This window comes from Callospermophilus lateralis, chromosome 9 (genome assembly GCF_048772815.1).
Source record: "Callospermophilus lateralis isolate mCalLat2 chromosome 9, mCalLat2.hap1, whole genome shotgun sequence".
Lineage (NCBI taxonomy): Eukaryota > Metazoa > Chordata > Mammalia > Rodentia > Sciuridae > Callospermophilus > Callospermophilus lateralis.
In genome coordinates this window covers 89,006,256-89,078,344 of record NC_135313.1, presented here as the reverse complement: position 1 = coordinate 89,078,344, position 72,089 = coordinate 89,006,256, and the positions used below count along the sequence as shown (strand labels likewise).

Here is a 72,089-nt window from a genome sequence, read left to right as displayed (position 1 = left end):
TTTAAACCATAACAAACACATTGCCACGTCATGGTTTAGAGAGGTTTTATCTGTCCAGCAAGGAGGTTCAGGGCACCCCGATATCACTGGTCATGGGAACTCTCTCGGGGACCACTGTCAGATAAGGTATTGGTTGGCTCGGGTATGTGGGGAACCCCTCAGTACCGGTGAGATCATGTGATCACCTTGTCCTCCCAGCCAGGAAAGCAAATTGATCCAGGTCAGTGCAGGGCACAGTATATGCCCTTGATTACTTTGCTAGAAATTCCTAATACACTTTCCACCTCCAGATAATTCCCCTTGAAGAATTAAGCTCATTATTTTTTGCTCTTCTCCAAAGAGTACAAATGAAGGGCCAATCATTTTCCCAACAATCTGGGTTTAATAGTCTAAAACTCTAATTTTTCTTTTCCTAAAAGCAGTAAAATTCCATCACCATTTGTTTTGTTCCCACATCATCCCCATTATTGTACTTTCAAAGTGAGCCTTTTTAATAACACTGATGTGTCTTTGTCTTTAGGTTGTCAGTAAGAACAAGCTGGCCTCTTTGACTCAGTTGGTTGAGATATGAGTGCCCTGAGATTGTCCAACAGGCCATTGCCCAAGTTGCTGTTTTTCAATTTATGTTCAAGCTAGAAGAGTCTAAGGAGAATTCCACTCGTGTGGATTGCATAAGGGCTGACAAACAAAACTGAACTGAATAAGGATATAAAGAAAATAAGAGAAGCATAACATGTGATAGAGGCCACAGATACTGCAGTACAGAGAGGGAGACTGTGACAAGGTGAAAGGGGCTGTGGATTTATTAACTGGCTCAGTCCTTCCTGAGAGATCCACACCGTATCTCCTTCACACAGGTACAGATTTTGCCTTTAGTTTTACAGAGATTAGAGGGGGGGAATAAAAGAAGCTGCTTTAAAAACAAGGGAAAAATCAATTTCAGTGCATTGTCTTGTATTGTGCCCCATTGTACCCTGTTATGGTCTATGTATCAGCTTACCCTCACATTGTGCTGTGTATGTGGTAGCAGTTTAATTAATGTCTGTTGCATCAAATTGTTCCGCCCTGCTCTCTCTTCTCCTGATTAAACCAGCACCACAAGCTACTTGCTACGTGTTGCAAAAATTATTATTCTTGTGTTTCTTCATTTCTCCAGTAAAAGCTCCAAAGGTAGCCCTCAGCCTCTAATTCTACCACTTCTGAATCACTGCCTGCACCCATCCCCTGGTTATGTCACATTGACCTTTAGACCTCTTGGAAGGCGACTCTTTGTCCTTTATACTTCTCCATGTGTCCTAATAAGAATCCCTGAAGACAAAAGGCACATTGCATAACTACTATCTATTATATTTAATCTTCCTTCCAACACAAGCATCATGTTTCTACATTCAGAAAGAAATAAATCATGAGTCATCATGGCAAGGCCACGGATTTTGGATTAAGACTGATTTATACTCTAATTCACTTGCACCTCTAGTTATGAAACTATGAGTCAATTGCATATTGTTCACAGGCTGCTCTAGGGGCCTGCATCTTGCCAGCCATCTGGCCTGGAAAGGAAGCTGCTCCCCAATATCTGTATGATGCCCCATAACTACTTCCATGTTCACAAAAGACTTCTGTGTGTGATGCATGGTGGGGCAGTAGGAAGAACAAACTTTTGCTCTTTTTTCTTTCTCCTTCCATCATTCATCAGAAAAGGAATGGGTGAGCTATACCTCTTTTGTTCTTTCCTATCTGAATGGAACTTTTCCTACGCCATTTTTTCCCCTTGATCTTTAACACACTGTAAGACTACAGTCTCATGGTTCAGTTTAGATGGGCAGCAAGAAAAGAAATCAGTCACTCATAAGACAACTTAAGTGAGAAAATATCTCCTAAACCTTATCCCTGTTACAAATATACAACCTGAAATTTTCAATGAACTCAGTTCAGGTAAATAAAATACCATTCTATGTGGTAACTTGTGTGAAAATTCTAAGTGTCATACTTCAAATTGAAAAATTCACAACATTTTATAAGACAATAAGCAGGTTCTTCTTGTCCATTGTACCAGCCAAAAGTGAAATCTCACTAAATCTTTCTTGATTAAAGATGTTGGTAAAGATCTTTATGATGGTTGCTCCACAGAGCTCTGTACCTTCAGATTTTGGTAAAAACTCCCAGTGCTAATCAACAGCAACTTTTAGGATAGTTCTTCATATTAACCTGGATTCCAAATATCTAATGCAAAAGAAAATATGTCAACCCCAGGGTGTGAGCTACTCTCTTCCTGCTTATTTGTGGATGGTTTTGAGTGACCAGGAAAAGAACTCAAACAGTTAAATACAGCTTGTCAACCACAACAACGTACCTTTTTGACTTCTGCCTGATCAAGACGGGGAAGGGTAATAATTTAAGCACTTCTTATATAAACATAACTGCATATTTTCACAGCTCTGCCTCAAGACTTAAGCTTCTCCAGCTGATCATAAATCGCCAGGAAATGTCTGCCCAGTCTAACATAGTGTCTTAATTAAGCAAATGCATAAGAATTACATGGGGGCATAGCCCATGCAATTCACCAGCTGTAGTGAATTCTGAAGAAGCAGTAGTTACAGGTTTCCCAGGGTGTGCTAATAATACACATGACAACAGATATAAGAGTTTTTTTTCCTCTTTTCTACCAATCACCTCCTTTTTAAAAAGATGGTAACTATCCAACCTTTAAGCCCCAACTGTGGTATTAATTCACTGAAGAGAATTCACAAAAGTCACCATTTTGAGCTATACAGAGCACTTTAGTGACCATGGAGCAGAGAAGTTATTCATTTTTAATTTTTATTTTTTGTTTATGAACAGAGACTTCACTGCACAAACCTTCAGTTAATTCACTATTCTTTTATGCCAAGCTGAAAACTAAAACATTTTGGATGATTTTCTCCATGGGCTCTTTTGTTTCTAATATTTTACTCCTCGGAGGGCTTTACCAGGGAGTTGGGGCCAAGGAGCAGCCCACTGGTAAATGCAGATGCCCAACAGGCCCGAGGCATGTCTGACACAGAGATGACGAAGGGGACGGGAAAAGGGAAGCAGCAGTTCCTGAGATGACATATTTAAGAGCCAGAGGAGGTGCATCACTTTAAAATTACTGATCATATAAGAAATAGTTCCTGCAAATGGTGCACAGTATGAAACCTTCTGTCCATACCAATTCGTTGGGTAAACAGAGAAACAGCATTCTCCTGGGGTACTTAAAGCTCATAGAAATGTCCAGGGGAAAAGGGATGGTGCAGTAAGAAAGCCTGTGCAATTTGAAGCCTCACTTGAAGATAAGAGAGGAAGATGGAGCTAAGAGTGAACAGACCGGGGCGTGAAACAGGAATAATATATGGTTCAGTACTTGTTCAAAGTAAGGGAGATAAATATTCACTGCCTTAGCAAAAAGTAAAACGTCCACCTTTCCGATGTCACAGCCCTCCTAGAAGAGATATTTTAGTTGTATCGACCACTTTCTCCAAGAGCATTTGGTTTTCTTAATGTTGAAAAGGAAGAAAGGGAGGGAGGGAGGAAAATGCATGCACTGATGTCCAAAGGGGGCCAGCAGAAGCCGAAACTCACCATACCAATGACTGCAGGATTGTGCATTGTAGTTCGGGTACATGAGATTTGTGGCCTAAGAAAGGGCACTATTTGAGGAAGATCCATTTGGTTAATAATTGTTGACTTTCTATGCTCTTTGAAATTTGAGATGACGAAACCTATTCATCCTGCATTATGCCAAAGTTAATAAGAAAGCACAAAAAAAAAAAAAAAAAAACAAGAGGACTTCTCTGTCCCAAAGGACTTTACGGGTTTTGTTAAGAAGATCACACAAATAGATAAAAGTCACCAAATAATGGTATATGTGCTTGGCATAGAGTGGGTGATTGGCTGGAATCTGTATGGATTTCTGTTTGTGTCTAGGGTGAGTACATGAGGCCATCTCAACTTTGCTCAGTTTAGGCAAATAGTGGGGTCTCTGCTTGGCACTGTCCTAGGAGACCCTGTGGTTTGCTGTCAGGAGCCACTGCCCTGAAACCCTAGAAGGCCCCTTTCAGTGTTGACTCTTCTGCCTTGACCCTCTCTCCTAACCCTTGTGCCCAGTGCTGTAATTCCAATTTACCTGCCAAAGGAAAATAGCCTGCATGACAGTAAATGTAAGTGGCAATCCACACAAGGAGAGAAGGAGTCATGACTTTGGGTCAGAAGGAAAGAGGTTGACCCTGGTCAGTCTCTTTTGATTATGTGCCATTGAACAACTCACCAACTCACAGATTTTGGCCCTGATTTTCTCAGAGCAGAGATCCCAATTGTAGCATAGACTTTGCTGGGCCAGTATTGTGGGTCTACTAGAGAGGACAACCTTAAGTCCTTTTAGAGGAGTGATGGTTTGTTTGAATGCACTTGTTTCTTGAAGTCCTTTATTGGTGCATGTGGGAAGTAAAATGCAGGTTATACTAATTAGCTCACTTTATTTGTGAGAGTGTCATGAAAATTTGGGAACTGCAGTTTACATATAATAGAAGGGTAATGTCATTTTCCTCATAAGGTTATTATAATATTAACCACCAACTAAAAAGTCTGAAACAACAATGCTAAATATTTCTTGAATCTGTTATTTTGCAATGAAAATGTTATTTTGTTGATAGTGAAAGTAGAAAGCTTAGGGTGAAAAGAAATAACTTAGGTTTGCATTCTTAACCCAAGTTGGTGGCCACACATTCTGCACTCCCCTAGAAGCCACCTTAGCTGTCAGCTCTCCATACCTTGAGGCATTGGGTCCATCCTATTTATCTCTATACACTCTACATATCTAATAAAGAAGACCAATATAGATATGTCAAATGAAAAATGAATAATATTCTAATGAGAAGTATAATAGAGAAAGGAATAGCAAAACTAAAGCACAAACAATACATTGTTCACCAAGGTCTTATTTAGTAACCCACAGTTTGGAATGTTAAGCTCCTGGGGTGCAACATTAATTAACAAACAGCCAAGTGCTGAGTTCAGGAACAAGAGGAGATAATTATAGCTCTACTGCTGGGATGGCAGCTCTTTCATTGACATATGAGCCTGCATCAAGCCTTGGAAATTTCCATTGTAATAAAAACAGCCTTGCAGAAGCACATGAGACAGGAGAATCTGTTCTTTACCCCCAGCAGTGTGGTTGTCTCCTAAAATAAGGTTTTGGGGGCCTCATGCAAAATCCTGATTGCAAGTTTTGTTTACATCTACAAAGCCACCTCTTAGTGCTCAGTAAAACAGATCGGAGGTTGTAGATGTTAAACTTCCAAGAGGCCTCCTTTCATACTGACTTGAGTATACTTTAATTTTTGTCTTTGGTTGGAGAGAAATAGCTAATTGGGACAAATTACTGTTAAGCCAAAGCCAATGCCTTCATTGTATCACTGAGGTTCTGAACTTGGGTGAACTTGGCCTCCGTTGCCGATTCCCTGCCTCCGTTGGTTCTCTCATACTCACTTGGTGTCTACTCCATTACTAATGTCTCTTTTGCACTCAGAGCCTTCTTTGGATTCTCAGTAAAACCATTGACCCATTTCCCCTTAAACCTGTGGCTGAGGATCCGAGTTTTTAGCAGTCTTTTGCAATTCAAAGAAAAAACCCTTCTTTAATAATTATTTGTGGAGTTGGAATCAGGAATTGGAACCCACTAGTTTAGTTTTTCTGACTGACATTTAGGATGCAGTGAAAGATGAGCTGGCTAATTGGAAACATTTTTTATTTAAAAACTGTGCATGCAGAGTTCAACTAAGATAACTAAGATTCATCTTTGTGTTGGAAATAATTGCAGAAGTGCACTGGAGTCCTGAAGTTGGAGAGGGGAGGCACCGTACAGAACTCTCTTTGTCCCTGTGATAATGGGAGAGAAGCTCAGAGGAAGCTAGTGTTTTTGTCAAAACTGTTGTCATCAGGAGCTAAGGGAGGGAGTGAGTTAGGACAGCCAGAGTCTGAACTAATACAATGGCACCCTGCAGTCCAGGGGCAGGTTAGCAGGCAGGAATTAGTACAGGTGTGACCACAGTGAATAGAGGTGGCTCAGTGTTCTAGCAGGCCAGAGACCAGACTCTGTGGGAAGGACAGACCCCTGAGGATTAGGGACTAAAGATAAAGGAAGCAAGCCTGCCGTAAGTGTCCTAAATCAACCTAGGGAGGGAGTCAATAATGATAAATGCAACATGGTCTTTCTTAGGTTTCTGGAGCTCCTGGGACAAATTCCTACAATCTTAGGGGCTTGGAATAATAAATATATTATTTTATAGGTTCAAAGGTCAGAAGTCTAATATGCAGCTCACTGGGCTAAAGTCAAGATGTTAGAAGGGCTGTATTCCTTTCAAGGGAAGCTTTCAGCAGATAATCATGTCCTTGCCTTTTTCAGATGTTACAGGCTGCCCATATTCCTTGGCTCATGGCCCCTTCCATCAAGTCTTTCTCAAGATGCCTCCTGTCTGATTGTACCTATTCTTAATCCTTCTTCCACAGTTTTTTTTTCTTTTTTGCCTCTTTGCTTTATTTTTAATGAAATATGCCTAAATTTATTTTTAATATTTCCATCAAATTTATTTTGATGATTGTATTTTTAATTTTATTTTTCATAGCACCCTGTCCTAGGAATATGATACCTTTGTTATCTACTTGAAACTCTTACTGGCATTATCATCTTGCTTTTTAGCCTTCTTTTCTTTGGACTACCTCTGCTTCCTTTGTGTTACATAATTAAATTTAGGCTCCCTGGACCTCCTCCCTTGCCTTACTGGTAGTCAGGAGCTGTACTTTTAGCAAAGGTAGAGTCCTCTACTGAAAACTACAGGAGCCCCGGAAACTGTACCAACATGTTATTGGTAAAGAGTTCCTTAGTAAAAGAGCCAAATCCTTGGTCAATGTATGAAACCCACGTGTTGGCAGAAATCACCTATATATTCCGAGTGGGGCTTTAAGAAACAGATTAAAAGCTCAGGACCTATGGGTACTGCATGCATGCAGACTACATAAATCCTACTTTTATTCTCTAACCCTCAGAGAATCTGATGTCCTCAAGATCTAACACACACTTAATGAATTTCTATCCAGAACCACACTGCTAAGGTGTGGAAGAGAGGCATTATCTATTTTAGCAGCCATTAACCAAAAGAATATGTAGTATATAGAATCAAAAGGCCCAATGTCTAATCCTAAGAAGTTTAATCCACAATGGTACGGATCTGCATTTTAATATATATGGAACATACTATGATTTGAACAGCTGTCTCCTATGCCAAATGTATAAGTTGAAACCATATTACCCAAGGTCAGGATATTGGGAGATGAGGGGGTCTTTGTGAGGTGATCAAATCATGAAGGCAGAACCCTTACAAGTGAGATTAGTGCCCTTATAGATAAGATTCCTGAGAGTGACCTTGTCTCTTCCTCCTTGTAAGGACCTGGTAAGAAGGGCCAATTATGAGAGCACAGCTGTCACTTAGACACTGAGTGTGCCAATGTCTCGTTCTTGGGCACCTTAGCCTCTTGATCTGTAAGAAATAAATTTTCGTTGTTTACGAGATACCCAGTTCATAATATTTTGTTATTGTAAACTAGAGCAACTAAGTGCATTTTTTTGATAGGCGTATAATAAAGATTTGAGAAGGGTACAATGAGGGAAAGCAAAATGCAATTGATATTGAGAGAGAGAGAGATGTTGCTTCTATTTGGGGAATATTAGAAGGTTTTCTGGCCAGTGGAACCGTTGAATTAGGAGGTTCTAAGAAAAGTACTTTGGTAGAAGATGAATGGAATTTCGAGGGATCAGGAGACAAGAGGAGACATTATGAAATTTAAAAGTGGCCTATTGTTCTTGAGAAAGGATAAAAAGTTTTATAGGTGGTGAACTGTTGATCATGAAAGGAAACTTTCATTCTCAGAATCAAGAGCAGTAGCAGATATGTACACATAACAGGTTGTTACTTCAGAAAAATTAAATGGTTCGCTTATTCTTTGAAATCTTTCAGCCTGCTCATCTTCTTCCTCTTTCTTACTGTAACTCTATCCCCATCCCTTCCTCTTTCCTTAATGGCTGTGCTTGTCACATTCCTTTATTCAGTTAACTGAGGAAAGAGACACACCAAAGTCAAGTAGAGCAGCCGACATGACACCTATTGAATGAAATGGAAACAGAAAGGAGTGATTCAAAGATACATGATGGGATTTGACATTTTAACCCAAAATGTCACCATCAGAAGTCTTGGTGCATTCCAGCACTGGCTGCAAATTTCATAAGAAATTACTAAGGTATCCAGGTGCAATGGTGCATGCCTATAGTCCTAGTGACTAGAGGGACTGAGGCAGGAAGATTGCAAGTTTGAAGCCAGCCTCAGCAACTGAGGAGAACCTATCTTAAAACTTAAAAAGATAAAGGAAAAAGGCTGGAATTCAGCTCAGTGGAACAGTGTTTCTTGATTCAATACCCAGTGCCAGCCAGTACCACAAAAAAAAAAAAAAAAAAAAAAAAAGGAAAGAGAAAAAATTGTTAAAGTGTAAGCTATACATATTTGTAGGTAGACGCTCTTTATGTACTAAACATGTCTCTGTCATGGTCTTCAACTTTTGCACCTCAATAACTGAGATCTTTGTTGTAGCAGGCCCTCATATGCCTGCTAAGGTGTGCAGAACCAAGAATCAACAGGAATTCTTCCTACAGTGAAAAGAGGGTCATAAGCCACCAGGTGGCAGTAGTTGTTAAACCTGAATACAAGTCAGGCATCAGGCCTAGCTTTTGGTTTTATTCACTTTTAAAAAGATAATCTAATCTCACATTTCTTATGTAATCAGAAAAAATAGAACTTGTCTTGACTAAAAAAAAGTCTATATCTATATATAAAAATATATCTATATATAAATATATCTATACATATAGATAAAGATATATACGTCTACTGGGATCAGTAGCTGCTATGGACCCATAGCATGTTGTTACATATATATCTCAAATTCTCAAAGTACCTGTTTTCATTTGGCCATACTGTAGGATTTTACATGTTCTGAAATTTGATCTGACATATCCAGGTGAGTAGTTCTTTTCTATGGGCAATACCATTCCTTTAATTTCCCAAATTAGGCACTTTGAATTATTTTTTGCTCTCCCACTTCTTTAATTATTATTGTCCAATTGATCTTTATTTCTTCCCAACTACAATGTTATTATATAAATCTTCTCAAGTAGCTTTTGTCGTTTCTTAACAACACTGAATAGGATGCAAGCAAACTAGAGTTCGTAATAACCTAGATCATTCCACCTTTATGAGTATAGAATCATATGATGGTATACACTAAAGCTACTTCATAAAATTTGTACAAATTTCTGGATATATAAATTTTAATAGAATATTATACATAACAAAATGTATATACAAATATCAATCACGTATATAAAACATATTTAAAATATCAAACACTGATTTCTTAATTATAAATATGCAAACCTATATGAATGAAAATATAAGAGTTATTACCCTCCAATAATTTTATTATTATGGTATCTCTCTACATATAACACCAATTGTAAGTTAATTCATTCAAAACCTATAAACCTTGGAGGTTTAAAAATTTTATATTATTAAAATTTCAGATTAATCTCAAAACGTAACCACAGAGCCATGGTATAAGATGGTGTTTCCTCTTATGACAAGAACCAGCTTTTTCTTCCACAGGATAAGCTAGTTTGGTTCATTTATATCCAGGACACAAACTTACCAACTAACTTAAGTAATGCTGACAGTAATAATAATTTCATCTTGCATGTAAAGAATGATTTAAAAATGCATACAGTTGCTTTACTGATTATATCATTTGAGCCTCACGGGTATCAAATGAGATTGACAGAAGAATATTAGTTTTATTTTGTATAAAAGAGAATTAAATTTCAGTAGAAATAAAGTATTTGTCCAAGATGACATGGTTAAGGAACAGTAGCTATGTGATCCACCTTGGGTCTTCAGACCCCTGGTTACAAACATAAGCTGGACAAACTTTAAGCTATATTTTGTTTCAGAAACTGGAGTTATACAAAAACACACCCAATGCTCAGGCACACAATACCTTGTCCCTGTGGTATTTCAACCTAATAAAGAAGATTTTTATAAGTTTCTTGAAGGACATGATCCAATTCTGTCAGAGAATAACTGTCTGGAGGAGGCTGGGAAGGGTATTACATTGAGAGTTAGGTGGGCCAAGGACCATTCATCTGATGAAATGACTCTTAAGATATCACTGTTCCATGAGGGAATGAGGCCAGCTTAGTTCTGGAGTGGAGCCACCAGCTACCTCCATGTGTTTTCCTCAAATTAAAGGCATTTTCTTCCCTATTTAGAAAGAGGAGATTAGACAAACAGATGGGCATTTGCTCAACTGATTTGCTATTTATACTTTGAAACATATTGAGAAATACTGAATCCACTGCAGAAAGCAAAACATACATTTGGCAAACCAAAGTCTCTTGAGGAAATTTCTCCAGAACTACTGGGGCCAATATTTCTTGAACTATGTTTGATTAATAGGACTAGATATGTGTTTTTGTAGTTATCCTTCTTGAATCATCTGTGGAGTGAGACACAGAATAATTCAATGATATTTATCTCTACTTATCACCCTCTTCTCATAAGGAAAAATATGTCGGGATTTTTCTCCTTCAACACAAGGGAGATGAGATCCCAGGCACTATTTTCTGAGTTTGGATTTCAATGTGATACTGCCATTTTGGAGGTGGCTTCTGGTTGGGAGAACACTCTGCTGGTCTGTGCTGCTTATTTCAGTTGTTTTTTTCCTAAACCAAGTAAAAAGAGAGGAGTGAACCAGTGAGTTCCTCAGCATGGAATTAGCTGCAACTCCAACTCTAAAAGACAAACTTCAAGCTGCCTTCCTACCGACACCCTTGGGCAACCACCACAAGAATGTCACTGGGTGCAATCTTGCTGGCCAGTTGCTCTGAACCCACAGCAATCTGGCAGAAGGGTATGGACTGAAGCCAGAGCTGGAGCTATTATTCATTACCTCCAGTCCAGCTTTTCCACATTATGGCCCTGTGACCACAGGCAATTCATTGTTCTGGGCCACACTTCCTCATCTGCAAACTGTAGGCCATGCAGATTGATGGAGTATTTAAGGAGCTAGTTGAAGATTACTGCAAACCATATCACAGTTTACCCGTATATGCAGTGATTTGTATAATATCCTCCTCTTCTTTCTCTCTTTGGACTCACAGGGGTCTTGCAAAAAAATTAAATAAATGAAAGATTGCTACTCCTATCCCCTCTCTCTGTGAACCTTTTGCATAGGCATATTGTCCCCACTCTTTAAATGCCCCTTCCCAGGTGTGAATTCTTTTCTTTTTTTTTTTTATTTCTCTTTTTTTTATTAGTTGTTCAAAACATTGCAAAGCTCTTGACATATCATATTTCATACATTTGATTCAAGTGGGTTATGAACTCCCATTTTTACCACGTGTACAGATTGCAGAATCACATCGGTTACACATCCACTTTTTTACATACTGCCATACTAGTGTCTGTTGTATTCTGCTGCCTTTCCTATTCTCTACTATCCCCCCTCCCCTCCCCTCCCATCTTCTCTCTCTACCCCATCTACTGTAATTCATTTCTCTCTCTTGTTTTTTTTCCCCTTTCCCCTCACCTCCTCTTATTTGTAATTTTGTATAACAATGAGGGTCTCCTTCCATTTCCATGCAATTTCCCTTCTCTCTCCCTTTCCCTCCCACCTCTTGTCCCTGTTTAATGGTAATCTTCTCATGCTCTTCCTCCCTGCTGTTCTGAGTTGCCCTCCTTATATCAAAGAAGACATTAGGCATTTGTTTTTTAGGGATTGGCTAGCTTCACTTAGCATAATCTGCTCAAATGCCATCCATTTCCCTGCAAATGCCATGATTTTGCCATTTTTTAGTGCTGAGTAATACTCCATTGTGTATAAATGCCACATTTTTAATCCAATCATCTATTGAAAGGCATCTAGGTTGGCTCCACAGTCTAGCTATTGTGAATTGTGCTGCTATGAACATCGATGTAGCTGTATCACTATAGTAAGCTCTTTTTAGGTCTTTGGGGAATAGTCGAGAAGGGGAATAGCTGGGTCAAATGGTGGTTCCATTCCCAGCTTTCCCAGGAATCTCCATACTGCTTTCCAAATTGGCTGAACCAATTTGCAGTCCCACCAGCAATGTACAAGTGAACCCTTTTCCCCACATCCTCTCCAGCACTTGTTGTTGTTTGACTTCCTAATGGCTGCCAATCTTACTGGAGTGAGATGGTATCTTAGGGTGGTTTTGATTTGCATTTCTCTGACTGCTAGAGATGGTGAGCACTTTTTCGTGTACTTGTTGAATTCTTTTCATCCTCAGGATGAAGTTGAGGTATCGGCTCACAAGGTAGCTTTTGTTTGTGTGTGTTCAAAAGAAATCAGGGAATAATAGCAAACCCCAGAGAAGGGGGAAACTGAGAAGAGATGGGAAGGAAACAGGGAGGCAGAGATGTCAAGCCTATTTAGAGACACATCTAACCTAAAGCAAAACTGACACATGCTTTCAAACTTTCAAAATTGATGTTGTTTGCTTACTCAATTAAAAAAAAAAAAATCTACCTACAGTAAAATTCATTCTTTAGGGAGTTTTAACAAATGCCACTGCTATGTTCAGAACACAGAATGGCCCCATCACTCCAAAAAAATTCCCATTTAACCGTTCCTTCGGCAGTCCAACACCTCACCAAACCCTGAACACCACTGACAGGCTCTCTGTTCTTGTTACAGTTTGAAAATTGAACATGAAAATTTTCCATCTGGGTGGTAGAAGTGGTGTTCCGCTTACCTCAGCTTTGGCTGTGGTCTGGATTTTAGTTGTGCTGTAGCTCACAGTAATAAAGTTCAAAGAAGCCCTATTGTCTACAGAGCATTCCCATCATTGTTTTGTCAAATGCTCTCTTGTCAGGATGCCAAGGGAATGTCCTGGGGGTGGGGAGGATATATTGTGTCTGTAAAAAATGAACAGGATCTCACAAAAAGACCATTTTCAGCACAGAACTGCAACCCTGCTATAAAATTAGAATTGCTTCTCAATGAGAAACAGCTTTTATTAAAGTAAGTACAAATTCTTTCAGGAGAATCCCAGGTTTGATATAACTTTTAATTAAGTTTCTCAAAAGCTGGAGCTCATTTATTCTTCCCTCTGTCTGTCATGTAGCCTCAAAGTGCAAAGCCCTGTATTCACTGGAGATCTTGCTTTGAATTCTAATTCCAATTTAAGTTTTTATACATAATTTTGGCTCATTTATTGTTTTGTTTTCTTTTTTTCCAGAAATTTTTTGCTTGATTATCATCAATATCTACTTTTTGCCCCCACTTCACTCTGTAAATCTCTCTGGATATAGCCATTAAGAAGTTTGAGCTATCTCCTCTCAATATCGGATTGCACTTAGTATTTTAAATCCAAATTAAACAAAATGAATTCCCCAAACAAATTAAATTCCAATATGTGTTCATTCCTTATCCGGACTAGAGATAAAAAGGTGATAAAAATGAACCTTAGAAAATTGATTCTAGCAGCAATATTAGAAAAACACGTGAGCTTTCTAGTGTTTATCTGACTGGTGAAAAGTCCACATACTGTGAAGTTTCAGCCAGCTGAAATCCAACCAGCATTCACATAGCATCCAAACCACTAATAGGCTTTAAAACAGCATGTGTTTGTGGGAGGCAAAAATCAGGGTGTTCTTTTTTCTTTTTCTTTCTTTTGAGGGGAGGGGCCCAGAGTTTTGGAGACAACATAGCCCACAATTCAATTCAAGAATTCCTAAGAAGCAAATTTTCTTCAGGTAACCAAATTAATCCCTAATACCGTCACCATCTTTGACCCAAACTGCACTTTGCTGCTGCCAGAACCGTACCAATGGAAGTATTAATTTGCACAAGTAGAAAAGAGAGGCATTAATTGCATTTTTGTGTATCCTATGTGTCTCCCTTTAACCATATGTTTATTGACTGCAAATTTCACTCGATGACATAAAATGTAAATGCTGAAACATAACAGCAGTTTGGTTTATAGAAGGTCAGCTTCTGGCTATTTGAATGAACTGGCACCCCCACAGGTAATGTCTGATTATAGCAAATACTGAGAATGGAGCTAGTTCATCTATAGGCATCAGCTATACTGGAAAACAACTCCCAGAGTTCCATATAGGAAATAATAAAAATAAGCACGGAATACATATGTCTTTTGTTTTTAATTAGCCAGATTGATAACAGATTTTAATTATTTTCTGTTGCCTGTAAGCATATGGATAATTACAATGATCCCATTATGTTTTCCAAATGGTGAGTGGATCATGATGTCGTAATTTATGTTTAAAAATGAAAAATAGCTTTGAATTTAAGTTAGGATAGGAAAGGAGGATTACTAAAGAATGAGGCACACAGAGTACCAAATGCCTCAGAAATGCATCTTCCTTCCAACCTGAAATATTAGCCACATCTCTCATTAGCAGATTTAATCTTAAATAATCTTAGGAGTTCAGAACTGAATGCAAGATAGCTAGTTCTCTATTCATTAAAAAACTCAAGCCCAGCTAAATTAAGCACTTGCTAAAAGTCGCACAGGAGAGTAAGCAGGATAGCAAGACAGAAGCAGGGCTCACACGCTCCCTTAATTCCTGACTCGCTGTGAGTACTTGATAGGAAGGAACCAAAAGACCCTGCTCACTGCCAACTTGGAAAATGGTGGAGGTGAGGGGAAATCTGAGTGCCTTCTGAAGGTCCATCTGGCAAGTTGTCAAACCCCTGACAGATTCCCAAGAAGTAGGTTTAAGCTAAATACCTAATCATAAAACAAAATAATTTAAAAAATAACATTAGCTTTATTTTGTTACAGCATCTTTTTTTAAACTTTTTGATTCATTTTAATTAGTTCTACATGACAGAAGAATGCATTTTTGCACTTTGATATATCATACATAGATGCAATATAATTTTTCATTTTTCTGAGTATACATGTTGTAGAATCACATTAGTTATGCAGTCATATATACATAAAATAATAATGTCTGTTTCATTCTACTATCCTTACTATCCCCACATTCCTTCCCCTCCCCTCCCTTCACTTCCCTACCTAATCAAAGGTAACTTGATTCTTCTCTAGTGTCCCCCCCCACACACACTTATTATGAATTAGCATCCACATATTAGGGAAAACATTCAGCCTTTGGTTTGGGGGGATAGGCTTATTTTTCTTAGCATGATATTCTCCAACTCCATCCAATTACCTGCAAGTGCCTTAATTTCATTCTTTAAAGCTGAGTAATATTCCATTGGGGGAATATATAAATAAACATTTTCTTTATCCATTTATCTATTGAAGGGCACCTAGGTTGGTTCCATAGTTTAGCTATTGTGAATTGAGCCACTATAAACATTGTTGTGGCTGTGTCACTATAGAATACTGATTTTAAGTCTTTTGGGTATAAATCGAGGAGTGGGATAGCTGGGTCAAATGGTGCTGCCATTCCAGGTTTCTGAGGAATCTCTTTCCATAGTGGCTGTACCAATTTGCAGTCCCACCAGCAATGTATGAGTGTATCTTTTCCCCCACATCCTTGCAAACATTTATTGTCACCTGTATTCTTGATGATTGTCATTCTGACTGGAGTAAGATGAAATCTTAGTGTAGTTTTGATTTGCATTTCTCTAATTGCTAGATATGTTGGACACTTTTTCATATATTTGTTGATAGATTGTATTTCTTCTTCTGTGCAGTGTCTGTTCAGTTCCTTAGCCCATTTGTTGATTGGGTTTTTTTTCTTTTTTTGGTGTTAAATTGTTTTTTTTTTTTTTTTTTTTTTTTTAGTTCTTTATGTATCCTAGAGATTAATGCTTTATCAGAGGTGCATGTAGTAAAGATTTTCTCCCAATCTGTAGGCTCTCTCCTAACATTATTTCCTTTGCTGAGAAGAAGCTTTTTAATTTGAATTCATCCCATTTATTGATTCTTGATTTTACATCTTGCACTTTAGGGTCTTGTTAAGGAAGTCAGATCCTAGGCCAACATGGTGAAGATTTGGGACTACTTTTACCTCCATTAGTCTCAGGGTCTCTGTTCTAGCACCTAAGTCTTTGATCTACTTTGAGTTGAATTTTGTGAAGGGTGAGAGATATAGGTTTAATTTCATTTTGCTACATAAGAATTTCCAGTTTTGTCAGCACCATTGACCATTGTTGAGTAAGCTATCTTTTCTCCAGTGATTGTTTTTGGCACCTTTGTCTAGTATGAGATAACTGTATTTGTGTGGGTTTGTCTCTGTGTCTTCTATTCTGTGCCATTGGTCTACATGTCTATTTTGGTGCCAATACCATGTCATTTTGTCATGATATCTCTGTAGTATAATTTAAGATCTGGTATTGTGATGCCTCCTGCTTCACTTTTCTTGCTAAGGATTGCTTTGGCTATTCTGGGTCTCTTATTTTTCCAAATAAATTTTATGATTACCTTTTCTATTTATATGAAGAATGTCATTGGGATTTTAATAGGAATTGCACTAAATCTTTATAATGCTCTTGGTAATATGTCCATTTTGACAATATTAATTCTGCCTAATTAGGAACATGGGAGATCTTTCCATATTTTGAAGTTTTCTATAATTTCCTTCTTTAGTGTTCAGTAGTTTTCATTGTAGAGGTCTTTCACCTCCTTTGTTAGATTGATTTCCAGGTATTTTATTTTTTTGAGGCTATTGTGAATGATGGAAAGAAAACTTCAGACCAATATCCCAGGTGAACATAGATGCAAAAATTCTCAATCCTCCAATAGTCCCAGAGAGGTGATGGTCATAGTCCACCCTCTCAGCCTTTAAGTTTTCGTGAATACTAGCTTTCCTTTGACTTATAGCTATCATAATAGCTATTTTTATTTACACCATTTTATTGTAATTATCTAGCAATTGATTAACACTATGTTCCAAATATTTTGCTTTACGTTTTTCTTTATAAAATAAACTTTCACAACAAAGTAATGCAGTAGGTACTTGTGCTGGTCTTTACCTATTTACTACTGCATCCATATCTTGTCCTTCCCCTTCACTGTTCAGTACTTTCAGGGGTTGAATCCTACAAATTGCATCATCCAAGCTTTCTTGCCAACTGGTTTTCAACTGGTTTTAGTCATGGAAAAACTTGTAGACATGATAGGGTAGGAAGAGGGGGATGCTCAGTACTTCTGCCCATTTCCTTCTGTTTCAGTAGCATTTCTAAGAGAGGTTGTGTCCCTCCATTGTTTTAGCTCCTCATAGAGTAGCTCAGGCTCTGGAGCTTTGGTAACACCATGTTATGCTTTTGTACCTCAAACCCTACAGGCAATAGGAACATCCCGTCCTGGTGGGTTGCTTCACCACCCCAGTTTATACTTTCAACTCTTTCAACACTTTTATAATAGTGAGTTCTCAGTGCTAAAAATCCCCTATGGATCAACTGACATAGATTCTATCATTTGGATTGGAACCTGATTGATATCATTGTCTTCATCTTATAATTGAAGGAACCCAAAGATTAGAGAGATCTGTCTTATACCAGAGTTTACTATGTGCTAGGCACTATGCAGAACACTACTACTTATAATTTTATTTAATTCTCATTACATATTGAGGTAAGTATTATTATCTCTATTTCACATATAAGAAAATAAAGCTCAAGTAGCATAAATAACCTGCAAAATGTCATCCTGGTATCTGTTAGACCTAGGAGCTATGCTTAGATCAGTCCCTAGGTCATCAGAAGGGTGATTAACTAAGAGATACTGGGAAATATTGCTTCTTCTTCTAACAGTTCACCATACACAATGATTAGTCATAGTCCTTAGAAAGCTCATGCTAGAGATTGGAGTAAAGAAGCCTCTATTGTAATACCATAATTCAGTAATTTAAGTTCATTATAGCTGCTTTGCAAATACTCACAAGGTTAACAGCAGTGTTGTGCTGCTAATTGTTGAACAACGTGTTCTTCGGGTAGAGGGGAAAAAAAGTTCTGATCCATAAAACATGCCTGTTAGAGTCTGTAAACAAGTCAGGATGGCGCCTGGCATTTTGCCAGAGGGAGTGGTTTGTGAAGTAACGCCAGCGAGCCATTAAGTGTGGAGATTCCTTATTGGTTGACTGCTGTATCTAATTTATGTTAATTAAGATAAGCTGTGTGGAATGTATATATACCCCTCCTGTTCTACAATAAACGGCTCCCACTCCTGCTGTATCAATCTACACAAGTTCCTCGTCACCGTCACCCGCCCCCGCCCCCGTAGTTTGCTGCAGCCAGACTGCAGCACATGCCAATTTCCATTGCATAAGTATTTTCACCATGATTTTCCATTGAAAAATATATGCAATAATATTTCTACCAGCTTTATTTACAAGAACTAAATTTCTTAGCTCAATGTTCATTAAGTGAAAAATGATTTTAAAAATTGTGAAATATTTATATAATGGAATAATGTACATTGTTAAAAAAAAGTGACCAAACTGCTGATATACCAAAAAAAAGTAAATTTCAAAAGAATACATTCCATATGTCCCTTTTACATGAAATTCAAGAAAAGACAAAATTAATCTGTAGAAATAAAAGTCAAAATTCTAGTTATCTGTGAAGTGGGGGCAGTTACTATATATTGAAAGCAAGAGTTAATCTTCTATAAAACTGGAAATACTTGTCTCCATTTTTATCTGAGTGGTGTTTATATGGGTATATTCATATATCAAACTTCCTCAATATGTATACTTGAGACTTGTGTCTTTATTCTACTTAATCTATGCTTTTATCTTTTAAAACAGAATTCTCTCTGGATTCTGTGGATATGTGTATCCTTTCTAGTCTTGGGTTATGCACAGGCAGAGCCTCCCCAGTAGAAAGTTCTCACCCAGAGCCTCCCCAGTAGAGAGTTCTCACCCAGCATGTACTTGAGCACATCCTTTTCACCAAGTAACACAGAGGTTTGCTTACATTACCTGTCTATAAAAATTCCTCTCAGGAGCCCTTTCCCTGCAACAGATCCCCAATATACCACTAGACCTACTTCTTTAAAGAGAGAGAGAGAGAGAGAGAGAGAGAGAGAGAGAGAGAATTTTTTTAATATTTATATTTTAGTTCTCGGTGGACACAACATCTTTGTTTGTATGTGGTGCTGAGGATTGAACCTGGGCCGCATGCATGCCAGGCGAGCGCGCTACCACTTGAGCCATACCCCCAGCCCTAGACCTACTTCTTAAGGCAGTCTTAGGGTGAGATATTTGCATAGTTTGTAACATGGACTCATAGGCTTAGCTTGTTGTTGTTGTTGTTGTTGTTGTTGTTATTAATGTTGTTTTGCTTTGATAGTTTTCCACTTATAACAACATCCAGGATCTAAATACTTTCCAATCTGGAAGGGAATCTAGACCTTTCCAGGTGAAATTATAGAGTTTTTACTTATGAAATAGCATTTAGTTCTCAGAATATTTCTTGTCTCCATACTTGTTCCTTCCTTGTTTCCTTTCTTAAACATTTCAGATAGCTTTTGGCTTTTAGAATACCACTACTTACTTTGTGTGTGTGTGTGTGTGTGTGTGTGTGTGTGTGTTAGTTGTAGATGGACACAATATCTTTATTTATTTATTTTTATGTGGTGCTGAGGATCGAACCCAGGGTCTCACACCTGCGAGGCAAGTGCTCTACCACTGAGCTACAGCCCCAGCCCCACTACTTACTCTTATATAGCTTTAACACCATTTGTTCATCTTGTTACTCTTTCTCAACTAATTATCCCTCAATTATTTCTTCCGAGTCATTTGGTTTGATATGTCTCTGATTAGGGTATTTGGGAGCTTTTTTTTTGGTTCCATTTTGAGTTACTTGAAACAAAGCTATTATAAATTCTACATTAATAAAGTGAAATTGAAACAACTATGCCATTAAAAATAACAAGATGCATGGCATTATTACCAACTGCATGACCTTCATCAATTCACATTGGTAAAACTTGGCTAATAACATTTTAAATAAAACCAAGGAGCCACTTACCCAGAAACTTACCTTTAGGTTAATATTTTTACAATTTACTGGGTAGTCTTTGGTTATAGTGAACTTCAAAGAATCTCAAAGATTGTCTAGCCTACTTCTTTTCAAATTTTTTTTATATATGGCAACAAAGTACGTATAGCAGTTATATCACTGACATCATCATAAGAAACTAAGCTTGTATAACATCAAGACTCCTTGCTTCTTGCTTTATTTCTACACTATGAGAAAGTTAGCCAAATGTTGGGGGCAGGGGTTGATTGCTGAAATCCATTCTACTTACCTGAAATTGCCAGTCTAATCCATCTAAAATTATTTTTAGTACAGTTTTTAAACTTTAATTTTGACTGATACACACAAAAATAAAAAATTTACATATTAATTAGGTACCCTGTGATGTTTCAACTCTAAAATAGTAGGTACTATGATTTCAAATCTCCCCTTGAGATCGAATTTGGGTCAATCTGCCTATTAAATTTCAAATAAAACACTAAAGTAACTAAAACAGACAATTTGTTGAAAACACCTCCCTCCTCCATTCTTGTGAAGAAAAAAGAAATTTGAGTTTTTAAAATTATTTCATTAAGATAATATAATAATTTTGGCATTTTCTTCTAGACAGGCACATGGATAGAAGATAGGTTGATGAATAGATAAGTGAAGAAATATATAAAAGGTAGACAGATGGATGCCATACTATTTAGGACATGAGCATAAAACTAAATATAAATATAAATATCCAGACTTAAAAAAAAAAAAAACAGTGTTCAGAAGACTAAAGGTGAATGGAGATCATCTGGATGATACCGTGTACAATAAAATGAGTCCTGAAGATTTCGTTATTGTTTTTTTTTTTTCTTTCTCTTTTGTTCATTTATTTATTTTTTGGCTTAGCACACCCAGAGCAGGAATAAATAAGAAGAAGCCTTTGTTTTTTTTTTTTGTTTTGATATAGCACAGATGTTACCCTATTCATAGGTGATAGGAACAATAAAGAATTACTCCACTCTTCTTGCTCCTCCTTATTTAACAGGGAAAATAATCTTCATGTTGGAAAGATTCAGAGAAGTGGGCCTTATACTCAGACATGAATTCGAATCCATATGTTGCTCTTAGAGTCAGGGATTTTGTACAACTTATCTGCCCTGAGTCTCACTTGAGTAGTAGTTCCAACCACAAAGGGTTAGGAGTATTAAATGAGATAATGCATAACAGTGTAATAAATATATGATACAGGGGATGGAAACCCCAAATAGGTAAGAAAATAAAAAAGACTTTTAAATTAGACAATATTTTAGCATTAGGAAGACTTACACCCCAGTGTGCTGGTAAAAACTTGAAAAAGCAAAAATGATACCACTGCCAGTAACCTTTGAGAAGTTGTTACAAATGCTAGATATGTTAGCTTACTGCTCCAATTTTCAAAAAGGAGGGAAAGGAGGATTCTAAAGATTTGGTAATTCCAAACAGTCAGAAGTTTTAACCCCCACAAAAATTCCAGATGGTTTATAGATTATGAAACAGATATTCTATGTGAAAATATTTTGAAAGAAATTGCAATTACTTAAACTGGAGCCTAATCCAATATAGGTCATGCTGAAAACAAGACTTTCTCTTTTTATTTTTTTTCTTTTTTTTTAGCAGCTCTAATACTAATCAGAGAATGTCACAGATACATAATATATCTGCTCAAGGGCGTGTGACAAAGGTGACATGAACTTTCAATATACTAATGCATGTTACAAATACCCATAGGAAAATACTTAATATAATGCTTTCTAAATTATTTGACTACATAGCCCATTTTCTGCAAAGCATCTAATAAAATCTTAAAGAAATTGGATTGGACAGAACATGGGGACACAACAGACTAAGACCAGACAGTAGTAGCCTCTATTGGTTAGGCAGCTTTTGCCATGTAGTGTTTATTTACAAATGCCGCCCCTTCCATACTGTGTTTTTTTTTTTTTTTTTTTTAAAGGAACCCAGACAAACTATAATTTTTTCAAAGAAGGAAACCAGAGTAACGAATTATATAAAGATATACCTTCCTAAAAGCAAGAATTATAAACCCTGGGAGAGACACCTGGGTATGAGGTTGTTGTAAAAATCAATTGCAAAATTTTCAATGAATGTTATATGGGGAAGGAATTGAATCCAGTGTGTTTCCTTAAGCAACCAAAAATAAGAGTACTATCTAGAAGTTACATACAGGCAGATTCTGGCTAAATATAAAGATTTTTGTGAAAGTACTTGTCCTAGGACTTAACAGTCTGGAATTATACATCAACCCTGACACTTCTTAGATAGGCATCCTTGAACAAATCACTCAATTTCTTAGAAACCCAGTCTTCTTATCTGTACTGTGGGGAAGCTCATGGAGGCACAGAAAAGAATAAATCTCGTGCTAAGTTTGAAAAGAATCACACACCGTTCCTGGCACAGATGAAGAGCTCCATAAGTGGAATTATTAGCACTACGAGTAACACGTGAAGCTACCCCCAAATGAAAAGGATGGAGTCCATCTGACAGTAGAGAAAAGCTCAATAGTGGAATTACATAAGCATATTTTTAATCTTTCAAAAAAATTAAATGAATTTTAATTTAATTATGTCAATCGGATTAATTCAATTGATCGATTGGGTAAATTAATTTAACTAATCTCATGAAAATCAAAGAGGCATCAATAGAGTAGAGGAAAGGAAAGAAGGGGAGTGAGGAGGGGAAGAAAAGGAGAAATACTGGGGAAATAATATATAAATTTTATTATATATAATATAGTACATTATGTTGCTATATTGCATGCAGATATGAATATGTAACAATGAATCCCACCATTATGTACAACTATAATGCACCAATTTTATAAAAGGGGGAACAAAAAGGAAAGCTGATTGGGCAACCAAAAGAAAGTAGGTGTGACTAAGTTCCGATCACTATGAGCTTGCAGTCACACTGAGCCTGTAAGTTAAAGGCCAATATAGTAAACAACTAATGCAAGGATAAAAGCTTTCAAAGTTGCAAGAGGCTCAGAAATTACCAGAACAGATGATTTTTGAGGGAAAGATCGAAGGCTTCACACTACCTTCTCGTTAATAATTCTCATTGTCCTCCTTGAGTTAAGAGACTCCCAGAGTTACACCGAATCAATCAACGCTTCAAGAAATGCAACAGGTGGGCTTTTGTCAAAGGTTTCAGCAGCCCCAGATTTCTAAAAGTGGTGTCCAGCCTTGTAGCTATCCTGTTTATCCCCCTGTTTTGTTGTCTTAAACAGCCACTTTCCCATTTGGAACCTGGGGCTGCTGCTGACAAAACAGGAAGTGATTTGAATGCAATCTGCTTTTGTGTGTTTCTGGACTTCAGGAGTTTTAAAACAAGTTTTAGCTGTTGCCCAAAGTGCCTTGCTTTACTTCCTCTATTGCTTATGGAAAAAAAAAAAAAAAAAAAAACAAGTGCAACCCTGTAGGGGTTAAAAGTATTGGCACAAAGTACAGAACAAATGCTGACTTAATGAATGTGCTTAGCTTTTTTTTTTTTTTTTTTTGGAAAGAAAACATTGGGGGTGGGGAGAGAAAAAGGGAACTGGGAAGAGAAGGAGAGGAAGTTAAACCTTGCTTCCTTCCCTATCTTCCTTAGAAAACCCAATATGGCATCTTCCATGAGGAGCTTGTTCTCTGACCACAGCAGATATGTTGAATCTTTTCGGAGGTTTCTCGACAATTCCACGGAACACCAGTGCATGCAGGAATTCATGGACAAGAAGCTGCCAGGCATAATAGCAAGGTAACAAAAAGGGACGTTTTTGTCAAAGGGACAAGCCTTCGGATCGCTGTGCGCCAGTGATAGATGGGCTGAGCCCAGCCCCGCAGGCTGGGCGCGGGGATAAGGGGAGTTGCTGATAGCAGCTCCTAGCAGCTCCCCCTCTGCCTCTCCTCAAGCCCTCTCCTGCCTGTCTCCTGCAGTGCTTTGGTTAGACGTTCTCTTTGCTTTAAACACTCAAAGGCTCCGATTTGTGCTGTATTTCCAGCTGCACAGAGATAAGTGTTAACTCTTTGAAGGCACAAAATCCATGTTCATGGGAAAACATAAGATACAAATTTTTTCAGCCCTCCTCCAGATTTTTACATTTCAAAAAAGTCCAAATGGAATACAGTATTCTTTTCATTAGAATCAAATACAAATAATTGCAAAATGCCATTGACTCCTGAGAATTGAGTGGGTACCTCTCAGTTCTCATAATAATATGCATTTAAATTCATTTTCCTTTGTCCCTTATAGTTATCACTCTTCAAAATATTGTCTTTTCCTTTCAACTTAGTATTAGCAATGTGGTCCTTGAAAAAGAGCATTTTCTCATTATCAGTGAAACTGAACTGACTAGTTTTCTTTCTCCCAGACTCCCCTTCCTTTTTTTTTTTTTTTTTTTTTTTTTGGTGTGTGATTAATGTGTTCAATTTGTGCCAGAGCTGATAAGCATTATGAGAGTAACAGATTCCACATGCTAAAGATAATCAAATCACCTATCTGGGGATGAATTGCTACAACTCCCTCTGCTTCAGGAAATAATGATGGAAAACTGGGAAGAAATGACTGACCGTGGATCCAATTTGCAGACAGCAAAGGAATGTGATATTTTAGTGTTTGCTAATTTCTCTATTACAGGCCTGACATTCTCTCACCACAGCAGTATCACAGTCTGACCAGAGCAGACATTGTTGGATATATGTGGAATTCTACTATTTCCATTTTATTGGAAATTTTTATTCAATTTTCATTACCTAGTTTACTTTTTAAATGCTGCTTCTAAAAAAATAACAGTATTACATAATGTATTAAAGTTAATATGTTGGGCTGGGGATGTGGCTCAACGGTAGCGTGCTCGCCTGGCATGCGTGCTGCCTGGGTTCGATCCTCAGCACCACATACAAACAAAGATGTTGTGTCTGCCGAAAACTAAAAAAATAAATATTAAAAAATTCTCTCTCTCTCTCTCTCTCTCTCTCTCTCTCACTCTCTCTTTAAAAAAAAAGTTAATATGTAATGGAGTAGTGATATAAAAATCAAAGTAGATAACAAAGACAGATAAATTCTTATTTAGGAACTAATTGTACATTATTTCTTTAGGTCTTTTGCTCATTTCTAAAATTAAAGATAATGATTTAATTTCTGCATTCTTTTCCAGTCCTATTCTTTTCTTTAGCTTATCCAGATCCTTGGCTTTCCAAAGCCACACAACTTTTTCTGAAGAGGTACCTTGGATCAGTATAACATAATCAATAATTAAAGATGGATGCCCCTTCCCCTCCCCTGACTTCAAAGAATATCCAGATCTAACTGGAATGTTAAAAGTTAATTTTTGAAAGGCTGATGAATTTTCAAAGTCATAACTAAATTTGCATTATAATGGCAATATAGAGTTAGGAATGCCTGAGTAAAAATATCCTTCATTAAGAAAGTAAATTTTTCCTGAAAGTAATGTTTGAAATTTGACTTTAATTGAAGGGCCTTTAAAGATTTTGCTTGAGGTTGTTTATAAGTTATGAGGCACTAAAAAGTGGTTCAGAACTTCACTGTGTATGTAAGGGTAGGGTTCACTGATTGGCTGTTAAATGGGTGTGGACTCAGCCTATTGAATTTAACATTTTTATTAGAACAAGACATGTTCATATTTTAAAAAGTCAGATGGTTCTAAAAAGCTTGTAGTAACAACAACAAATCATAGTCTTCTATCCTTCCCACTCTCCAAAAGCAATCACTTCCAAACCTCAAAATATTTTGTTGCTTATGGAATTTTTTCATAGTCTAAAATACATATAATCCTTTTATTTCTTAATTTTGTTCTACTAAAATAACTAACTAAACATACGTTTTCCCCATCTATTATATCCAATTGTTTGGTTAAATAATTTGAGTGTCTATACCATTTTTTCTGTTTACATATTATTCATAATTGAACAATATTTATACTCATTACATTTATTTTTCATGTGCAACTTTGGGTCTTGCCTATAATTGACAATGATTGTCTGGATTTTGGTTTTTTATGTTTCTATTACTACAATGATGCCCAAGCAGCAATTGCTAAAAATAATGTGTTTAGTTTTCCCATGGAAACATCTTTTCTGGAGCCTTCTGTTCTTTTCTGCAGTCTGGGAAGATTTGCTTTTGGCTGGCTATATAGCTATTGATGAGGGAATGTGTTTAACATTCTAGAAATTTTTTTCTCTTCAGTATTTGATTGATTTCCTGATGATGGATTGGTGGATTTCAGGCCTTTCTTTCTGGATATCTTTAGTCCCCCTACTCACCCCCCTTTTTTTTTAACCTGAGCTAAAGTTGTAAGAACTTTAAGGGTGAATGAGTGGTGGTAAGCTTTTTGAAATTTTTATGTTTAAAAATGCCTTTACTCTCTGTTTATCCTTTATAGATACTTTGACTGGGTATAATACTCTACTGAAAATGATTTGTATCATAAATTTATTTTCTGTTTTTCATGTTTGGGGAGATACCCAACTACCCAAGAAGTCTTCATTTTATTTATACATATATATATATATATATATATATATATATATATATATATATGATCAATAATAATAAGGTACTCAAAAGTGGTTAGTACCCTATTTGTCTATGTATGGGTAGGGTTTATTGAGTGAGTGGCTCACAGTGGTAATTAAATATAGACTCAGCTCTTTTCTGGGAGATCCTCAGGTACATAGAAGTTTACTACTCAGATTGCTTGTTTCCCCAAAGAGTAAATCTCCAATTTCTTTTCTGGGGTTGGAGGGTGGAGTAGGGTTCAAGGGTTGATTATAGTATATAATTGTCAGTAGTCAAGTTTGTTATTGTTGTTACATATAAAGCATATGTTTCTTTGCCTCAATAATACCAAGTGTTCAGTAATTATTTGTTACCATTTTAATATATTTAATGGGACAATAATAGTATCTTACTCAGAGAGGAGTTGTGAGGATTCCAAAAGTTAATTCATGTAAATCACTTAGCTATGTCCAGAATCACAATAATTGCTAGCAAATGTTGAGTGCTTGCCACAGAAATATAGAAATATATTTCTAAGAGATTTAGATGAATTAAATAATTTAATACAACTCCTGTATGACTTAGATACAATTATTAACAACCTTGTGAGGTAAGTGATATTATTACCTTGTTTAACAGAGAAGTCGAATAAGTTGCTCAAGGTAACATATCAGTAAGCTGGGATTTCAGCCTGGATGCTCTGCTCCATAGTCCCCCTGTGCTATCCACAGATATAAGCATTTTTAAAAAGGAGCACAAGATATAGTTATAGTATATTAAGCCTTATGATTATAACTTGGAAGTTGATTGGAACTATCTTTTTCTCTAGCCTTCCTTGCTTCTTCCAGAACCAGGGTCCACCTGTCCCATTCTGTTGCTCCATGCAGACTCCTTCCCTTGAGCTGTATCAGAGGTGTTTATCAACCCACAGTCCAAATGTTGCTGAAAGCTCAGACCTTGTCCCTGGTACCAATCCAATAATGAGGACATGGTTTTGAGATAAAGGAAAAAGAAGGTTTATTACTTTGCTAGCAAAGGAGAAACACAGGGGACTCCTGTCCCAGAGCCTGTGATTCTGCCCCTCAGCCGGAACAGGGAGCTTTTATTTTATTTTATTTATTTATTTTTTTTTTGTAGTTGTAGATGGACGGAATGCCTTTATTTATTTATTTTTAATTTTTTATTCTAACTTGTTATATATGACAGTGGAATGCATTATAATTCATATTACACATATACAGCACAATTTTTTATATCTCTGGTTGTATACAAAGTATCTTCACACCATTCAGGTCTTCATACATGTATTTTGAATAATGATGTCCATCTCATTCCACCATCATTGTCTAACTCCCTGCTCCCTCCCTTCCCCTCCCACCCCTTTACCCTATCTAGAGTTCCTCTGTTCCTCCCATGCTCCCTCTCCCTACCCCACTATGAATCAACCTCCTTATATCAGAGAAAACATTCGGCATTTGTTTTTTTTGGGATTGGCTAACTTCACTTAGCATTATCTTCTCCAACTCCATCTATTTACTGGCAAATGTCATAATTTTATTCTCTTTTATTGCTGAGTAATATTCCATTGTGTATATATATCACATTTTTTTAATCCATTCATCCGCTGAAGGGCATCTAAGTTGGTTCCACAGTTTAGCTATTGTGAATTGTGCTGCTATAACCATTGATATGGCTGTGTCTCTGTAGTATGCTCTTTTAAAGTCCTTTGGGTATAGACCCAGGAGAGGGATAGCTGGATCAAATGGTGGTTCCATTCCAAGTTTTCCAAGGAATCTCCGTACCGCTTTCCATATTGGCTAAACCAATTTGCAGTCCCATCAGCAATGTATGAGTGTGCCTTTTCCCCCACACCCTCTCCAACACTTATTGTTTGTACAGAATGCCTTTATTTTATTTGTATATTTTTATGTGGTGCTAAGGATCAAACCCAGTGCCTCACACATGCTAGGCAAGCACTCTGCCACTGAGCTATAGCCGCAGCCTGGAACAGGGGGCTTCTAAAGTGTTGATTCAAAGACTACCTTCTGCATGTTCTCTGTTGGAATTGTAATTCACTTGTGTTAATTTGGAGGATAGTCATTTCTGAGATCTTCTGGCACCTTCCCCAACATCTGGATTACTTTGTTCCTATAGCGGGTGTGTATTCAGGGACAGATAAATTTATTGAGGATGGTGAGGAAAGGTAATACAGTTTCCCTGAGATTAGGGAGGAGGAGAGATTGGAGGAGCATAGATAGAGGAAAAGAAAGAAACAAGTCCATTTAAAAAAATAAGTCCCAGTGGCAGAGCAGCAAGTACTATATTCAGATCATAAAGTGGCCCACTGTTACACAAACACAAACATCACCCAGTTCATGTTTTCCTTCTACTTGTCACCTCTTCTCTTCTCACTCTTTAATCTCACATTTGGCCTTAACTTTCTTTTAAGCCTGTTGTTATCAAACCCATTCATATGGCCAAATCCAATGGACGTGTTCTCCTTTGTTATTTGTTTGACACTGCTGGTGGAAGTCTCTGTCTCATTCCCCTTGCACCTCTGAGCTTTGTCACCTTCTTTCCCTATCTCCATTGTGTCTTCCTTATAATTCAGTGACTTTTAAAAGTTTGGTGCTACATCATCATCATCCCTCTGTTCTTCTCACTTGGCAACATTTTGGGGTGGTGGAGTGCACTCTCCTGCTTGGCCATTACCTTATGATGATTATTTTCCAGAATACGTCATTGATGCCTGACCCTCTCCTACACAGTTAATTTTGCATGTCCAAGTATCTTCTGAATTCAGATTTCTGAATAAAAGAACTGACAAAAGGTAAACTTGCTGTGTCAAACTATATTCTCTGCCACCCTTTACCCACAGAAACATTGTACACTTATATTTTTTTTCCTGACCCCTTTCTATCCATCTACAAGCAGGTGTTACTAACTTACTTGCCAGTTCATCTATTCTTCTCTGTTTCTAGTTCTTCTCTGTTTCAGGGCTTTGTTATCTCACATTTCAAACTGAGAGCCAAGTAGTATCTTACTCATTTTTGAACCTCAGAATCTAGGCTACATACATAAGTAATAGACATTGTTTATTGAAAGAAAGGTGGGAAGCTGGGCATAGTAGTCCACACCTATAATCCCAGCCGCTTGGGAGGCTGAAGAAGGAAGATTCCAAGTTCAAAATCAGCCTCAGCAACTTAGCAAGGTCCTAAGCAACTGAGAAAGACCCTGTCTCAAAATAAAAAAATAAAATGGACTGGGGATGTGGCTTAATGGTTAAATCCCTGGTATCAAAAGCAAAACAAAAAAAAAAAAAATGAAGGTGGGGAGAAGGACAGGAAGATAGCAGATATCACAGACATAGGGTGAACCTCCTGTCCTTTGCCCTATGTACTCTGAAGGGCTGATCACGTCACTGGTCTCAAAGGTCCTCATTTATTTTTTCTTGTTCTCCAAACAATCTTCAAGCAAATGGTATGTCATACCTTTACAATGTTCCTAGAGCTGTGTTTAAGTCTCCCAGGTCAAGACTGTTGATGAATGGAATCTGTATGTTTACAAAGACACTCTAAAGAGGGCACTAGAACCACTGAAATAATTGAGACCTTTCATGTTAACCCAGTTTCTGTTTATTGTATTTTTAGTCTATTTTCTTCAAATAGACTTGGTAATCAGATTTTACAAAGCACCTTGCACATTTTTCGTAAAGTACATATTTTTGTTTGTTTGTTTTTCAGGATTGGAGATGCAAAATCAGAAATTAAGATTCTGAGCATAGGCGGAGGTGCAGGTATGAATAATACACTTTAAAAGTTTGTATTTTACTGTAAACATCATGCTATTTGATGGCTATCTTTTTTATTCTTTAGAAAAGCTACTTTGTTTTTGGAAAAGATCAGCACATTAAAACTAGCAATATCATGTCAAGTGAGATGAATGCCCCTATAGATTTATAGTTTAGGACATTAACCTTCATTACTATCTGTAACGTGGATAAGTGATGTGACTCTCTTATCCTTTTTTACGAATGGGGAAACAGAATAATTTGGAAGTTTACTTTTATCCAAAATGATTTCACAGAAAAGAAAATGTTCATATGAAGTTTCTTAGGCTTGTGCCACTTGAAGCCTGGTTCATGCTTTGGTCACTGGTATATGAGCTGTGGTTTGTCTAGGAGTGAATTAGAATTGTTCAACAGAAGGAGAGTTATTGCTGCATTCTGCTTTCATTCAGAAAGCCTCACTTGGAGGAAAAAGTGCTTGGTGGTGTAGTTCATTTACACTGTTTTGACCCTACTTTTCAAGTTGCATTGGTCTAAACCACTCCCTTTTTCTGGTTGAGTTTCAAAACTGCCTTCTAAGCATTTGAAACACTCCCCAAACCTTTTAAATATGGTCCCACTATTCTTGGAGCTAATGCAAAAATGTGAACTCTAGAAAGGCAGATAAATGTGATGTCATTTCTAATGGCCCCTAATGATTTGTATGATCTAGGCTGAGACAAAAAACTGCAGTTTTCTCATCAGTCAAATGAGAATAATGAATTTTATCTCATAGGATTGTAGTGAGAATAGTATACTTAAAATGTTTATAAAGTGCTTAGCATGTTGTTGTTCCTGTAAGGCAAGGGCTGTTCCCCTCTGCAAAAATAAGACAAACTTTTAACTCATGACTTTGTCTCTTACCAATGCCCAAGTAGTATTTGCTTTATTTTTAAGTTACTAGTCATATGAAAGTTTGAGTTAATATAAAATATGTTATATATATCTATCTTTTATTTAGATACTGTTTTCTTTTATTGGAGCACTGGCTTGGTAATGGTTACCACTTGGTAATATTGATACTATACTTACAGTTGTTACTTACTGCTAAGTGGTAATCTCCGGAGTACATGGGTTCCAGTGACACATGAATGAGTTGAATTTTGGCCTATGTTAACACAAAGAAAACCCAGAGCCCTCTAGCAAGATGGAGTGACTAGTTTTTGATAACTTTATTTGTTCATTTTTCACAAAATGCACTGTGATATAATCTAATAAGGACAAATCCTTAAAATCATTTTACTTTGTTATCATCTTTCACCAAGAAAACAGAAGCCAACAAGGACAAATAATGAAGGATATTGTTATGGATAATACTATAGAGCGCATTTAAGCTAAAATACTCCATTATTGCTTACTGATACGATAAGCCGGGAAGATTATATGATACTGTAAGCCTGATGAATTGCCCAAAGACTGTCCTATTAATTAAGTTAACCAGGACAGTCATTTCCACTGTGTTTTGCATATGAATTTCAGGCAACCAACAGGCAAGGAGACTATGACTTGATAGTGTCACTTATGCTTGGACAAAATGAGAAGCCCTAAAAGAAAAAGTAATTAAAAACAATCTCTCTCATGACCCAGTTAATTGACCTTTTAATGTAAAGTTAATTGAATTTCTAATGCAAATTTATCCAGGTCCTTATGAGCTATCTAGAGAAAGGAACATTTGGCCTGTACAGCATTTCCTTACATCCAGGTACACCTAGAAGCTAATAGAGAGAACATACGAAATAAAGGGAATAACCCTTGGAGCTCTTCTGAGAGAAGCTGAACATTGTGTGAATAACAGGCTCTGCCTTGGAGAGAATATGGGTGCTCTTTAGGGTCACTCTTTATATGAAACTGATCGGAAATGTAAAAAGAAATTCAAGTTATAGATACTTAGCTCTCACTACCTAAGTAAAATCCATGAAATCAAAAGTAATGCATTTAAAATCCCTAGGTCTAGGTATTCTTGTTGTGAGCAAAAGCATTTTGAGGGGAAGGAACATTGTAGTTAATTTCAGTGCTCTTCTATTAACTGGGTGGCGATTATCTAACAACCTTTCTTTGCCTAACTGCAAGCATGTGCATGGAGGAATCGCCCATCCTTTCCTTAGAGAAATGGTCTCCCATGTATTATATGATCTACAGTGTGCCTGAGATCATACATTATTTTTCCAAATCAATCACTTAACTATAATGCTGGTAAATGAGGCCATTGGCCTTCTCCTGCACTTTGTGACTCTGTGCTCAGTTCCCATAGTACAATAGTGAGATCCCACTGCAGTCTTGGCTGACGGGCCTCTCTGGTTTCACTGCCTCAATGTTCTCTTCTTGGTTGCCCAGACAACTGCAGGTGTTTTCTGCATATCTGTGATCATCTCTGCATTTGTAATAGTGCTACCATTTCTTCCAGCACAATTGAAAAACATACCCAAAGCAGACAAAGTAGAAACTTCTTAAGTGAAACTGCTGCTTATTTAAGCCACTTAGTGCTCATGTTCTTTGAGGCTTATTTGGTTTCCTTTTCAGAAACATGAGCAGGGAGTGTGTGCATGTGCACCCTATCTATTAACCTCTCTTATTTAAAGGCCGGTGTTTGTGAGGAGAGAGTTCCTAAAAGGTGTTGGGCACTTCAGTTCAAAAGCCAAGCAATTATCAGGGCTCTGAGCAGTTCAAAAGAAAGGAACTTGATGGTAAACTCTTTGGTGTAGGATTTCAATAATCTTTCACATCAGTAAAATACAATTGATAAGCAGCACTGTTAACCATAGATGATATATTCTAGTGTTAGGAAAATGTGTGAGATAAATACTATATGAACCCCCCAAAAGAAAGTGGAGGAAAACAAATCATGAATAGAGTTAGAGACCACATAGCTTTCAGAGAGCCCAAACTGAGAAATTGTGTGTGTATATATGCATGAGTTTGTGTGCTTTAATGAAACATAAGGAGCAGCTAGGATTGCTTTTTTCAGGGTCTCTGTGTATTCATATCATATTAATTTCAGCAATTGTTTTTAGGTTTTAAGAATAATTGCTTTGTATTCTAAATCTCAAAGAATCTGCTTTTGGGTCCATCTTTAACATTAATGCTTCCTAAAATTAAACCACCCGGTGGAGCTTCATTATTATTCATCCTTTAATGAGTATTATATTTATGCTAGATGGTACATGGAAAAAAATAAGCCCATATTTCTTTTGGTAAGGGAGAATGCTATTAATTTACAGTGCATACATTTACGCCTGGAAAAACATTCCGGAAAGCAATAATGGGCAGCATGTTCTCCTTGCTCTGGACTTTGCTTAAATGAGAATCATTCCATCTGCCTCTCAGTTCTTATGTTCAAATGTCAGGAAGTTGTGTAAGGGTTAGACATAACTAAAATTCAAATAATTTTATTCTATCCAGTTTTTATTTCTGTTTTCATTAACCTCTAGTATACCAATGCAATTGCCATACCATATAAAATATCATTGCATATATATTTATTGATAATTATTTAATCCATTTAGGCAAATGAAATGCATGTGGTATTTCATATCTTTTTGGTGATAATTTTACTGATATCTGTTGAGAACAGTTAGGTGTTTTTCTTGCTCTGCAACACATAAATACCAGCATTCCTATATAGGTTAAAAAACAGAAGAGACTTTGGAAACCATAGAAACACTCACTTTACAAATAAGAAGCCTGAGAACCATTAAATTTGAATAAAACCCAGGTCTCTTTAGTCCAGTCCAACAAGTTAAGTTAACAGATATAAAAAGTAATTATTAACCTGGCCAAGGAGAGAAACATTACTTAGTAATGACCAACTATTTGAAAATCTAATTTTATCAGATTCTTAATCTTGGCTCCTTTCATAAATGACATGTTAAAGTGACACAGAAATTTATAACTTTAAGCTAGTTGGACAGCAGTAGAATGGATGTAATTAGAGTAAGAACTAGAAGAGCCAGTATGTCACGTGTAGAAACCAGGAGATGGCAGGAAGCAAAGGTTAATGTTTTCCAGTGATCCAGTGTGAGCCAAGAGTGTAGAGCAACAAAATTAGGAATGATTAGGGAAATATAAAGAACCTGGGCTTTTTCTTTTCTTTTTTTAAAATTTTCTCCAGGAAAAAAAAAATTATTTAAATGCTCTTATTGCCATCTTCAGATAGATCCTGTTGAATAAACTGCAAAATACTTGCACCCAAGAGGCCAATGGTTCAAAGTTCCAGAAAGTGGCCTCTCTGCTCAGTGTAAGAAGTTGCTAATGGTCAAACATGTCCTGAATTTGCAGCTATATCTTAGGCAATAGTATCATCTGTCACTTTAAGAGTATCAGCATAACTGAAAAAGTACCTCTCAGACATGTTATGGAATCTACTTGGACATTGATGCCTTGGGTGTTTGGATTATTAAAGGTACTTTCTGTCCTGAAAAAATCTATGGTTTCTGAGAAACCTTTCAGGAAAGAGGTAGGCCTTTATCCAGCTGTATCACTGTTATGAGGAAGGTTGCTCAGAAAACACCAAGTTCCAGTTTTGTCCAAATTGAAGAGTTTTTATTTAGCCGGTGGGCCAGCGACTGCTCCCCACAGGACCCATAACTGTCTCTTCAAGGAACAGCAGCAAGCCTGAACATATTAGGATATTTAAAGGTAAAAACCGTAAAAACTACATCCGGGTTGCCCGTATAGCCTGGCCCATAACATTGGCACATATTATTAGGCTTCCCATCATAAAGTGAAGGTAAGAATGGACTCCTCATGTCAGAGATGCATGTGCTGATATTAAGTGGCTTAAATTACAAAGATTTACTCAGTAGTGAATGTCAAACAGAAATCTATTCACTAATTAAGAGGTCACATCCCAAATTGGCACAAAACCCAACAAGAAACAAATGCTATCCTTCAGGAAGACTTTCAAGTGGATTGCAAACAATCCATACTGAATGAAAAATACTCAAATGCTGATGACAACAACAGAAAGACCGAGGCTCTACCATGGGACATATTTTCCTCTATCAGTATTACCTGTGTCCAGCCATTGCTGCTTTCTTATTAATTCTAAGGCTTTACAATTGAGTTTATTTGCTTTTCTAAGTATACAGTCATTTAATCTGCAAATAATGATAGTTTTGTCTCCACTCTGCTCATTATCCCTTGTTTTTCTGTTTCAAGCCTTATTAAATTAGCCAAAACAATCTTGTTCGCTCTGCTTTTAATGACAATGACTCCAATGTTGTACCATTATGTTCCATTCTCTCAAGTCTGTAATGTACTTGTTTTTAAACAATACTTTCATATTCACTGAAGATTTTAAATACAATACAATGAGGCAAAGTCTTTTGGTAAGCATGGGGAGAACTGTTTGTTTTTTAATTACTTAGTTATGAATGTATTTAATAATACTTTGGCCTCAAGATGTGATTATCTAAAGTAGTCCTAAATCTTACAGATTATATATCACTATAGCTTATATCCTTCCAATAATGGAATAACTGCTATCATCCTATACATGAGTAAAACAGTTCTTACTCATTTAAAGTCACAAGCAATTAGAACCTGGACTAAAACTCGTTTGCATATCTAGACACCCTAGCAGAATTTCACTTCCTCCATAAAAACAAATGTGGTGATTGTTATGGGCCAGGCTATATGGGCAATGACCAAACAGACTCCATTTTACCCTGAGACTCCATATCATGTAAGAAATGCTCCTCCCATGGGAAAGCCCCATCTCTGTACCCATTAATAGTTACCTACCATTGTATACTTGGCAACATAAAATAGCAATTCTTATACAATGTAAAATTGTTCTCTTTGGTTTCCATTTTTCTTGGGCAATGTACCTTGTCAGAGATTGATTGTCTAGACATTAGTAATCATTCTCTAACTTGTACTGAACTAGGGTCATTTTGACCCACTTCCCTTCTGCTTGCTTGCTGCTATGCCAACCTGGAAAATCCCATGGAAAATAATGTACCCATTGCATTGTCTCCTAACCACCCAATTCAGCTTCTGTACCTATTTGCTTGCAGTTCTGTCAACCTGGTTGTGGTTTTTGCGGTTTTTATCTTTAAATATCCTAAAATGCTCAGGCTCGCTGCTTTTTCTTGCAGAGACAGTTATGGGTCCTGTGGGGAGCAGTCGCTGGCTGACCGACTAACTAAAGACTGTTCAATTTGGACAAAACTGAGAGTTGGTGTGTTTTCTCAGCAACCTGCCACACAACACCACAAGGTGTTTGTGAGCTACAGAGATTGGCATCAATGCCCTGGGTGTCTTGTAACTTTATCCCTATTAACAGGGAAATACTGAAAAAAAAAATTGGTTAGGTGCCTAATTACATATTTAATACAAAATTTAAAAAAAAAACCTATTTGAAGAAAAGATCAAATTTCACTGAGAACAATTTAAGAAGATTGAAGAAGCCAATTGCTATTGCCATGTGGAATCTTTCATGTAAGAAGTAAGGAAATGAAAAGAAGTTAAATTCTTCTGAAAGTAAATTGGCATTTGGTGTCAAGAACAGTTCTGATTTTCATCTAATGTACACTGGCCTGGCCATACTGGCTGATGAAATGTTGAAATTAAGTAGCCACTCCTCTACCACCCCACCAGAGCCCCACATGTTGTTTCAGCATCTTTTGGATGCCCAACCCTACCTCTCTGCTCCCCATGTCCAGGGCTCCAGCAAGTAGATTGGTGGTGCCCACCCAAGAGGGCCACTGACTGATGCAGTTCAGGCCACATCTTTTCTGAGCAGCTTTGTACCCTTTTCCTTAGGCCTTTTTTATTTTTTAAACCTCTTGTCTTTTTTTGTTGTTGTTGTTGTTGTTGTTGCTGTTTGAATACCAACACAAATTAAGAGTCCCATTCTAACCATTAATTCTAGTTCTCAGAATTGATCTGAAAAGTTAAGATTTGCACAACAATTTGTGTTTCATTGTTGAGCTCTTCATAATAGCAAAATACCTAAAATTATATATAATTGACTATACATGGTAAGTCACTTTTTTGGTTTTTGTTTTGTTTTGTTTTGTTTGTGGTACTGGCTATTGAACTTGGAGCCTCATACATGCTAGGTCTGTACTCTACCACTGTGCCACACACATAGCCCCAGTTCATTATTCACCCCCCACCCCACATACAGAGAACAGTCATGCATCATTTAACAATAAAAATACATTCTGAGACTGCATCATTAAACGATTCTGTTGTACGAATATCATGGGTTGTACATATACAGACTGAAATGACTATGATATCACTAAGCCATGTCAACTTATTATATGTACAGTCTATTGTTGACTGAAGTATCATGATGTGGTCTATGACTGTAAATTTAGTTTATAAAACAAACTGCATATAAAATATATTCCTTAATATATAAACATAAAACATATTTCCTTTTATAAGTATATATAAATGTGTATATATGTACTTTTATTTTATTTATAAAAGGTTAATAATTGAAATCAGTTATCCCACGTACCTACTTAAGAGAATATAGTGTGGCCACTGTAAGGTTAATAATTAAAATAAAAGGTGAATAATTAAAATCAGTTATCCCACATACGTATTTAAGAAAATACAGTGTGGCCACCGTAAGTAACATATTCAGATACATTTTGATATATTCATGGTTTAACTGTCAAGTAAGAAAAGCAGAATGATTCATGTAGATAATGATTTTCACCTGGGTAGGTAAAAGAAAATGTTCTGCTTGAAGGAAACAAAAAAGCTTAGGAAGAAAAACACTAAAACAATAACTTTTGCTTTCTCTAGCAATGAGATATTTCTTTCTACTTTGTACTATCTGTATCTCGAGTTTTCTGTGTATTTTATAGCTGGGGATGGGAAAAGTAACCTAATGAGAACTTGATTTTATATTTGAGACATGACATACGGTCTGAACTCTCTTCTTTCTTCTGCTGCTAAGTAGCAGAAGCCCACAGCACTGTCCCAACCTGTGTTTTCATGACAGTTCTCCTTTGTCAGACTTTGATTCACCTGTAGTAGTATTGTACTTGTATAAATACTTTTAGGAGCATCTCCAGCTACCTTATAGATTAGAAGGGCTTTTCTTTAAAGCTCAAGAGTTTCTTGTCTGTCTGAAGGAGTGCATGTTAGCCATGGTAATTAGGCCTGGGACAGGTAATGGTGGTGTTGATTGAAAGTGTGGGGCTTGTCCTCTGATCCATGAGGTGCTAGGGTTTTCCTGTGGATGATTTCCTTACTCCACAGGACAGCAGACTCCCAGACTCCTCACTCCGGGTATAAATGACTGATAATTCTCTTCAGCAAGTTTTGTGTTTTAACCACCACTAATGGCTACAAGCTAATGGAGTGAATCTCAGCCAGAGAAGGTGAAAGAGCGAGCACTGCACAGATGAAGTCACAGCCTCCTGCTTGTCTGGGACTACTCTTGCCAGTATAAGTAGTTTTATTTTACAAATCATGTCTTTGAGAGTAAAGATGCTAAGAGGATCTATTTCATTAAGTGGAGCTGAATATAACTTTCAAACATTACAATAATGCATGGATAGAATTTGCCCCTCTTTCTATGTATGGCTGAAGTAGAATTGCTGTATCTATCTATTTGAAATTTATAAACTAAAAGTTAAGGCACAGCCAAGTCTTTTTCTAAGTCATCTATGAAATATCTCTAACTTCAGTGTTTAGTACCCTTTGGAACATTTTCCTTCTTTCTTCCTTCTTTTCTTTTTTTTAATTCTGTGAAATTATGCTTCAGTAACCAGGTTGGAGTCCTAAGAAAAGTAATACTTCATGGAACATTTTCTTTAACTTTATATTTTATAGAGCATTTTGGCTGTCTTTTCTTAGGTATCCAGCACTTGCAAACCATCCAGACAGTAGATTTCCTGGGCCAAGGGCCCGAAGACACATGACAGCAAATAGCAATGCCCTTTTGACTCAGAATTTATATTTATAATCCCCTTACTGAGGCCCTGCAGCTATTTTAATATTCAGCTCTCATTCTTCCATACTGACAGAACTGCTTCAGTACTAAGATGCTTTCTCTGAGAGAGAGAGAGAGAGAGAGAGAGAGAGAGGGAAAGAGAAGAGGATCTTGTCAAGAATCTTCTATCTTCCACACTGCAGTTCACAATCAGATTGTTCTTGCTCTAGTTGCAAACTCATAGCTGAAATGATTTTTCATCACTAAGCATGGAGTTATCTCAGCAATCTTTCTTCCTCGAAACAATTTTCCCCCCATATTTTAGGAGAGAGAACAAGGATGATAATAATCTTATTGCAACATGTAATATAATAACTTTTTTCCTGTTGATAATCTCAAGAATTCATGTATATTTCCATATGAGAAATGAAGCAAGAATAGACTGAAATCAAATGGCAAGAGATATCACAGTCTTTAATCCTCCATTTTCTTGACCTACAGATTTTCTCATTTGGGGAAGCCCCAGGGTTTTCAGGCGGGGATTTGAGTTTCATTTTCTGTAGGATCAATCAGTGGGACAAGCCAGACATCACAAATACAAGATGAATGCTTTTCCAAGTTGTCATTTTATTATGGAGCTGCCCATTTAGAAAGGCAAATCTTCATTCTCTTTGTTCCTATTCTCCTCCAGGCTTCTTTTAAATGTCACCTTTTCCAGGAAGCTTATTTGACCACTCAATTGAAAATTACAAAGCCCTCCACCTGCTTACCCTCAGTTTTTGCTGCTTTGGTTTTCTCTATGGCACTTGTTGCCATCCATAAAGGCTGGATGTTTGGGTTTTATTATTCATTGCTCCAGTGACTAGAATCTGACTTTAGTAGGTGTCCAGAACTATCAGTTGAATTAATATGATTAATATGTAATAGCTTCAATTTAAGGAACACTTACTCTATATCATTAACTGTGGCAAACCGTCTTCATATTAATTCCTTGAACATAGTGACCCTGTGTTTTGTCTCTATAACTTCCTACTTTTTTTTTCTTTCTATAGTTTCCCCCCCATCTTTAATTAAATGAACTTGGATTTTAAAAAAAAATCCAACATTTCCTCTGTTGTCATATTAAATGTAACCTTGTAGTTCAGGTTGTAGAGAAAAGTTGTCTAGAAAATGAGACACTGACACCTCTCTTTTCCTAGTTTTTGGATTTCTTTTCACTACCACTGTCAAAGGTCTCAATTAAGTGTCCCTCATTAAATGTAGTCACAATGCATTTAAAATATTGCTTGTATGAAAGCAAGATATTATAACTACAAAAATATGTGACCTTAAATAAAATGCTCAACATAGCCCAGAAAGGAGACTGGAATGGATTGCAGTGTGAGGAAACACGTAGTTTAACAGAGATTTGCAGCAAAGGAGGTTTTAAAAACTTGGTGTTCGTTCATTTTCCCAAACAAAAAGTCAGCATCATTTGTTTGATAGAAAGTATCACAGGAATGGAAAAAACAGATAAAAATCCACAACCCAGCCTATAAGAAAACAGTTAAAATTTATTAACTTTTGAAGTAAATTATGGCCATGTAAATTCACCAATCGATAGCTGTAATAAAAATTGTTTTCTCCCCCTTTATCTGCTATAATAATATTAAACTGCTTTTGTACATTTTAGAAATGGAATCCCAGAGGAGTTAAGTTCTGTGGTCTTTTCTGGGTATATTGTTAGGTATTTCATATGTCATCACATTTTGTTCTCCTGGCAACTCTGTGAGGCTTCACTAAATTGAAGAAGGTAATGTCCAGATGATGGGAAGCTCAGAGGACTTCAGATCAGGTAGTAGTAGGTGGTAGAGTTGAGATCCAATCTCAGGTCTAGTTTTCCGTAAATTCCCTAGTTTTCCCCTTATATCATGAAACCTATAGAACATACCAGTTACACATAATTATATAGAAAGTTCTAGAGTAAGTGGTCTAAAACCTGGAGGACAGCTAGCAGTAGACACACAGACTAGCTCAGTCCTCTACAAAGGATTCCCTTCCCTCCTCACTGGGCTCTTTCCCCCTTGCTCATTACAGCCAGTAACTCAGCCAATGCACTTTCATTGCTTTCCTGACAAAATCCCATATGGCCCTGTAATAATATGCACTTAGCGTGTTGCATGTCTCCCATTAACAATCTATACCTTTTTAAAAATTCTTCTCTCTATTGTATATTTTCTACTACGTACATTGTCAGAAATAAAAAGTACTTTTCTTTGTCAACCTTTATGAGTTTCCTAATTAGGATGGACTCCTTTAGTGAAAGACTGGTTAACAAGAGATAAACCAGCATGCTTACTAATGGACAGTGCTCATGATGTGAGAGAAACCTTCATGAAAAGTAACTCAAAGCAGTGGCTCAGAACACTGGTTTATAGAGCACCTTCAAGAAAAAAACAATAAATTTCTGGGGAGATGACTAGACAAAAGAAAGCAGTTTTAGTATCTAAGGGCAGGAAATATATGGGAAGGTAAATATATATGGACAGACTAAGAATAAGGTTTGTTTATAGATTCCTCCAGTACTATCTCTGGGCTGAGAAGAATCTAGAACTATATTCAATAAAAGAGAATTTGTATCCTGCCTTTAGGTATAAAAACAAGGATAAGGAGATTTTTTTCTTTCTTCTGTTGCTACTTAATTGCCTTTAGCTCAAAAATAATTTTTATGTCAAAAGGCATATGTTGGGGTGACACATTCTGGTTCCTTCAATATATTACTAATTTTCATGCTTCTCTTCTACTGAGTACTACATTCTGAACACTCACATACATTGCTAGGTGTGCATCTAATCTATAGATTCTGGCTGTTACAGAACACTTGAGTGTTGTGTGTACACCTTATTCTATCCAATTTTTTTTTTCTGGTTTGCCTCCAGCCTTATTTTATCACAAATGGCACTATAGCAAACATCATGGTATAATATCTCTTCATGGACCTGTGAGAATTTCTTTGGATTTTATGTTTGCGTGGTATCCCAAATTCAGAGCATGTGAGTCATGGGTTGTGCATATATTTAATTGGAATCAATATTGTCAAAATAGTCCCTGTAAAGGCCACAGTAGTTCTATATTCTTACCAGTCTCCATGAAATTTCCTCTATCTGAATATTCCTGACGGCACTCTCCAGCTTTCTGAATTTTTTACAAGTTCAGTAAGCATGAAGTGATATTACATTGCCATTTCAATTTTCATCTTTCTGATTATTAATGAGTTGTTACAATTGTCAATGTGCTTATTAACTTTTAAAAATTATCTTTACTAATCAACACTTTAGGCACTTCATGGTATATATTAGATCCTTAGCAGATGAATGGCTGAAGGAAAGACATTGTAAGATGCAAAAATCCCAAATTAGTCTCTGGTTCTCATTAAGTAATTTATGGTACTTTTATTATTTCAAGATCTGAATGATAAGTTTTGTAAATAATTTTTTGAGCAAATTAAGTATATAACTAGTTGCCCTGATTTTTTAGTCAAAGATTGGTTATTAGTTTGACATAGAATAATTAAATGAAACCAATATACAAAAATGAATTTTTAAAAAATGTTGCCCTATGGCATAAGGGAGCGAATGAATGTACATTATATTTTCACATTTCATGGATGAAGAAATGAGGTCAGAAGAGGTTTAAATACCTTTTAAATTATGCAGAAATCTGCAAATCTGGGTATGCACTAGAGGCAGACCCAAGGAGCCAAATAACTGAGAATTAGGAACTCTCAAAACCACTGTAACACTATCCCTGGATTGCCTTGGGATCTCTGACAGCAGACAACATGTTTGTCCATCAATAAAGCAAGCATATTTTTAGGCAATCAAAGTTCCATTTTGTTGCCTCTTTTACTAGTGCATTAACCAAGAACAGAAAGATGACTCCTATTTAGAGGACCAGTCCTTTGGAGTCACCAGATGAAGATCATACATGATTTAAGGGATGGTCACATCTTCCACATATTAACATTTATGATAATGTAGCCATGTCTTATGAAATTTTTGTGTTTTTATAAAATCAAATATCCATTCTATATATGAGAAAATTGAATACATTATAAAGGATCTCTTATTTAAAGATATTTAATTAGAAACAGTAATAAGGATTGTGCTACTGTTGAAAGGTAATTATTATAGAGAGGTTAAATAATGATTTTAAACTTAATGCCAAATTGTAGCTCTGTGAGTTGCTCCACATTTGGTTATAGATGCCTTAGGATAGTCATTTGCATATAAAATTATAACCATAATCAATTCAGACATGTACCTATTTTATTGCAGAATTGTTTATTTAGTGGGATGGTAAGAAGGTATAATAAGGCTCTCCAGAGAAACAGAACATAGATACATAGACATCTTCTTTATCTTTATATATATATATATATATATATATATATATATATATACACACACACACACACACACACACATATATATAATATTGTTTATGGAGGCTAAGCTATCCCAATGTCTATGGTCTGTAGGCTAAAGACCCAGGAGAAGTGGTAGTGTAAGTTCCTGTCTAAAAGCTGGCATCCAGGAGACCCAAAGGAACCTATAATTCCATTGAGTCTAAGGACCAGAAAGGGCCAGTGTCCCAGCTCAGGGTATTCTATGTTAATCTTCAATTGATTGGATGAAACACATCCTCCTTAGAGAGGTAATCTGCTTTACTTAATCTATAGATTGAAATGTTAATGTTTTCTCATCCAGAAACACCCTCAGAGATACATTTAGAATATTGTCCAACCAAATATATGGGCACCTCATGGCTCAATAGAGTCAATACATGAAATTAACTATCCAAAGGGTTTTTGAATTGGGAGATAAACACTTTAACATAATTAATTCAACTGAAGTTTTGTGGAAACAATTTTAAATTATAGATAAGAAACAAAAAAGGATTAAAAGTAACCTAAAATTTTACTATTCTGAGATAACCACTGATTATAATTCAGTTCATGTCTTTCTGAGCACTGTGTATTGAAACAAAGTGCTCTATAACTTATTGATTTATGCTGACATATGTTTGGATTTGCCTAACTGCTCAAATTCCACACATTGATCAATGGACAAAATCAGTTGTTAAATCATCATAGCATGCTCAGACTCCAAATTCATTAATTTGCTTTGCTATTCACAAAAGGAAGAAACCGGGGGATAGGAGGATAATACACAAAAATAGAGCTGTTTAATCATTGCTGTCTATTCTTTTGTCACAGGAAATTTTGCAGATTTTTTAAAGTGTGAAGTATTTAATGGCATTTCTCATTTTTGGGTTTTGTTTTGTTGTTTGTTTTTGGTATTGGGGATTGCACACAGGGGTGATTTACTACTGAGCTCTACCCCCAGCCTTTTTTATTTTTTATTTTGAGACGAGGTATGGCTAAATTGCTTGGGGTCTTTGTAAGTTGCTGAGACTGGCCTTGAACTTGCAATTCTCTTGCCTTAGCCTCCCTAGTCACTGGGATTACAGGTGTGTGCTACTGGCTTAATGACATTTCTTAAGAAGGCTTTAGCTAATCCAAACAACTGTTGGTGTTTATGTATCTTTTTTTGGGGGGTGGGGGTACTAGAGATTGAACTCAGGTCCACTAGATAACTGAACCACATCCTCAACCCTATTTTGTATTTTACTTAGAGAAAGGGTCTCACTGAGTTGCTTAACACCTTGCTTTTTCTGAGGCTGACTTTGTACTCAGGATCCTCCTGCCTCAGCCTCCCAACTGCTGGGATTACAGGTGTGTGCCACCACACCCAAATATGTATCTTAAGATTGTGATGTCCAAATACGTAGCTTACAGTTGTCATAGTTAGGTTCAAATAGTGCCTAATGAGAGCTCACATGTGAAAGGAGACTAACTATATACTGAGCATGTATCGTCGCACTTCCCTTAGAACAGACTCCTGGCTTCTCCATGTTTTTCGTGTATTCCTGAAGATGCTGAGAATTTATGGATTAATTCGATGTATTTGGGCCTAGTTTGGTTTCTGCCATCTCTTTGACACATGAGTTTGGCTTATGTGCTCACTAAAAGCGTTTATAATAAGGGTACTTAATACCGAACATAGGAACACATTTATAACATTTTGGCACAGAGGGATTCAGCTGAACAAGAACAAATGTTCTCCCTTCCTACGTCCCCCCTTCCCTCCTTTCCTCCCTCCCTCCCTCCCTCCCTCCCTTCCTTCCTTCCTTCCTTCTTAACTTTCTTTCTTTCTCTTTTACTCCTGGATCATGGTACCATAGGGTCTGATAACCCCTGGTATGCTTTTCAGTGATTGATGATTAAACCAGTTCAGCTGTTATAGATACCTTGATTCTTTTTAACAAACTTATTGGAGTCAAGCCTTTGTTAGTGAATTAAATGAGTGAAGAAAAGCAATACTTTAGATCAAGAAAGATAAGTATGTGTTATCTGTGTTTCCTGGAAGCACCCTCAGTGGGAAAACCCACCAGAACAGTCAGTCATGTATGGCAGAGTTCAAGACCTATGAATGTTAGCTCGATGATGTAAGGGAGCGAGGAATAGTATTCCAGGCAGAGGAAAAATTATGGGCAAAAGAAAAAAATATGGAAGAACATGGTCTATGGGGATGGGCTTGGAGAATGCAAGTGATAGAGGGTTCCTGAAGACAAAAGTTTCAAAACATGAAATTCTGAGATGAGAATAAGGAAGCTGGCAGGCTGACTTATGTTTAGTCAAGATGCTTGACCCTAACCCAATTGATCAAATTTTAAGCAGGTAAGTGATGTGCTCATTCAGCATAGAGTTTTAAATGGTTGTCATGGTGATAGCTTTTCAGGAGACAAGACCCGAGAAAGGTAGGCTGACCTTTTAAGATATTATTACAGTATTATTAGAGTTGGAATATTTGGGCTTGAATAAGAGCATTGCTATTAGTGACCCAAAAGGGAAAGCAAAGAATTCTTTATTAGAAAAACTACATGATGGCCAGAGAAGGAAGACAAAGAAAGAATGAATCTTACGTGACCAAACAGCATAGGTGAAAATTTCAAGAAAATATTTATAACTAAATACTAAATTATTAGTTAAGACTAATACAATAGAAAGTCTCAACTATCTTTCTGACTTACTTTATTGTGGAGGAAGTTCATATATATCTATGTTTGTTTTAAAAACTATTTTTGGAGAAATTTTGAATTTACAGTGTTCTAGTCAGCTTTTTCACTGCTGTGACTAAAAGGCACAACCAGGACAACTGTAGAGGAGGAAAAGTTTATCCGGGACTCATGGTTTCAGAGGTCTCATTCCATAGGCAGCTGACTCCATTCCTCGGGGCTCAAGGTGAGGCAGGATAATATGGCAGAGGAAAGCAATTGATGCGATGATCAGGAAGCACAGAGAGAGAGAGAGAGAGAGAGAGAGAGAGAGAGAGAGAGAGAGAGAGAGAGAGATAAAGAGAGAGATTCCACTCCCAGTTACAAAATATATACCCCAGAGGTATACCCCACGGGATCCACCTCCTCAAGCCATACCCTACCCACCTGCAGTTACCACTCAGTTAATCCTACTAGGAGATTAATTTACTGATTGGGTAAAGCTCTCATAACCCAATTATTTCTCCTCTAAACCTTCTTGAATCATCTCACACTTATATTTTGGGGGGATACCTCACATCCAAACCATAACACATAGCAAAATTGGGAGAATAATACAAAGATTACCCCGATATCCCTCCCTACATGTATAACCTCCCTGTTATCAATATTCCCTAACAAATCTGTATCTTTATTAAAATTCATCAACTTTAATCATAATATCCTAAATTCATCTTTATATTCAGTTTCACTTTTGATGTTGCTGTGGTTTGAGTGTCTGCATTCCTCCCAAACTCATGTTGAAACTGAATTCCCAACGCAGCAGCATTAAGAGATAAGGCCTTTAGGAGGTTATCAGGCCTGAGGGCTCCATCTTTGAGAATGGGATTAGTGAACTTATCAAAGTGTCATCAGCTAGCCCTTACACTACATGAGGATACCTAAATGATGCCATCTCTGAAGAAATATCCAACCTAAAATCCTTTTGATAGAGCTGCGGAGAGTAGGTAAAAGGAATTAAAATTATCATAAATTTTTAAAATATGTGTGTCTTATTCATTTGGTCATTTGTTGTATTATACTGGTCAGTTTATGACATAGTTTCTTTTAAAAATTTTGTTTACAAAATTAAATGTGAAGAAGAATGTTTTGTTGAAAGGAAAAAATTTGAGTCTACAAAACAAAACTAGATGGGTCACTAGGACAACAGGTATAGAATGGAGCTATCTTTTGCAAGCAGGCAGTATGATAGGTCACAGTGTGAGTCAGCTTTCCATTGAGGTAACAGAATACCTGAGATACACAATTTAGAAGGGGAACATGTTTATTTTGGTTCATGGTTTCAGTCCGTGTTCACTTGGATTAGATGCATTTAGGCCGGTGGCAAGGCAGTACATTGTGGCAGAAGCAGGTGACAGAGGAAAGCTTCTCACTTCATGGTAGCCAGGAAGCAGAGAAAGAGGTCTGGATTTCAATATACCCATAAGGGCATACCCCCAGTGACCTATTCCCTCCAACTGGACTCCACCCCAAAGCTTCCACCACCTTTTTTTAAAAATATTTTTTTTTAGTTGTAGATGGGCATAATATCTTTATTTATTTTTATGTGATGCTGAGGATTAAACCCAGTGCCTCATGCATGCAGGGCAAGTGCTGTACAACTGAGCTACAACCCCAGCCTTCGACCACCTCTTAACAGTGCCATCAGTTGAGGACCAAGACTTCAACAACATGACCTTTTGAGGATATTTAAGATCTAAACCATAGTAGTCACCCTACCTGTAAAGTCAGGAATAGGTTCCATGTGCTTACTCCTGAAGAAACAGCTTCATTACCTCCTCTTGTTGTTTGTTCATTTTTGCTAGGGATGGCAAAACACATGGTTTTGCACTCTAGCAGTTGCTACCCAAACTCATGGTTTGCTTATCTCAGTTGCTGTTCTAGCATTGCATCTTCTTTTAGTGTCCATGGAGGAGGGTCTGCTGGCTCTGAACCTGTCTGAGGCTGTGCAGGATGTGATCTGCCATTTCAGCAGATCTGAAAACTCTGGATCCATCTTTGGAGGAGGAGATCTTATCAAGTCCCAGGGGGAGAAATGATGACATTTCAGTGATTTCTTTTAAAATGTTGACTTTGAAATCTTCATAACTGATTTATGAAAAGTTGAAGATAGTGGATTGGATGACAGAAGCAGGAACAGGACTTTCATGTTTTAGTTCTTTGGGGCAAGCTGGGACCTATTTCCAATTAGCCTATAGCTTTTTTTTTTTTTTTTTAAATAAACCATTTGCCTTATTTTTTCCCCTTCAAAAACAGTTGCTGTAGAGAAGAATAAAATACCTTTTGTGTACTTTTAGTATTCAGTATGTTCCTATCTCTTAGTATGAAATAGAAGACCAAATGCTACAGATTTTAACAGATGTGCTTAAAACGTTAGATATATCAGTATCCTCTGAGTGAAGTTGACAAAATTATGCTATGTGCATGTATGAATATATCACAATGAATTTCAATTTTATATTTAACTATAATGCACCTATTAAAAAGTAAATACATAAATATAAGGAAGACCAATAAATTAGAGGAAAAGAACAGGGGTAGGGAAGAGGGGAGGAAACAAGGATTGTGAATAAACTATGTTATATGCATTTATGAATATGTCAAAATGAACCCCACTATTATATATAAGTACAATGCACTAAATAATAAATATATTATTAAAAATATGCAAATCACTTTATCTGATTTAAGTAATTTGTAGTTTGCAATCAGGAGCACCTGAGAGGTTCTAAGTAAAGCATCTAGTACAATGTTTGGCAAATAAGTAGCCAATAAATTGTAGCTATAATTGTTAGGTAAGGAATGAGAAATTTTATGTAGTAGTCCCAGCTTTGGAGAAAAAATAAGTTTTTCATCCCCCATTTCAGCTTCTTTCTCACTCCCTTGCCTTCCTGTACATATGCCCCATCTCTGGAACCCAAATCCATTGGCATTTCTTTGGACTACCATTATGACATTGATTATCCTGTTTTCCTAGCCTAGCATCTTCTGTTCCCGGTTTATCTTTCTCATTTACTTTATTCCAGATCTCCCAGTCTTATGATCTGTTTTTCTGCCTGCAATGTCTAACCTTGAAAAGGTTCTTTTAATGTCATTTATGCCAAAACGTTAAAGTCTAACATAATTTTCATATGCTAATCTTGCCAAGAGGTATTTCCATTTTAATGAAGGTCAACATCATAACCTAATCGAATAAAAGTGCAAAACTTAATTTGGAGGCATTAGTAATAGGGAGAGAAGGAATGGTTTTAAAGACAGGGACTCAATGGCAACAATAAAAATAATTAATAGCTAACATTTATTCAGTGCCAACTCTATTTTGCACTGTATTCTATCTGCATTAACACATTTAACCCTCACGGCTAATAAATTACGTGTTCTTATTTTTTATATTTTTCTGATGAGGAAAATGAAGCTAAGAGAGGTAAAGCAAATTGACAAGATCATATACACCCAGTACATGGAGAACACCTGTTTGAAATGCAAATCCATCTGCCTTACTACCTTCTCCTATGCTATCACTTAAACAGACGGAGTTTCCATCAGGGTGGGGATCCACCTGCTCTTGCATTTGCTATAGCCTAGTGCAGTTGCTGGCACAGGGTAAACCGTCAATTAGTAGTTGATGAATAAATTAATGGAAGAATATCCATTCTGTGCAAAATCTCCTCTCCACTTACCTCTTGGATTTCCTCTTGTTTAGAAGCGCGCCTCACCCAGTATTCTAAGTATTCATAGGTACTCTTCTACTTCCTGACTTTGTGCCTTGGTCATCCTGTCTGCTCTGCCTACAATCCTTCACTTCCCATAAGTCTCTGGGCCACCTCCCTCACTTGGAGAGAGAGAGAGAGCTGGAGATTGGTCTCTTTTCAAGAAGCTCAGCTCATTCTAACTTCTCTTATATCCTTTCCCTCATGATTTCCTCTCCTCATCCCACCCTAGCCCAATACAGCCAGGATTGTTGCCATATCTGTCTCTTCCACTAGGCAGTGACACTTTAGAAGGCAGATGTCTGACATATTTTGTATCCTTTATTTGTACCTAACATATGTTTTTATCTTTTTTTAATCTTTTTTTTTTCATTCTTCTAGCCTCGACAAGTTTATTCATTCTAAGCTATTTTTCCTTATTTTAATGTCTCAGATTATGGTCAGTTGATAAAATCTTGAAATTATATCTAATGGTGTTTTTTCCCAGACTTGGTAAAACAAAAATAGGGATTGTCATCTTCTGTAATCAATGACATCTTTGATTTAATAAAATGCAGTGATGGATATTAAATAAAGATTATATGTGTGAATGAATGAATGGATGAATGACATTCATGTTCCCCCTCAAATTACATTATGATTCCTACTGAAAACCTAGCTTTTCTGCCTTACAGGTATTGTGACAGTGGAACAGTTTTGCATTATTCTTTCTGCTAGTCTTTTCTTGTAAAAGTAAGGCAGATAATAAATCAGCTCAAATTGTTCTTAATCACTTCTTTTTGTAATGGTGTAATCTGTTCTGTATATTTATCTTCCAGGTGAAATTGATCTTCAAATTCTCTCCAAAGTTCAGGTTCAATACCCAGGAGTGCATATCAACAATGAAGTTGTTGAACCAAGTGCAGAACAAATCACCAAATACAAAGGTACCTGTAGCCTTTGGTGCTATATGCCAAATCTTATCCACAAAGGCTTATCATCTCATATTTTTTGCTTTGAATGATTAATAATACAGTGACTGTGGTATGCTCTTTGTAAGCTTCTTTGGAGAAGAACCTAATTAATTCTTAAAGGCATGACTGAATGCCTCAGCCTGTGAATAGTGAATAATTAGACTCTTATTGACTCTCCATCCATTCCCATGTCGTCATCAACTATTAGTTTTAATTTTTATTCTTAGGGTCAGAGTCATTCATTGATTCAGAATATGACAGAATTCCTGCCCTTAAATAGCTTATCTTTAATGGGTTACAACAAGAATTGGATTTTTTTTTTTTTAAAAGGGCCAAGTAGTAAATGTTTAAGACTCAGAAAGCCACCAGTCTCTGTCACAGCTAATTGACTTTGATGTTTTGGCACAAAGCTCGCCATAGACAGTATGTAAACTGAATATTAGTGTGTTTCAATAAAACTTCATTTATAAATGCCGACATTTGAATTTCATATTCACAAATTATGAAATATTATCCTTCTTTTGATTTTTCCAGCCATTTAATAATAATAAAATAATTAATAATAATGTAATAGCATGAAACATGAATGACAGAGACATTAAGTCAGGAAATAGAACAATATATGTTTTTAGTTTATAGTTCATGCAAAATAGGTGGTAGACCAGATATAGGCCTGGGCCTTGGTTTCCTGCTCCTGATTTACACAGTCATATTACCTGTTTCATATCAACTTTACATTAATAAAATTTACTAGTGGATTCCCCATTAATACTAAGATAATGTAACCTATATCTAACCAGGTTCTCATAATTATTTCTTATTGACTCTTCCTTTTACCTCTAATTTTATTTAATCCTGGGAAAAAATCAGAATGAGCCCCAAGGTTTCCCAGAGCTGCATAAAAAAGAAAAATGTGTTTTATATCTGTTATGTATATAACATTGATTGCATTAAAATTCTAAATGGAAATTGGTTCCACATTTGCAATTAAAATTGATGGTGTGCCACCTCTTCTCTGTATTTTAGAGCTTGTAGCCAAGACATCAAACCTTGAGAACATAAAGTTTGCTTGGCATAAGGAGACATCGTCTGAATATCAAAATAGAATAATGGAGAAAAAAGAGCTTCAAAAGTGGGACTTTATTCATATGATTCAGGTAAGAAATATTTATTATAATAATACTATCAGAAGGGAGATTTTTCAGAAATATTCATCAAACATGTGTAAAATTTTAATTTTTTTAAATGAAAATTTTGTGATTTCTCATTTTACAGGGGAGTATTATCTGTCTAAATACAAGTATTGATAAAATTCTCCTTAATATCCCATAAGGCCAATTTTCTCTATTCCATAGTCATCACTATATCTATATATAGATTATAGATATATAGATATAGATATAGATAGATAGATAGATAGATAGATAGATAGATAGATAGAGTTTTCTGCAGTGAGAAACCCACACAGATTCATACACAGTAGAACGAATACATAGTAGAGTGAATATACGTCGTGGCTAGTTTTCCAGTGACCCAAATGGTCTGGAATGTACAATTTTTCTAAATCCTTTTTTGCTTTAGCCTTTAATAAACAGCCTGTATACTGTGTATAAAGCAAAAGGGGCAAGTTTTATGATTCCTTAGATCAATAAAGTCTTACTGATATCAGCCAGTCATTCAGCAGGACTTTATTTCTATGTCTAGCACCAAGAGCCTAATGAGTGCTAACTCTTGAATAGAGGACCAGATGAATAGAAGAATAGATGAATTTCCAGCCTTCAAGGATATTTCTGGATAGCATGAGCAATGTCTAGGCTTTGGGAGTTGACTACTACCAGCAGATGTGCATATTTCAGATCTACCACTTGGTGAATAACAAAGCACTCTTTCTGTTCTATAGACCACAACTATAGTTAGACCAAAGAAATAAACTCATGAAGAAACCAAAAGAAGAAACAAACGACCCCAAGGTTGACATATTTAGGGAATCCTACACCTCTGTTCCCTTGGTTGATAAAACCTTTTCTGCATGAGGGGGCACTTAATGTTGTTAAGCAAGCCTTGGGTGTTTGTTTATTATACTTGCTTTCCCCCCTGCTCACATAACTATTTCATAACTCCCTTCTTTCCTTATTCTCCTGCAACCTCCCCCCATTCATCCCCAACTGATGACCTCATTTCTTATTGTGTGGAAACAATATAAATTATCAGATGAAAACTCATCTCTCACCCTCTTAACTTGCAAACACAACTGCATTTGTAACCATCATCTCCTTCTGTCTTATTGCAGAAGCCTCCTCTTATCAAAAGCCAGTTCTTCCATTAATGCTCTGATTCCCATTATTTTCCCTGTTCTAAAATACTGTGGCTTTAGGCATCAGCTTCTTTGTTCTCTTTCCCCCGCAGACTTCTATGTTTGTCCTTACTTCCTCACAGCATCTCTGTTTCCTTTATCTACATCTTTCTGAGCTCTATCTCTTCACTGCTACTTTAGTCCTGGCACTCTTCCGATATTCACACTCAGTCCACAGGTCTCCCTGTGTCTTAGATAACAATCCAGCATGTCTGCTATGGCCCTGTCTCTTTTTCATCCAGGTCATGTCATAGGTATTTAGCCATCTTGTGGATCAGCCGTGTTGGTGCCTGTCTGCGCTCCCTGTAGTGGGCAATGTGGAATGACCTGGCACTCAACACGGCTGCTGAGGCAGCATGGGCCACAGGCAGCTTCATTCCATTTCATTCATTCACGTGAGAGAGTCTACAGCTTAAGTTGTTTTCCCTTTGTGCAATGAATTCTGTTATGAACACACTATATAGAATATTGAATTCTTGTCTGAGAGAGAGGAAGGTGAGATATCAGAAGTGTCTGTGGGGTGGTTAGCCACTTGGGCATGAAAATCATTAGGGAAATTTTCCTACTCCCAATGAATAATATCCCACTCTGTATGTTGGCTAGAAAGTTCTGCCCTTACTAAAAGAGGGTGGGCTGACCCCTAACACTCTATAACCAAGCATGTAACTTCCTGCTTTTTTCAGGTCAATGTCCTAGACATCAGAACTTGTCACATTTTTCTGTGATTTTCTTTTTCTAAAAAAAAGCATCTGTGAGCACATGGAGAAGCTAGTACAAAGGACTTAATTTTAAAGCAACGTTCCATGAAATGGGGTCTGATTTTATGGTGCCAGCACCATTTTCTCCCAGAAGACTGCAGTTCACAAAATATAGAATAGGCAGAGGATCGATGTCCCCATGTGGAATGGAATCAAAGTGTCTCCAGCTATAAATGTCTGTGTTATAGAAGCCAGAAGTAAAATTTAAACCTATTTGGCTTTAATTGAACAAATGCCGTAGTTTTCCATTTTCCCAAATATTTTCTCATGCTGTTGTCCTATCTCTCCATAGAACATCTTTAATCTTTAAATGTCTTAAGAGTTTTATTGGATAAAAATTCACTGAACTTGAAAATCAAACCTTCTAGTCCAAGAAACAAAGACTCCAACACAGAGCAATGTCTCATTTCTCTTTTTTTTCTTTTTCCATTTCTCTTTCCCTCCTATCTAGATGCTGTATTATGTAGAAGATATTCCAGCTACCCTGAAATTCTTCCATAGTCTCTTAGCTAACAATGCTAAGATTCTCATTATTCTTGTATCAGGTACGTTATTTTCGTTCAGCCTGAATTTTAAAATGGCAATAGTGCATGTATGTATGGATTCATGTGTTTGAGGAGATCTAGTGTATTTTGTCATTGTTATAAAATTTTTGCCTTAGTTTCTGATTCCAATCAATTATTTTTTATACTATTAAGAAAGTCTTTTGCTACATTCTTAGTTTAGGGGGTATAAAGGAATTAAATATCTATTTACTTCTTTTTCTTGGGTAAAAGTCTTCGTCTTCTTTTATGAATTCGTTATACAACAGAGGAAAGTCAAGTGATAGGAATTTTTAAAAATATTTCATTAGTTATTGATGGACTTTTATTTATTTGTTTACATGTGGTGCTGAGAATTGAACCCAGTGCCTCAACATGTAAGGCAAGCACTCTACCACTGAGCCACAACCCCAGCCCCAAGTGATAGGAATTTTTAAGTGAGCCTAAGAGTAGTGAATATTTATACTTACTTTATGTCACTTGAGTATCCCTTTGCTTCTGGATATTAATTAATAACTAAAGTTTAAATTTTTAAGATGCCATCATATTTGATTAATTTCCATTTGTAAACCATTAGCAACACTGCTCATTGTAGCTTTTATCAAACACCTATAAAAAAATGGCCCACATGGTTTGTTTTGGGGATGATGTATTTGCCAGAGAAGCTTTTGATCCCATCATGTGGCTTCCAGAGATACAGAGTGCCATGTAGAGAACATAAGTAAATGTTCTTAGAAAATGAAACGTCAACATTATTGAGGTCATTTATTTATTAGAGTAATCCTTCCATGCAGTCTTTGTGGATTGCCCACCTAGTGATAAATGTCTTGATTCAAAATGCACAAAGTCCCTATCATCCTCAACCACATAGCCGACTCTATACTCAATCCCTAGGTCATAAAATTAACTTGTTTTTAAATATAATGAATAGTTTTCAAGATTGCAAAAATAGTTATTGCTTATAATCTGGGGCTTGAACTTATATAAGTTATATAACTTATATAAGAGAGTTTGGCAATGAGACCTCCTGTACACAACCTGCTCCCCATGAGAACATTTTGATATACTATTTTTTTTTTACCTCTAGTTAGTTAAAAGTATTAATTTTTGTGGGAAAAGTCTGGCTTTCCATTTAAAAGAGATTATGTAAACAGGATCCTTTCTACTAATTTCTCTCTAAATTAGGACACTGGGCTAAAGTACTTTGCATTGCATTTAGGAACATAAAAGTAAAGTTAGTTCTTCACATTGTCAAAAGTCTGTTCTTGATGGTCTGCATCAGTGGACCAGAAAAAGTCTTGCATACAGAAATAGCAATTCATCCATAAATAATATGGTTTGATTTTAAAATATATTTCATATCAATAGCAAGTTCACTTTCATATTTATATTTGGTTATTCTGAAATATTTTTTAGGAATTAAATATTAGCATATCAGAGTATATGAGTATATATTTATTAATTTTAAAAAGCCAGATTTAGAAAGTGACATGAGTTTTCTATGCAACTGAGAACTGACCAAGTAACCTCATAGATACAGTATTCTGTTGGCCATGTTATGAATGAGTTACCAGAAGCCATGGTTTATTGGCATCAAGAAATGTGAAAACTAGGGCTGGGGATGTAGCTCAGTGTTAAAGTGTTTGCCTAGCATGCACAAAGTCCTGAATTCGATCCCTAGCATGAGAGAGAGAGAGAGAGAGATATGAAGATACACATAAGAACGATACATGGGGCAAGAAAACTAAGGCACTTGCCACTTTTGTAAACTTGGTCTCTGAGCCTTAGCTAATTCAAGGGCTGTTTCTGGATAATTATACCTACATATATGTGCTTCATATGTGCTATGTAAATATGTACTCAGGGATTAAAAAAAATCAACAGAGGGTAAAGACTCAAAAACAAGTTAGCTCTTTTTGAAAACTATTTATTGAATGATTGGTTGGTTGGATGATTGTGGTGTTTGGGATTAAACCCAGGACCTCAGATATGCCTGAAAAGAAGTTTGAGGAAAAAGTTAATCAAGGTAGTTTGGATGGTGGAAATAAATGTTTTATTTACTTTCTCAATATGCAGTTCACAGGTTCTTTTTATACTGCTTATAGTATAGGAGACAGATGTCCTAAAGAGAAAAATATTACTAACAGACGTCATTCCTAAACATGAGAATGCAATAAATAAGAGAAGTCAGACTATGGCACTAGGACTGATTTCCTCTTTCCTTTCCCATGGTCACTTCTTAGAAGAGGGCTTAACTGCCATGGAAGAAATACCACATCCATATCTTCTTAAAAGAAGAACCACTGAAGAAAAGAGAAAATAGATTTAGATCTTTTATTTTGAATTCTTCACTTCTCTCTCTCCTAATGCTAAAATGTCTCATATTTTTGTTTTTATCAAAAGTGTTAAATAAATTAAAGATGTTAAAATGAAAGAAATAAACACCTTCTCAAGATAATTTTCTTTACAGTTCAAGAAAACATTCCATCTGAAAAAGGAATATGTTGAATATATTGATCATGGTCCTCAACTGAGTTTAAGTGGAATGCCTCCAGGTTCCCTAATCCTATAGGGTTGTACTTAATTCTTATAATTACTGAGTAAATGACTGAAGCTTTCATCCTAAGAAATGTGGGTAGTCTGTCCATCCTCCTCATCATTCCTGTATTCATGAGGATTCCTGGGCTCAGGCTTGCATGCGCTGCACCCACCCTTTCTCATCTTGTTCCACCATGTACAGGCATAGACATAGTCATAACTCCTTCATTCTCCTAAGCATTATTCTTTAAGACATGAGGGTAGGCAGAGCAGAGGACAGAATTTAGCATTAAGGTCTCACAGCTAGTTTCTTTCTGGTCTTTCTCTTGCTATCTCGGGGCCCACCTCCCTTGGACCTACCTACTCTCATAACTTCTTTTGATCTTCCTATATTCTTTTAGCTCAATGCTATGATGCCAGCTCCTCACTTTCCTAGTCTAATCCTTTTGTTACATGGCATAGTTTAATTCTCTTTTGCTTTACCTCTATCACCAAGACGAACCCTTGCACCCACCAACCTGCCTTACAACAACACATTTTCTGAGACAAGTTCTGTTGCCCTCTCATTGTCTGGAAGTAACTCTAGTTTCCTTTTAAAAAACAGAAATATTTACTTGGTTGTATCCAATATAAATATGGTTCATTGTTTTTAAATAGATCAAGCTTAGTTCCCAACATTGGAAACAAATTTAGCCACAAAAATTTTTCTAACCAGATATTGTTATATCAGTAAACAAGTACTGAAATAATCCACATTGCTACTAGTCATTTCATGATAAAGCCTCAAATCCATCTCTGTTAGCCTACTCTATGAATAAAAGACATGTTTAAGAACTCTTTCCAGACTGAGGTGCTCCATCTGTGTCCCTCCTACTCCTCCTATAGGAAGAATTGCCCTAGCCTATCTTGCCAGCCGAATTAATTCTTCAAACTCCATTCTCTATCGACTTGTCAGATTAAAACATTTAATCTGGCTGGAAGTGTAGTGTAGAGTACATATTTAGCATGTGCAAAGCCCTGCATTTAATCCCTGGTACCAATAAATAAATAAAATAATTAAAAAGAAACAAATAGCTCATAAACTTGAATACTGGAATACCTAATCTGAAGTGGTTCACACTGCACTCCATTTTTATCAAGATCTTGTGATCACCTTCTACATGGAATTTGCTTCAACAAACAACAAAGATGTTTCAGGATGTATTTCATTTGTTTTAGCATAATATTTTCATCCATATCTGCTCTGTAATGAAGAAAGTGGAGTACTCATTGTAGGTAGACTCAGAACAGCTTAGAATTTATTTACTAAATTAAATTCCTAAGAGCACTCATCTAGCCAAGATCTCATCTAGGTTGATCAATGACGTTTCTGGAGAATCATCTTGCTCTAAAGGATCATCTTAGGTAAGCCATGTAGCCTGAGTTCTTATATGCCCAGCAGTCAGATATTAACCTATTCCAAGTTGAATGAATTCTTTAATTGAATCTACCAAATTACCATTATTTGAGCATTATATGGACACTTATGATTGAAATTTATTAGATGTTAAGGTAATGAAATATGGAGTAATTTGATCATCTAGTTTGGTGAAGATGTGGTATGGAATCAGCAGTGTTCAAAATATACCTCAGTTCCATGTTTGTTGTATAGTATAGTTACTTGTGGATTTTGTTTGTTCAGTTTTTTGAGCTTGTACTCTCAGTCAATTGTGTGCTTGGAAAGGTACCGAGATAACCATCATATTTCTTTTTTTTTTTAAAGGGGGGAGAGAGAGAGAGAGAGAGAGAGAGAGAGAGAGAGAGAGAGATATTTTTTTTAATATTTATTTTTTAGTTTTCGGTGGACACAACTTCTTTATTTTATTTTTATGTGGTGCTGAGGATCAAACCCAGCGCCCCGCGCATGCCAGGAGAGCACACTACCGTTTGAGCCACATCCCCAGCACCAAACCATCATATTTCTTCTCTTCTTTTGAGTGGGTGGAGTACTGGGGATTGAACCCAGGGACACTTAACCACTGAGCCACATTTCCAGATTTTTTTTTTCATTTCTTTTTGTATTTTATTTAAAGACAGGGTCTTATTGAGTCTCTTAGAGCCTTGCTAAATTGCTGAGTTCCTCCTGCCTCAGATTCCCAAGCAACTGGGATTACAGGTATGAACACCACACCTGGCTTTCCTCTACCTTTGAAAAAAGTAGTATTCAGATCTGTAAACACTTTAAGCAATGTGGTATTACATATAGGGAGTTCAGGAGCGTTTCTTGAGAGCAGGGTCTTTGCCTCTTAATTTATTGCCAGATCTTTATTAAACCTTTGCCTGCAGAAGATACTCAAAATGTGTTTGATCTGAACTGAACAGTTGTTTATTTCTACCTTGTGATATAAGAACTATAATTAGCTCTGAATGTCCATGCCCCCCAAAAAAGGACATTTCCTTTTAAACTGCCTATAGATATGTGGTGGCACATACCTGTAATCTCAGCAACTCAGGAGGCTGAGGAAAAAGGATCACAAATTCCAAGCCAGACTCAGCAACTTAGCAAGTCCATTAGCAACTTAGTGAGACCCTGTCTCAAAATAAAAAATAAAAAGGACTGGGTATGCAGCATGGTGGTAAAAAGCTCCTGGGTTAAATCACTGTTACCAAAAATTAAAATATAAATAACATAAAATATATTATTCAGGTGGGTTTTAAAATAAACAGAAATAAAAGGTTCAATCATACACATGCACAGAGCACACAGAGAAAAAGAGAGAGAGAGAGAGAGAGAGAGAGAGAGAGAGAGAGAGAGAGAGAGAGAGAGATGCCCAGATAAAAACAATAAAGGGTAAACATGTAAAACTAATTGGGAAAAGAAAGAAATTGAAATCAGAATTAAATGACTGCATTTATGGATCAGTTTATTAGAATACATATTGCTTGAGGGGAAAGACACTTTTCTCTGTTCCTAAGCATTTGTTATACAACTAACCCAGCTCAGTAAATATGCACTTAGTGATAACTAAATCGGTTCCTGATTATGAAGATGAAAGATTTGATTTGGGGGTAAAAAATAGAAGAAATAAGAACTAAAGATTTGGATTTTGTTTTAAATGAGGAGTATCCCCAACTAAAATGATGCTGGTGGCATGGTTTTGCAGATAATATAGTCAGGTCTCAGTTGAGAGAGCTGCCAAATTGAAGACAGCCTATCTAGTCAAGGGAGATGACATAGAAGGATTTCTCCAAGTTTTCTGTCTTCTCCTAAGGAAGCAGGCAAATTATGGTGTGTTATTTTTAAGACACAGGGAAAAAATAATCTGGTTTATATCATGTTGAAAGCAAAAGTAACACCATATGTTGTGCCCACTGAGAGCCATTATGATAATGCATCAGTCAGAGAGTGTATAATTGCTAAGCTCGGAAGTGGCACTGAGTCACAGCACTGACACCAGCAAATTTTCTGCAATTGGTGTTTGATTCTTTTCTCTCCACCAGGCTTAATAATAATAATAATAATAATAATAATAATAATAATGACAGCAGGGCTTCTCTTTTGAGAAGACAGTCTACTATCTTTGGTATGAAATATTTAAAAATACATTTTCATAATCCTTTTTAAATTCAACTACAATTTAATTTTTTTCTGCCTCATCCAGTCTTACCTTTTTAGAGCAAATCCTGCAAGTATCTCTCTACCTTATGAAACATTAGTAGAATATCAATTACCTAGAGTATTTATTATTTCCAGTTTCCTGCTTTGGATAATCTCTTAGGTTGAATTAACTCTAGGAACATTAACTTAAACCACATGATTTATCTCTTAGCTTCTATGCTGGGTTAAATTTTCAATTAATACAACAGATATTGCTAAACTGTCTTCTAAAGTTGGGGTGCAAAATTTGTAGCAAACCTAGTTAATGGCAGTCCAAGGCAGTGTCTTATAAATGGTGTATGGTCATGAGGCTACCCTTGGTTTGAGTAAATTATCATTTATTTACTGTGCTCTTTCCTTCCACTTCATTTTTGTAAAGAACTCCTGGAGCCTCTCTTCTGATCTTCAGACTAACACAAACAACTACCTTCTTTCTATCACCTCCTGAATATCCAGTAGGTATCTCAACTTTATAGTTCCCAAACCAGATGGCTGTTGATACATTTAAATCTGTTCTTTCCTCATTCTTCCAATTGTGAATTAATAGCAATTCTGCCTTTCCCCTTGTTTAGGCAAAAATCCCTGGAGTTTCCACTGATTCTTTTCATTTGTTCATACCCTAAATCCAAGCTGCTGCCAAATACCATAGGATTTAGGAGCATAAGATACAAAAAATGTCCAACCACTTCTCTTTAGTAGTTCACTGTTCTGCTTCTTCTCTTATGTGCTTGGAATCAATTCTCATCTGTATGGCCAGAGTGCCTTATTAAAATGAAAATTAGTCTCTTAATATTGTGTTTTCCAATATGGGAGCCACATTTGGCTATTGAAGTTGAAATTAAAATTGATTAAAATGAAATGAAACCTAAAATTCTATAATTCAGTTCCTCAGTAACAACTAATCACATTTTAAGTGCTGCATAACTACAGGTGGTAAGTGACTACCATAGTGGACAACACAGACATAGAACATTTCCATGAGTCCATAAACTTCTAATTTGTTTCTACAGTGGTTTCCAATATGGCTTCTTGTGATCTGGCACTTCATCTAGACCACCTGCCACTCATCCAACCTCATCTCTTTCTACTCTATCCCTTGGTTACTCAACTCCAATTGAGTGAATTCCTGGTTGGTTCTCAAACAGGTCAAGCATGTGTCTGCTTTACATCCTTTGCTGTTGCTTTTTTCTCTACCTGGAGTAACCTTCCCTCTGATGTCTACATGGCTTGCTATTAGGTCTTTGCTCAAATATCACCTTATTAAAAAGACTCTCTGTGACCACCCTAGATAAAATGACACTTCTTCAAATTCATTAGCCTCCTCATCTCTTATTCTGATTAGCTTTTCACTTAGCACCTATCCTCATCTGACATGTCTACTTATTTATTTAACCCGCTCTTCATCTGTGCTCCTTAAATTGACTTCCACAAAGTATGAGAATTTTATTTTGTTCACTGCTCTTCCCAAACATTTAGTGTACTGGTTGGCAGGAGGTAAATGAAAGAAAGAATAAGTGAACATGTGAATTTTATTCTATTACAGGGACCAGTGGCTGGGACAAGCTGTGGAAAAAGTATGGATCCCGCCTACCCCGAGATGACCTCTGCCAGTATGTCACATCTTCTCACCTTACTCAGATGTTGGACAACCTGGGGATCAAGTATGAGTGTTATGACCTTGTGTCCACCATGGACATTACTGACTGTTTTATTGATGGTAATGAAAATGGAGAACTGCTGTGGGATTTTTTGACAGAAACCTGCAACTTTAACACAACAGCACCATCAGATCTCAAAGCAGAAATTATGAAAGATCTACAGGAGCCTGAATTTAGTGTTAAGAAAGAGGGGAAGGTCCTTTTTAATAATAGTTTGAGTTTCATTGTGGTCGAGGCATAACTATCAATCATGGCAGCATATTCAAAAGTTATATTTTGAACAATTATTGATCATTCATTTTCATACTAAAATTACCAGTGCATCTCAGAGTATAAGTAAGAGCATTGTGTATCTGTAATCTTGAAAATTCCCAAACACTCTTGGACTTCAATGCAGAATCCTATGGAATACTCTGGTTTTATCTATCTATGAGAGACCACATGCAGACTGACTAAGTATCACATAGTTGGGAACATGAGACAACTGAGATTCACAGGCCAATTGATAATATGATTCTTTCCATTTGTTGATTGTAATGGAATTTTCTAGCATATTAAGAAAATATATACTATGGATTTTTTTAAATGCTAGTGAAATCAATACTTATTGATAATTTAATCCCTAAGAAAGCAGATTTTTCTCCTCCTGTGAAGAAGTATTTACCTTTTTGTACATTATATTGTCATTCTGATCTTACTTTTTATTAATTTTTTATTAAGAGTAGGCATTTGTAGAACATTACAAAATTAGCTCCTTGTCATATGCTATCCTTTCTTCCCATTTTGTTTTATCTTGTAATTTTATCTATGATTTAGTTATGTTTTGCTTGTCTTTTTTGATATGTTGTAATTTTTGTTTTTTCAGCCTGATTTAGGGTTTTTCTTTTTCTTCTTTTCTATTTTCCGGCTGACACACTTTAAAATATTAACATATTTTATCATAATTTTATAGTTTCACTTTTTAAAAAATAAATCAGTAATATACTTGAAATTTATATGTTTAAGAGTAAGATTGCGAATAAGCTATTTCTCCTAAAATAATAGCCACGTAAACAAAATTTATGGAAAAACAAACAATAAACTCTCAACTTGAAATGCACTGTGATAATTTAGATATGAGGTGTCTCCCAAAAGCTCATGTATGAGAAAATTTAGAGGTGAAATGATTGGGTTATGAGAGTCTTAATCTAATCAGTGCATTAGTTCTCCATTTGAATGGATTAGCTGGGTGGTAACTGTAGGTAGGCAGGGTATGGCTGGGGGAGGCAGAATACTGGAGTTGTGCTAGTGTGGTTTATACTTTGTCCCTCGTGAGGAGAGCCCTCTCTTCTTTCTTGTTGCCATGTCCTGAGCTGCTTTCTTCCACCACACCCTCCTGCCCTGATGTTCTGCCTCACCTCAAGCCCAGAGCTATGGAGTGGACCTCTGAAACTGTGGGCCCCCCAATAAACTTTTCCTCCTCTACATTGTTCTTGTAAGGTCTCTGTGTCGCAGCAGCAAAAAAGCTGATGAAAACCCACACCTTGTACCATTTACAAAATTTGTATAAAACCTTGAATTTATTTTGATATTTTTAAATCCTTTATATTGCTTTAATACCTCTTCTTAAGGCCAAAATCATCTTGAAGAGTGGATTTCAGGGGATTTTTAAAAATTTATTTGATGGTCCCTATTTTATTTTTAATAATAAGTCCTTGTTATTCTTATAAAAGCAATGAATCTTTTAAGGTAAATAATTAAGTAAAAATAATGGATAAATAATATTTTAAAATAAGTAAATACTTAATACTCCCTGCCAAAAGAGAATAAAAGTAAGGTCTTCTTACAAAACTCATAGATTCTCATTCTGACAGTGAAAAAGCCTCCAGCCCAGGATGGTATTCAGTCTTTCCTGTTCAGCTCTGCAGTAGAGTCACTTTAAAAAGACTGGATACCTTTCCTTAATCCCCTAGCTCATTCCCAGGGAGTACGCAGGTACAGAGCCTATTTAAACTAACAAATTACCAAGCTTTGTCGTTCATAATAAGTAAAACTGACTTGTATTGATCTCTTTTCTTGAACAACTTCATCAATGTTTTTTTGAATTATAAATTCCAACAAATAAAACGACAGTTATCTAGTCAGATTTCTGAATATGAACATTGAACCATTAATCATCTTGATATGTACTACTGACAAAGGAAATTGGGGAGGCACACGTGAGTGATGGATATGAGGCCAGGATGACCTTGAAAAGCTTCACCAGAAGAATAGAAATCAAGATTCTATACAGCAAATGATGGACTTCTGTACAAAGCACATGTGCAAGAAGAAATAAAAACTAGAGCCAACAGAACCTATATGCTATTAAAAGTAGAAAATAATAGAAGTTCAATATAGATTAACATTTATAAATATGACTATTTTTTCATCCCTATAAGGCCTTTCCTAAGAAACACAGGATAAATACTTACCTGCTTCAGTTTAATGGAGTGGAAATACACAAGTCTTCTTTAATAGAAAAATGCCCACAAGGACATACTACTTAGTGACTGAAAGCCCTCCAGGTTCAAGGGATGGAACTATTGGCTTCTTTCTGGCTCTACATGATGTTACAAAGGTTTTGGGTCAGTTACATGTTGAATTTTTAAGTTTTTTTCTGTGATTCTGAAAGAACTCTCATAAGCATGAATTTAGAATGTTTTATATACCATGTGTATCTCTGTGTTTGCCATGATGCCTTCATATGGTAGGTGCTAAGACAAAGGTAGGTGTGGTGGCACATATCTGTAATCCTAGCAACTCGAGAGACTGAGACAGGAGGGTTGCAAGTTCAAGGCCAGCTTCAGCAACTTAGCAAAGCCCTACCAACTTAGTGAAACCCTGCCTTGAAAAAACAAAACAAAACAAAAGTTTTAAAAAAAAGGGCTGGGGGTGTAGCTAGTGGTAAAGCACCTCTGGGTTCAAGCAGCAGTACCAAAGGGAAAAAATAAAGAAAAGGTGATGGATACATTCTTCCCTTTTCAAGCATCTATCCTACACCTTATCTGTTGATATTATTATTGTAAGCATAGCTCAAAGAACTCAACAAGGGTCTGGGGTAAAGCTTAGTGGTAGAGTGCTTGCATGGTATGTTATGATGTCCCAGGTTCAACCTCCAAGACAGCAAAAGAAAAAAGAAGGAAAAAGAAACAAACTCAACATGAATATGTGTTGCCCATGCATTGCTGTGTTCTTTAACTCATTTTGGACTATTTCTCATACAATTTTTTATATTTGTCATTAAACAATATGGCTAATATCCAGAAAGAAAGAATAATGTGGGACCAATCAGTATCTTAGGGTCTTCATATTTGCTTGCTATAAAAATTGGTGACTTTCTTAATTGACAGTTCTGCCATTCTGGGCCCCCAAATTAAGTAATATCCAGTGCACATCCATAAAAAGAAAGGCAAAATTGGAGAGTACTAGATCTTAGGTCCGTGAAACTGACAGAACCAAATGTATATTTAATGTATTTTAAATGTGTATTTAATAAGCATAGTTTGTACATAATATCTTGTCATTTTGAAAACATATTTATATGTGTTTACCTCATGGGAATGTTTATTTCTAGGAAAATATTGACTTCCTATCAAGTGCTTGAATGGATAAAAATAGTCTTGTTAGATGAAGCTACAGAACCAGACGTCCTTGGGTTCAAATCCTGGTAGTGTTAATCACTCTCCAAATGACCCCAGGCAACCTATTTTCTCATTTCTTCATACACAAAATGAAGAGAATCATAGTACCTACCTCAGAGGATAGCTATGAGGATTCCCAAGGTTAAGCTATATAGAAAATATTAACTATCAGTATTATTAGTTACACATAGAAATTTAATATAAAATGCAGAGCAAATAAGAAACTAATATTAAGGAAAGTTGTAACAGAATGGGGAGTTGGTACATGGAAGAGTAAACCTGGTTTCCAACCTTGTGATTCTTAGTCAAAGGCATATGGCCGCTCTCTCTTTCTGCCAGAGCAAAGCTGGCACTCTCAGAACCATCAGGGCTGGGCCATTCAAGGTCCTCCTTAAGGGATCTGCCTCCCTTTAAACCCTAGTGCTCTATGTGCCTATGCTCTGCCACATGAAGTGGCCCCATCTCATCCCTGTCTAATCAGACCAAGGAATGGGCAGCTGGCCATGGATGACAACTCACAGGTCAGCCAGAAATTGATTAGAGTATTCTCTTTTGAAAAATATGAAATGAATACATTAAATTCTTCTCTTAGAAATTTGGAATCACAAATCAGGAACAGCCGCACATTCATTCACTCATTCACTAAATATACATTCCCCAGTATTAGTTGAGTACCTCTTAGGTGTGAGTCATTATGTTAAGCAAGAGATATAGTTGTTAAAAATAATAAAAGTTTCTGACATCATTGACTTGATATATAATGAGTGAAAAAGATAAAAATAAATGTATGTCAGAAAGAGACAGGCAATGTTCATAAAATAAAAGTGAATAAAGGAAAAGGAATACTAGAGTGGATAGCACTAAGTGGAGTGTCTACGGAAGGTCTCATTAAAAAGGGACATCTTGGGGGGGGGGGGAATGGAAGGACAGCCGAATAAAGTAGACATTATTATTGCTGTGACTGCATGACCAATGTAATTCTGCAACCTGTACACTCAGAAAAATGAGAAATTATATCCCATCTGATTCAAATGTATATGTCAAGGTCATTCTACTGTCATGTGTAACTAATTAAAACAAATTTTAAAAAGGAACATCTGAAGAGTGATTTAAATGCTGCAGTAAGGGAACAAGTCCTGTGAAGTGTTGGGACAAAGTATCTGAAGAAGGAAGTACAAATGTGAAGGCCCTCATATGGGAATGAGTCTGATGTGTCTGAAGAGCAATAGTGACATTTGTGACTTCCTATGGTAGCTGAGCTCTAAAGTCATAAGACAGATTCAACCCAGATTGGCCACTGTGGGCCCATGCAGGAAGACCCAGTTAGGAAGCCATAGTTTCAACAAGAATGGACCAGTCTTATGTAAAGAATGAGAGATGCCAGGAGTATAAGATGGCATGACTTTTGAAGGGCAGATGAACCTTGGTTGTTTCAAGAATGCTCCTCACCATTCTACTTCCTATCTATGTCTCTCCTGAAAACAAACAACCTTTTCCTGGCAGGATCTATGTGGGTGTCTACCTTGTGTCCTTCAAATGCCCTAGTTAGAGCAAATATAAGATCTCATGAGATTTTTACTCAATGAATTAGGAAGATCAGTTGTTAATTATCCTACTTTTCAGGTGAGGAAATTTGAGATAAGCTAAATAACAGCCTAGCTCTCAAAGCAGGTTGGTTAACAGGAAGTAAGCTAGACTCTAGGCTTTCTGACTCCCCACTGTGCATAGGATATTGGGCAAATTAACTTTATGATCTTCTTTCATCTTAGAGGTAGAGTAAGACTTCATAGAAATAAATCACTTTTGCCTCTAAATGTCCATTTGTAAACTGAAAGGGTCTGATTACAGAAGGGACAAAGCAGCAATTGAAGGATCAGAGTAGTATGAAGAAAAATCATCTCCTTGAATGGTGAAATAGCACTCTTTCTGAACACCACACTTTACTAATAAGTTTGTGTTAAGCCAGCAGCAAATACCTGGGTTCTCCCATCCATTCACTTTGACTTGTATTTGTCTGTATTTCTCTATTTCTACCTGTTCCCAGGCATCACCAATTTCATGTTTAAATTATCTGTCACACATATTCTAGCTCCCCTATGATTCATACACTGTGTAATACACATCCATAGTACACGATCAACTAATGCAAGGTAGTTAAAGCTACGGATCATGTAATCCATTTCTCAGTGTGATATACACCATGAAAAGCCAACTGCAATAAAAGGTGGGGGGTTGATTTACGAGGCTCCTTGGACAACAAGAGTCACAATTTCCAAACGTGCCAAAAATTCATTAGAGCTCTGTGTCAGATTGCTGTAATCTCTGTGGCAATGGATTAATAAATATAGTGATGCGCTGTTCTGGAGGCTGAAATGACACATTGTGGATGTTCTGTGTAAGCAGTGTCTTCCCACGATCATATTCTTCTCTTGAAGAATTATCTGTGTTTCCTGATTCGTCTTAATGATACTTGAAGGACTTTGCAAACAACCTGCCTAGGGTAGAAAATGTTGAAATAAATCACGGGGGCCATCAACTGCAGTCCAGGGTTGGTGAGTTCTCCAAAGACATTCGATACAGAAGACGCACAGATATGTCAGTACCTCTATTTATGTCCTACAGCTAACTAATTTCATGCTAATTTCATTTCTATACTGTGATTCCCTTTTCTCCACGTGTTGATGTATGGGTTTCATGAGTTAATTCTCTAGTTTTCAATGCAGGCAGACTGGACATAAATCCCAGGGTTTTGTGGAAGAGGCAGTTGTTCCATGCTACTTATTATCGGCACAAGCACATTGCAGCTGTAGCTTATTTATCAAGATATTGCTGTTCTTCTGCACATTTTCAAGAGACTTCATCTACCCTACAGTAGCTTTAATGGGAGGTGGCTTGCTATTTTTGTGGTTGTTTATTATTATTATTATTTATTTATTTTTATTCTTCCAGAGAAGAATTTGGAGTTCTTTCTCATTGTTTAAAGTTATCAGAAAATGAATTGGAGAAGGATACTATCTAGGGCTTATTGCTCCACAAGAAGCCTTGCAGGATGGATTTGTTGGGGAATTGGCAGTTCATGAGTTTCCCATCTGTGTGTCCTAGGGATGGAGCAAATCCTGGCTCCTCTGCTTGGCTGCTTCCCTCTGTTTTCCTTGGCCTCTACTGATTTCCAGCTTGAAAAAGAGTTAATCATGGAGTAAGATTCTTTGCTAAATAAAACAGACCATAGAGAATTTTAAGGATTCCCCATTAACAATAATTAATATTTATTGAGGCCTTCATAGATGTCAGGCACTGCTGTAAGTGTTTATATGCATTATATAATCTAATCCTTGTACAAGTTTATGAGTGATTTAGTAGTTTTATTCCAATTTCACACAAAAAAAAAAGAAACTGAGATTTGCCTGATCAATGTTCTCTATATTCTTAAATCTTGTGGAGCCAGAGTTCCAACCCACACAAGTTAACCCCAAAGATGTTCATAATCACTGGGTCTTGTAGCTTTTAATGTACTACTGTTGATTCTCTGTCCCCTTCTCTCTTCAATATTCATGGAGGAATTATCTCCTAGCTTCCAAATTTTCCTATGCACTGAGCTCAGCTGAGGTCTCTGATATGAAAATAGCACCTGTTTGACTTAATCGGCTTTGGCTCAACAATGCATTATCTTCAAAGGTTAGCCCCTGTGTGACTGGACTTGCCTCTTGGGCAGGGGAGGACAGTGAATTGATCTATTATTTTGACCTTGCAAAAACATCCTCAATAACTGAGTATCCATAACAAGAGACTATCAAGATAATGATTAAAACCTGTGTATCTCCAACTGGCGAGATGTGTGAGACCCTGTGGCAGAGTCTGTTGTTACTCCTAATAGCCCCCCTGCCCAATTCTGTGCTAATGGAATGTCTAATTCTTTGCTAGGGACATGGCAGCCAGTAAGCATTTCTCATACTCCCTTAAAGTTGCGTACATAACTACGTTCTAGGCAATAGAATGTGAGAAGTGGCAACACAATTTGTAAGATAGACTGATAGTGGAAGAAATACATTCTCCTATTCCATTTGCTCCTGGATAGCTGCAATGTGGATGTGGGAGGGAGCTATCTTAGACCATGCAGAAAAGGGCAGCAACATACTAGGAAATATGGATCAATGTTTCAGAAGAAGTCAGTCCCCTGGACCTGCGGGAGAAGGTTTAGGGGAGGACTGCCTGTCCTCTGACTATTACGAGACATAGAAATGATGTTTTTACCTTGTACGTACTATGTTAACTTGTTCGTAGTAATAGCAACTATATTCATATCCTAACTACCATAGCTAGGTTATTCTGACCCAAGTCTTCCCCAGATTTCTCAGAATATTTTTTCTAATCTATAAAGGAGTATAAGAACATTTTGAAAATAATAAGAGCAATAGTTTGAGAAATACAATACTGGTTGCATTGGTGCTAGGAAAATGTGTGACTATTTCAGATAGGGCCAAAATATCAAGATGAGAAGTATGCCCATGTGTCAGTCACCTGGATTCTAGATGTTTAATCTTCATGATGTCAGGTATCCACCCAAAAGATGACTTAATTTGTTTCTACAAATAGAGAAACTAGCATTAACAGGTTCTATAAATGGAACCCATTTACTACTTTTTAAATTTCAATAGGGTGAAGAATCACCTGGGAGGCTTTTGAGATATGCAGATGACATGGTTCAATACCAAATCGAACCATGTGTGCTGTCCAAGATAGCTTTATGAAGAGATCAGGTGATTTTCTAGTTCACCAGAGCCTCCGAACCTATAAGATATGAGGCTTATAAGGAATTTTGTAATAATAATGAAAAGGAATAAGTACATAAACATTAAATTATGAATTAACCTATGTAGACCAGTATTTCTTCAAATTCTACTAATACTCTATCACTACTATTAATATTAATGCTATTTATAATGAATAGAGTGCTTATTATGTTTCAGACACTATGCAAAAATCTTGATGTCTTATTTCACTTAAATTTAATTATTAAAAAGTCAGTCTTTGGGGGCTGGGATTGTAGCTCAGTAGCAAAGCACATGCCTAGCACATGTGAGGAACTGAGTTTGATCCTCAGCACCACATAAAAATAAATAAATAAAATGAAGGTATTGTGTCCACTTACAACTAAAAAAAAAATTTTAAATAAAAAAATCAGTCTTTTTAAATTATTCTCATTTTTTAGATTCAGACTCTGAGGTATAGTAAATTTAGGTAGATGGGCACACTGTATAAGATATGTAGTAAAGCTGTCTTCTGGAAGTGTCTCTCTTCAAAGTCAAAATGTTTAATTCTTATATTCTAAGACCTCTCTGATTCTTAGAGCTATCATCATTCAGGAAAAAAGCATTGTTTCCTGGTTCATACCTGCAATATCAGACTAGGAAGGCTAAAGCAGGAGGATCGCAAATATGAGGTCAGCCTCAGCAACTCAGCAAGATCTTGTCTCAAAATGAAAAATAAAAATAAAAAGGCAGGGGATGTAGCTCAGTGGTAAAGCACATCTGGATTCAATCCTCAGTACCTCAAAATGATGAGAAAGAGGAGGAGAAGTAGGAAAGAAAAAAGAAAAACTGTTTCAATGACTGTTCAAGTAATAAAAGTAACAAGTGCATGGGTGCTCCTTATAGTTTGTACCTGCCATTTGAAGATACCATGTAGCACCTATGCAGGGAAAACATGAATTTGAAAATTTGAAGAGAAGGAAAAGCATAAAAAT

The 72,089-nt window shown here is 36.6% G+C and overlaps 1 protein-coding gene across 1 annotated transcript; it reads left to right on the top strand.

The window, feature by feature from the left end:
* Nucleotides 1–23,662: 23,662 nt before the first annotated feature.
* On the top strand, nucleotides 23,663–63,502 carry Hnmt (histamine N-methyltransferase). The gene is made up of 6 exons (XM_076866110.2): nucleotides 23,663–23,889; nucleotides 30,393–30,445; nucleotides 51,064–51,171; nucleotides 52,225–52,355; nucleotides 54,761–54,854; nucleotides 62,570–63,502. Exons 1-6 carry the CDS (start codon nucleotides 23,753–23,755, stop codon nucleotides 62,923–62,925), a joined length of 879 nt encoding a protein of 292 aa, XP_076722225.1. The 5' UTR covers nucleotides 23,663–23,752; the 3' UTR covers nucleotides 62,926–63,502.
* The last annotated feature ends 8,587 nt before the right edge of the window (nucleotides 63,503–72,089 follow it).

What these genes read in the sequence shown, in the direction of transcription:
- Hnmt (XM_076866110.2), top strand. Translation starts at nt 23,753, where the DNA reads ATGGCATCTTCCATGAGGAGCTTGTTCTCTGACCACAGCAGATATGTT. An exon ending in CTGCCAGGCATAATAGCAAG is followed by an intron (nt 23,890 to 30,392) that starts GTAACAAAAAGG and finishes TTTGTTTTTCAG; the next exon opens with GATTGGAGATGCAAAATCAG. An exon ending in ACAAATCACCAAATACAAAG is followed by an intron (nt 51,172 to 52,224) that starts GTACCTGTAGCC and finishes TCTGTATTTTAG; the next exon opens with AGCTTGTAGCCAAGACATCA.